Here is a 71,279-nt window from a genome sequence, read left to right as displayed (position 1 = left end):
GGTATGGTCTGAGGATGTCGTCAGCAGGCAGCAACGTACATGTGTGTGCACGTACACTAATTCTGAGACGCTGTGCACAGCCCAGCTTTCTTGGAAAGCCATTTAAAAGATATATATGTGGCAACAGAGGGGAGGAAGTCTCAAGATTAGGAACAGCTTTTGTGTGTGTGTGTGTGTGTCAAAATATTCATTCCTATCACATGCAGTAAAACTGTATTCCAGAGCCATTAATACGCCCTGGGGGACTGAGGGGATTTGCAGCCTAAAATTCCAGACTTAAAGCCCGCTAAGGCCCTGAGCGGGGCAGCAGGGCAGGAGAAGGAATGGAGCGTTGAAGGGGACATTTTATAGACATTCTCCCTCATAGTGGCTGTACTAAGTAAACAATTAACGGGCACAAACTGCCACTCCAGTGTCTAATAACTACCCCTGCCAGAGCACCTGCCAGCGCCACCACCTTTCAGGTGTGTGATGCACATCATCTCGCTGAACTATGCTAGCCTCAGGAGAGAGTTGCTCTTTATTTTACAGGTGGGAAAACAGGGGTTTGCAGAGGTCAAGGAACTTGCCCAAAATCACAGCATAGAAATGACAGAATCCGAGTTTGGACCCAGATTTGATGGGTTCCAAAGTGTGAACTTATTTCTCCACTCCACAAAAATAAAACCTACTCGTCTTACAATCTTTGAAAGACCCCTCTTCTACCACACTGCTGTTTGTTTTAAACACAGCTTGCTTATCTGTCTGGCATATTCCGTAGAAGTCTGTACTTTGTCAATGCCTGGTTTGCCTGGATTTCAGCTACCTGGCCCCTAGCATCTACACCTGGGTGAGAACAGGGAATCCACTCCTCTCTAAGATGCATTGTGGAGTTACTCTTTTACTCTTCCCTGAAAGTGATAGTTCAATCTTCAACAGGGGCTTTGAGGGAGAACAAACTCGACCCTTTGGCAAGCACGACTTCAGGCTTCACCTTTTTTTTTTTTTTTTTTTTTTTTTTACGGAGTTTCGCTCTTGTTGCCCAGGCTGGAGCGCGACAGCGCAAGCTCGGCTCACTGCAACCTCTGCCTCCTGGGTTCAAGCAATTCTCCTGCTTCAGCCTGCCGAGTAGCTGGGATTACAGGCATGCGCCACCAGGCCCGGTTAATTTCTTTTTGTTTGTTTGTTTGTTTTTTAGTAGAGACAGTTTCACCATGTTGGGCCAGGCTGGTCTCGAACTCTCGACCTCAGGTGATCCGCCCGCCTTGGCCTCCCAAAGTGCTAGGATTACAGGCGTGAGCCACCGCGCCCAGCCCTGGCTTCACCCTTAAAGCAGAAAGGCCAGAAGTCATCAAGGCCATGGGCTTACTAGCTTCCCCAGACTTAATTTCAAACATCAACAACTGAAACGTTTCCTAGAATGCAGAGCCAATGAGACATCAACATCTGTCATTTCCTATGTTTTTCACAATGTGCCAAAGCAACTGAGCACATTGGAGGCTTTTTTGAATGTGATACTCGGGCGACCTTGCCAAGCATTGTCTCATTTCCTTACTTTGTGGAGCATGAAACCCAAGGGAAGTTCCCACCCTGTCTCCAGGACCAAGCAGGACACTGGGAGCTGCTGTCCCGTCTGCAGGCGGGACTCCATGAAGGCCCCTGTCTGCCCTTCCAGCCTTTGGTCACAAACCCTCCAACGCTGGCTGCACACCGGAATCACTTGGGGAGCTTTTAAAAGATACGCAGGCCTGGGTCTGACTCCGTGAGATTCTAATGGAATTGATCTAGGGTTCAACCTGGACATCCGGATTTTAAAAGCTCCCCAGGTGGTTCTAAGCTGCTGGCACGATTGAGAACCCCTGCCTTCGACCACAGTGGGATAAACGATTCCGCTGACGGTGAAGTTCATCCCTCTCAACTTTCGCTACATGCTTCAAACTCGCGGGTTTCTCCGCTTGGTTCCATCCAGAGCTCCTCCAGAGCCGCGCTGCGTTCCGCCCGCACGCAGATCCCGCCTCCCTGCGCCTCCTCGCTCGCAGCGCCCAGGACCCCAGAAAGCGTCTGCCCCGCGCGAATCCCCAGTCGCTGGGACTTACTTGGCCACCAGGTTTACAGACTTCGCAGCCGCTGAGAGCTAGAGAAGAGCCGGGAGAGCGCCGTGGTCCGGGGGCGCCGGGGCCGGGAAGCGGCGTGGCCCGGGAGGTCGCTGCTCCCGCAGTAGCGCGAGGGAGGGGCAGGACCTGGGCGGCCGCCTCGCGGGCCCGGAACGGGAACTGGCCGCGACTACAGCCGCAGCCGCGCCCCTCTGTCGGCGCGCCCAAGAGCCTGCCCGCTGCTGGGAGAGGCCGCGGTCGGGCAGGGGCGGTCAAGGCAGGGTCCCATGATGCTGCCATTCGCCCGGGTCTGGCGCCGGGGGGCGAGAGAAGCTGCGCGCAGAGTGGCGCCCGGTGCGAGAGGGTGAGCCCCCGATGCCACCGCGCAGGGCCTAGTGGACAGGCCCAAGTTCGCCCAGAGGTGACACACTTGGGAATTTGTGGTGCCATCGTGCCAGGCCCCTCCTCCTAAAAGTGCCTACCCAGCGCCTGCAACCAGAGCCAACGCCTGGACATGATAGGGAAACTCTTGTTAAAACGCAACACCTGGTCCTGATGAAATGGAGCTTGGCGTAATCAAATTTTAATTACACTGCATACATTTCAATTTATACTTTTTTAAAAATCTAAGCTTTTCTTCCTATCCTTAAATTTGTTCTTGGCAGCGCACATTTTATGTTTTATGCATATGCTGTAATAATAAGTTGTAAAAGAGTTTTTAACATGCTAATAAATGTCCCCAATAAAATAGTTTTAAAACGTTTTGAATGGGGAACGTGTCCATAAGGGATATCATGCTACAGAAAGTTGTCACTTATTCACACTGAAGAAGTACATTCAATCATATAGCCACTAATGCTTGTGAGTATTAAAATTCCCATCAGAGGCTGCCCTCTGAGAAACAGAAAGTATGTTCTTAAATCAAAAGTGAAACTGCAAACTAAAGTTGATAGGATCAAATGTGCCAACTTGTGTCAGGCCTCTGAGCCCAAGCCTGCATGTATACATCCAGATGGCCTGAAGCAACTGAGGAATCACAAAGGTAGTGAAAATGGCTGGTTCCTGCCTTAACTGATGCCATTACCTTGTGAAATTCCTTCTCCTGGCTCAGAAGCTCCCCCACTGAGCACCTTGTAGACCCCCACTCCCCCCGGCCCCGCCCTTGCCCACCAGAGAACAACCCCTTTTGACTGTAATTTTCCACTACCCACACAAATCCTATAAAACTGCCCCACCCTTAACTCCCTTTGCTGACTCTTTTCGGACTCAGCCCACCTGCACCCAGGTGAAATAAACAGCTTTATTGCTCACGCAAAGCCTTTTGGTGGTCTCTTCACATGGACACATGTGACATTTGGTGCCAAAGACCCAGGACAGGAGGACTCCTTCAGGAGACCAGTCCCCTGTCCTCACCCTCACTCCGTGAGGAGATCCACCTATGACCTCGGGTCCTCAGACCAAACAGCCCAAGGAACATCTCACCAATTTCAAGTCGGGTAAGCAGTCTTTTCACTGTTGTCTCCAGCCTCTCTCACTACCCTTCAATCTCCCTCTATTTCCAATTCCAGTTCTTTTTCCTCTCTAGTAGAGACAAAGGAGACATATTTTATCCATGGACCCAAAACTCCAGCTCCAGTCACGGACTCGGGAAGATAGTCTTCCCTTGGTGTTTAATCACTGCAGGGACACCTGCCTGATTATTCACCTACATTTCATTGGTGTCTGATCACCGCGGGATGCCTGCCTTGGTCATTCACCCCCATTCCCTTGGTGGCAAGTCAATTGCCGGGTCGCCTGCTTTGGCTGCTCACCACCCCCCTTCTCTGTGTCTCTACTCTCTTTTCTCTGGGCTTGCCTCCTTCACCGTGGGCAACCTTCCACCCTCCATTCCCCCTTCTTCTCCCTTAGCCTGTGTTCTCAAGAACTTAAAACCTCTTCAACTCACACCTGACCTAAAACCTAAATGCCTTATTTTCTTCTGCAATACCATTTGACCCCAATACAAACTTAACAGTGGTTCCAAATAGCCAGAAAACAGCACTTTCAATTTCTCCATCTTACACGATCTAGATAATTCTTGTCGTAAAATGGGCAAATAGTCTGAGGTGCCTGATGTCCAGGCATTCTTTTACACATTGGTCCCTTCCTAATCTCTGCTCCCAATGTGACGCGTCCCAAATCTTCTTTCTCTCCTGTCTGTTCCTTCTGTCTCCAACCCAAGCTCTGAGTCCTGTGAATCCTCCTTTTCTATGGACCCATCTAACCTCTCCCCTCCTCCCCAGGCTGCTCCTCGCCAGGCCAAGCCAGGTCCCAATTCTTCCTCAGCCTCCGCTCCCCCACCCTTAATCCTTCTGTCACCTCCCCTCCTCACACCCGGTCCAGCTTACAGTTTTGTTCCGCAACTAGCCCTCCCCCACCTACCCAACAATTTCCTCAAGCTTAATGCTCCTTTTTCTTTACCCAACCTCTTCCAAATCAATTAGCGTTTAGGCTTTTTTTCATCAAATATGAAAACACAGCCCAGTCCATGGCTTGTTTGGCAACAACCTTAGACACTTTATAGCCCTAGACCCTGAAAGGTCAGGAGGCCTTCTTATTCTCAATATGCATTTTATCACCCAATCCACTCCTAACATTACATAAAGCTCCAAAAATTAGAATTCGGCCCTCAAACCCCACAAAAGGAATTAATCAACCTCACCTTCAAGGTGTACAATAATAGAAAGGAGGCAGCCAGATAGCAATGCATTTCTGAGTTACAATTACTTGCCTCTGCTGTAAGACAAAACCCAGCCACACCTCCAGTACACAAGAACATCAGAATGCCTAAGCCACAGTGGTCAAGCATTCCTACAGGACCTCCTCCATCAGGATCTTGCTTCAAGTGCCAGGAATCTGGCCACTGGGCCAAGGAATGTGTGCAGCCTGGGATTCCTCCCAAGCTGTGTCCCATCTGTGCAGGACCCCACTGGAAATCAGACTGTCCAACTCGCCCGGCAGCCACTGCCAGAGCCCCTGGAACTCTGGCCCAAGGCTCTCTGACTGACTCCTTCACAAATCTTCTCGGACTGACGCTGCCCGATCACCTCAGAAACCTCCTGGACCATCACAGATGCTCTGAGTAACTCTTACAGTGGAGGGTAAGTCCTTCCCCTTCTTAATTAATATGGAGGCTACCCATTCCACATTACCTTCTTTACAAAGGCCTGTTTCCTTTGCCTCCATAAATGTTATGGGTATTGACGGCCAGCCTTCTAAACCTCTTAAAACTTCCCAATTCTGGTGCCAACTTGGACAACATTCTTTTATGCACTCCTGTTTAGTTATCCCCACCTGCCCAGTTCCCTTATTAGGTCAAGACATTTTAACTAAATTATCTGCTTCCCTGACTATTCCTAGGCTACAGCTATACCTCACTGCTGCCCTTTTTCCCAGTTCAAACTTCCTTTGCATCCTCCTCTCGTATCTCCCCACCTTAACCCGCAAGTATAAGACACCTCTACTCCCTCCTTGGCAACTGATCACGCACCCCATACCATCCTATTAAAACCTAATCACCCTTACCCTGCTCAACGCCAGTATCCCATCCCACAGCACACTTTAAAAGGATTAAAGCCTGTTATCACTCACCTGTTACAGCATGGCCTTTTAAATCCTATAAACTCTCCTTAGAATTCCCCCATTTTACCTGTCCAAAAACCGGACAAGCCTTACAGGTTAGTTCAGGATCTGCACCTTATCAACCAAATTGTCTTGCCTATCCACCCCGTGGTGCCAAACCCATATACCCTCCTATCCTCAATACCTCCCTCCACAACCCCTCCATAACCCATTATTCTGTTCTGGATCTCAAACATGCTTTCTTTACTATTCCTTTGCACCCTTCATCCCAACCTCTCTTTGCTTTCACTTGGACTGATCCTGACATCCATCAGCCTCAGCAACTTACCTGGGCTGTACTGCCACAAGGTTTCATGGACAGCCCCCATTGCTTCAGTCAAGCCCAAATTTCTTCCTCATCCATTACCTATCTTGGCATAATTCTTCATGAAAAAACACGTACTCTCTCTGCTGATCCTGACCAGCTAATCTCCCAAACCCCAGCCACTTCTGCAAAACAACAACTCCTTTCCTTCATAGGCATGGTTAGGTACTTCCGCCTTTGGATACCTAGTTTTACCATCCTGACTAAATCATTATATAAACTTACAAAAGCAAACCTGGCTGACCCCATTAATCCTAAATCCTTTCCCCACTCCTCTTTCCATTCCTTAAAAAACAGCCCTAAAAGCTGCTCCCACACTAGCTCTCCCTAACTCATCCCAACCCTTTTTTCATTACACGCAGCCGAAGTGCAGGGCTGTGTGGTCAGAATTCTTACATGAGAGCTGGGACTGTGCCCTGTAGCCTTTCTGTCCAAACAACTTAACCCTACTGTTTTAGGCTAGCCCCCATTATTCCTGATGCCACACCTGACCCCCATGACTGTATCTCTCTAATCCACCTGGCATTCACTCTATTTCCCCATATTTCCTTCTTTCCTGTTCCTCACCTTGATCACACTTGGTTTATTGATGGCAGTTCCACCAGGCCTAATTGCCATTCACCAGCAAAGGCAGGCTATGCTATAGTAGTATCTTCCACATCTATCCTTGAGGCTACTGCTCCGCCCTGCTCCCCTACCTCTCAGCAAGCCAGACTCATTGCCTTAACTCGAGCCCTCACTCTTGCAAAAGGACTACACATCAATATTTATACTGTCTCTAAATATGCCTTCCATATCCTGCACCACCATGCTGTTATATAGGCGGAAAAAGGTTCCCTCACTATGCAAAGGTCCTCCATCATTAATGCCTCTTTAATAAAAACCCTTCTCAAGGCCGCTTTACTTCCAAAGAAAGCTGGAGTCATTCACTGCAAGGGCCATCAAAAGACTCAGATCCCATCACTCAGGGCAATGCTTATGCTGATAAGGTAGCTAAAGAAGCAGCTAGAGTTCCAACTTCTGTCCCTCATGGCCAGTTTTTATCCTTCTCGTCGGTCACTCCCACCTACTGTCCCACTGAAACTTCCACTTATCAGTCTCCTCCCACACAAGGCAAATGGTTCTAGGACCAAGAAAAATATCTCCTTCCAGCTTCACAGGCCCATTCTATTGTGTCATCATTTCATAACCTCTTCCATGTAGGTTACAAGCCGCTAGCCGGTCTCTTAAAACCTCTCATTTCCTTTCCATCGTAAAAATCTATCCTCAGAAAATCACTTCTCAGTGTTCCATCTACTATTCTATTTATCCTCAGGGATTTCTCAGGCCCCCTCCCTTCCCTACACATCAAGCTCGAGAATTTGCTGCTGCCCAGGACTGACAAATTGGCTTCACTCACATTCCCCAAGTCAGAAAACTAAAATACCTCTTGGTCTGGGTAAACACTTTCACTAGATAGGTAGAGGCCTTTCCCACAGGGTCTGAGAAGGCCACTGCGGTCATTTCTTCCCTTCTGTCAGACATAATTCCTCGGTTTGGCCTTCCCACCTCTATACAGTCCAATAACAGACCAGCCTTTATTAGTCAAATCACCCAAGCAGTTTCTCAGGTTCTTGATATTCAGTAAAACCTTCAATACCCCTTACCGTTCTCAATCTTCAGGAAAGGTAAAACGGACTAATGGTCTTTTAAAAACGCACCTCACCAAGCTCAGCCTCCAACTTAAAAAGGACCGGACAATACTTTTACCACTTGCCCTTCTCAGAATTTGGGCCTGTCCTTGGGATGCTACAGGGTACAGCCCATTTGAGCTCCTGTATGGACGCTCCTTTTTATTAGGCCCCAGTCTCATTCCAGACACCAGCCCAACTTGAACTGCACGCCAAAAACTTGGACAGAGCCTAAAACCTTGCCAACCAAGCAAGTAATTATGCTGATCCCCTTTGGGCACTCTCTAATCAGATGTCCTGGGTCCTCCCAATTCTTAGTCCTTTAATACCTGTTTTTCTCCTCTCATTTGGACCTTGTGTCTTCTATTTAGTTTTTCAATTCATACAAAATTGCATCCAGGCCATCACCAATCATTCTATAAGACAAATGCTCGTTTTAACAGCCTTACCACAAAATCTTCCTTCAGCTTAATATCTCCCACTCTAGGTTCCCACACTGCCCCTAATCCCACTAGAAGCAGCCCTGAGAAACATCGTTCATTATCTCTCCATACCACCCCCTAAAATGTTCACTGCCCCAACACTTCAACACTATTTTGTTTTATTTTTCTTATTAATATAAAAAGACAGAAATGCAGGCCTCCGAGCCCAAGCCTGCACGTATACATCCAGATGGCCTGAAGCAACTGGAGAATCACAAAAGAAAGGAAAATGTCTGGTTCCTGCCTTAACTGATGACGTTACCTTATGAAATTCTTTCTCCTGGCTCAGAAGCTCCCCCACCAAGCACCTTGTGACCCCTGCCCATGCCCACCAGAGAACAACTCCCCTTGACTGTAATTTTCCACTACCCACCCAAATCCTATAAAACTGTCCCACCCCTAACTCCCTTTGCTGACTCTCTTTTTGGACTCAGCCCACCTGCACCCAGGTGATTAAAAAAATTCATTGCTCGCACAAAGCGTGTTTGGTGGTCTCTTAACACGGACGTGCATGACAGTAAGAACCAGAATTATGGCTAGGATGTGTGAACCCCAAATATCTGAGGCGGTCTCAGTTAACTTAGAAAGTTTATTTTGCCAAGGTTGAGGATGCTCACCAGTGACACAGCCTCAGGAGATCTTGATGACATGTGCCCAAGGTGGTCAGAGCACCGTTTGGTTTTATATATTTTAGGGACACATGAGACATCAATCAATATATGTAAGATGAACATTGGTTAGGTCTGGAAAGGCAGGACAACTCAAGCAGGGAGGTCTTCCAGGTCACAGGTAGGTGAGAGACAAAGGTTGCATCTTTTTGAGTTTCTGATTAGCCTTTCCAAAGGAGCCAATCAGATACGCATTTATCTCAGTGAGCAGAGGGATGACTTTGAATAGAATGGGAGGCAGGTTTGCCCTAAGCAGATCCCAACTTGACTTTTCCCTTTAGCTTAGTGATTTTGGGGCCCCAAGATTTATTTTCCTTCACAGATACTAATTCCTCCAGTCTATCCTTATATGAGCCTATGGTAGAAAAATTAGACAATTTTTTTTTTCTTTTCCTCTAGGATTCTGAACTTTATCTTCCATGTCGTAACCTCTCATTCTATTTTCCTTATCCTGTTTCTTTGGCTGCAATCTGGGTCACTTCAGTTCTGTCTTTTGACTCAGCAATTATTTTGTAGATGTTTGAATCTACTTTTTAACCTGTGTATGGCAGGCAGCATAATCTATCCCCAGTGATGTCCACATCCTACCCCTGGAACCTGTGAATATGGCAAAGGGGCACTAAAGTTGCAGGTGGAATTAAGATTGCTAATCAACTGATCTTGATGGAGAGATTATCCTGGGTTATTGAGGTGAGCCCAATGTAATCACAAGGGAACTAAAACGTGAAAGAAGGAGGCAGAAGAGGGAGAACCAGAGAGATGGCAGCCTGAGAAGGACTTGCCTGAGAAGGACTTGGCCAACATTGCTGGCTTTGAAGATGGAGGAATGAGACTGAGCCAAGGAATGCAGGTGGCCTCTAGTGCTGCAAAAGACAAGGAAATGGATTCTCCCACAGACCCTCCAGAAGGAATGCAGACCTGCCAACACTATGATTTTAGTCCAGTGAGACCCATTTTGGAATGCTGGCCTCCAGAACCCTAAGATAATAAATTTGTATTGTTTAAGACACTAAATTTATCGTAACTTGTTATAGCAGCAGTAGGAAAGTGATACACCATCTATTTAAGTTATTAATTTTAACAATAATATCTTTATTTTCTAGGATTTTTAGATTTTTTTGGTCTTTCTAGTTTTCTTGGTCATTTTTTAATAGTCTCTTTTGTTGATTTTATAATTTAAAAACTATTTTATAGTTGTTTTTGCTTTTAAAATAATTTATTATTGAGACATAATGTTTGTATTTTTATGGGGTACATGTGATATTTTGTTACATGCATAGATTGTAATAATCAAGTCAGGGTATTTGGAGTGTCCACCACTTTCTTTCTTTTTTTTTTTTTGAGATGGAGTATTTATCCTTTCTTTCTTTCTTTTCTTTCTTTCTTTCTTTCTTTCTTTCTTTCTTTCTTCCTTTTTTTCTTTCTTTCTTTCTTTTTTTCTTTGAGACAGAGTTTCATTCTTGTCACCCAGGCTGGAGTGCAGTGGCATGATCTTGGCTCACTGCAACTTCCACCTCACAGGTTCAAGTGATTCTTCTGCCTCAGCCTCCTGAAGTAGCTGGGATTACAGGCACCCACCACCACGCTCAGCTAATTTTTTGTATTTTTAGTTGAGACGGGGTTTCACCATGTTGGCCAGGCTGGTCTTGAACTCCTGACCTTAGGTGATCCACCCCCCTCGGCCTCCCAAAGTGCTGGGATTACAGCCTTGAGGTACCACACTTGGCCGAGTTTTCATTATTTGTATGTATTGGGAACATTTCAAGTCCTCTCTTCTAGCTCTTATGAAATATAAAATACATTGTCGATAACTATAGTCACTCCACTCGGATATGGAACATTAGAACTTACTCCTTCTCTCTAACTCTATTTTTGTACACATTAACCTACGTCTCTTCATCACCCCACTACCTGCCCTCCCCCGATTCACAGCCTGTGGTAACTATCATGCTATTCTACCCTCTACCTCCATGAGACCAACTTATTTTTAGCTCCCACATGTAAGTGAGAACGTGCAGTATCTGTCTTTCTGTACCTGGCTTATTTCACTTAAGATAATGACCTCCAGTTCCATCCATGTTGCTGCAAATGACAGGATCTCATTCTTTTTATGGACAAATAGTATTCTGTCATGTATATATTTGGTTTGTTTTTAAACTTTTTTTTGAGATCAGTCTAAATTCACATACAGTTGCAAGAAAGAGAGATCCATGTATCTTAACCCAATTTTCCTCAGTGGTAACATCTTGCAAAGCTATAATACAATATTACAACCAGAAGATAGACATTAATGCCATCACGATACAGATCATTACCATCACCACAAAGCTCCTTCATGTTGCTCTTTATACTACCTCCTCCTCTACTTAACGCTTGGCAACCACTGTCTGTTATCCATTTCTACAGTTTTGTCATTTCAAGAGTCATACATAAATGGAATCCTACATTATGTAACATTTTGGAATAGTTGTTTTCCATCAGCATAATTCTTTGAAGATTCATTCAGGCTGTTGCATGTATCAATAGTTCTTTCCTTTTTATTGTAAGTAGTATTGCTTGGTGTGAATTACCATAGTTTGTTGAAAGGCATCTGGGTTATCTCCAGATTTGGACTATTATGAATAAAGCCACTATAGGCATTCACATACAAGTTTATGTGTGAAAATAAGTCTTCATTTCCCTGGGAAATGTCCAGAAGTGCAACTGCTGAGTTGAGAAACTTACAAACTTTTCCCTAGAATGACTGTACTATTTTACATTCCACCAGCAATGTATGAGTGATCCAACTTCATAGCATACTCACCTGCATTTGGTGCTGTCATAATTTTTTGTTTTAGCCATTCTGATATATGTATAGAGCTACTAATACATCATTGTGGTTTTAATCTGCTAATAATGATTTTGAACATCTTTTCATGCACTTATTTGCTGTGTCTTCTCTTGGGTGAAATGTATCTTCGTGGCTTTTCTTCATTTTTTCTTTTGTTTTTTATTTTTTGAGGCTGGGTCTCACTCTGTCGCCCAGGCTGGAGTGCAGTGGCACGATCATGGCTTACTGCAGCCTTCACCTCCTAGGCTGAAGTGATCCTCCTGCCTTGGCCTCCTAAAATGCTGGGACTACAGGCATGAACTACCATGCCCAGCCTTTTTGCTTCCTTTTCTGATTGGATTGTTTGCTTTTTTACTGTTGAGTTTTGAGAGTTCTATATTTGGTGTGTAAATGTTTTCTCCCACTCCTAGCTTGTCTTTTCATTAGGGTCTTTCAGAGAGCAAAGGTTTTTTGTTTGTTTGTTTGTTTTTTTAATGAAGTCTAATGTATCCATTTTTCCCTTTATGAATCATGTTTTTGGTGTCAAATCTAAGGACTCTTTGCCAAGCCCTAGATTGCAAAGATTTTTGACTATGTTTATTTATTTATGTATTTATTTTTACTAGGAGTTTTATAGTTTTACATCAGACATTTAAGTCCAAGATCCTCTTTGAGGTAATTTTTGTATAAGGTGTGAGACTTAGGTCAAGGTTATTTTTTTCTTTTTCTTTTGACTATGGATGTTTAATTGCTGCTCTGACACAATTTGTTGAAAAGACTGTCCCTCCTCCATTAAATTCCCTTTGCACCTTTCCAAAAAACCAGGTGAGTATATTCGCGTTGATCTGTTTCTAGATTCTCTGTTCTGTTCCATCAATCTATGTGTTTATTTCTATGCTAATAACATAAAATCTTGAAATTGGGTAGCGTGATCCCTCTCAATTTATTCTTCTTTTTCAAAATTGTTTTAGTTCCCTTTGCTTTCCATATAAATTTTAGAAAAATAATTATGCTGGTATTTTCAGAGGAATTTTGTTAAACCTGCATATCAGTCTGGGGGAGAATTGACATCTCTACTATGTTGAGTCTTCCAATCCATGAACAAGGCATGCCTTTCCATTTATTTAGGTCTTCTGTGAGTTCTTTCATCAGTGTTTTATAGTTTTTAGCGTACAAGTCCTGCACATGTTTTGTGAGAATTACACTTATGTATTTCTTTTTTTTTAATAAAGCAATTGTATATATTGCTGGTAGGAATGTAAAATGGTTCAGCCAATGTGGGAAACATTTTGGGAGTTCCTCAAACAGTTAAACATAGAATTACCATATAGCCCAGCAATTCTACTCCTTGGTATGACTCTATAATTGAAAAAAGGTACTCAAACAAACATATGTACATAAATGTTTAGAGCAGCACTATTCACAATGATCAAGGGTAAAGATAATCTAAATGTCCATCGATAGATATATGGATAAGCAATTTATGGTATACCCATAAAGCAGAATATTATTCAACCATAAAAAGGAATGAAGTACTGATACACGATACAGTGTGGTTGGAGCTTGAAGATATTATGCCAAGTGAGAGACACCACACACAAGATCACATATTGTATGGTTCCATTTATATTAAATACCCAGGATACCTAAATACATAGAGACAAAAAATAGATTAGTAGTTTCCAGGGTCTGGGGAAAGGAGAAATGGGCAGTAACTGCTTAATGGGTATGTGGTTTCCTTTAGGCGTGATGAAAATATTTTTGGAGTAGGTAGAGGTGGTGGTTGCACAACATTGTGAATTTATTAAATGCTACTGTATTGCTTACTTTAAAATTAATTTTGCTATGTGAATTTCATCTTACAAATAAATATGCAATTAAAATGCAATTGTAAATGTTATTGCATTTTAAAATTTGATGTCCATGTATTCATTTCTAGTATATAGGAATACAATTGATTTTTTGTGTTTATATTGTATCCCATGATGCTGCTGAACTTACTTACTGGTTCTAGGGGATATGTTTTGTAGATTCGTTGGGATTTTCTACATAGACAATAATGTCATCTGAAAATAGGGATGGTTTCATTTATTCCTTTCTGATTTGTGTGCTTTTAATTTCCCTTTCTTACCTTATTGCACTGGCTAGAACTTCCAGCACTATGTTGAATAAGATGGGTAAGAGCAGGCTGGGTGCAGTGCCTCAAGCCTGTAATCCCACTCCTTTGGGAGGCTGAGGCAGGAGGACTGCTTGAGGCCAGAAGATTGAGACCAATGTAGGCAACATAGTGAGACCCATCTCTACAAAATTTTTTTAAAAATTAGCCAGGTGTGGTTGTGTGCACCTGTAGTCCCAGCTACTCAGGAGGCTGATGCAAGAGGATTGCTTAAGTCTGGGAGTTTGAGGCTACAGTGAGCTATGATTGTGCCACGGCACTCCAGACTGGGTGACAGAGTGTCTTGAAAAGAAAAAAAAAAGACTGGTGAGAGCAAACATCCTTGTCTTGTTCTCAATTTTAGGTAGGAAGCATTCAGTCTTTTATTATTATGTATTAATATAATGTTAGATCTAGGTAATTTATAGATGCTCTTAATCAAATTGTTGAAATTCCCCTCTATTCCTATTTTTCTGAGAATTTTTATCATGCATGGGTGTTGAATTATGCCAGATGCTTTTTCTGCACCAATTGATGTGATCATATAACCTTTCTTCTTTAGCCTGTTAAAAAAAAGTGGCTTATTTTGATTGATTTTCAAGTATTGAACCAGCATTGCATCTCTGGAATAAACCCCACTTGGTTATGATGTATAATTGTTTTTATGTACTCCTGAATTCTGTTTGCTTATATATTGATAACGATTTTTGCATCTATAGAGATATTGATCTGTTGGCTTATTTTTGTTTACTTGTGTTTGTATTGTCTCTGATTTTGGTATCAGGACAATGCAAGTTTCATTAAATGAATTGGTAGGGGTTACCATATACCCTTTCCTGTCTCTGGTGGTTTTCTTTGCTCTAAAATTTACTTTATCTGATATTAATATAGCCACTTGGTTTTTCCTTTGGTTAACGTTTGCATTGTATATCTTTTTCCATCATTTTTACTTCCAAATCGCTTATATTATTATAGATGAAGTAAGTTTCTTGTGGACAGCATAAATTTGGGTCATGATTTTTAGTCCACTCTGCCAATGTCTGTCTTTTACCTTGTGTATTTAAACCATTTATATTTATTCATTAATATATTAGGGTTTAAGCCTGCCATTTCATGTTTTATGTTCTGTTTGTTCTGTTTTTAATTTCTCTCTTTTCTTATCCCTGCCTTCCTGTGGGTTACTTGAACATTGTTTTGGAATTCGATTTTGATTTATTTGTTGTGTGTTTTTTTTTTTCTTTTTTTTTTTGAGAAGGAGTCTCGCTCTGTCGCCCAGGCTGGAGTGCAGTGGCGCAATCTTGGCTCACTGCAAGCTCCGCCTCCCGGGTTCACGCCATTCTCCTGCCTCAGCCTCTCCGAGTAGCTGGGACTACAGGCGCCCGCCACCACGCCCGGCTAATTTTTTTTGTATTTTTAGTAGAGATGGGGTTCCACCGTGGTCTCGATCTCCTGACCTCAAGATCTGCCCGCCTCGGCCTCCCAAAGTGCTGGGATTACAAGCGTGAGCCACCGCGCCCGGCCTATTTGTTGTGTTTTTGAGTATATCTCTTTGTATACTTTTTTAGTGGTTATTCTAGGTACTATATATACATAATTTTTCAGTCTACTGGTATCGTCGTTTTACTAGTTCAAATAAAATGCAGAAAACTTATTTCTCTTAGTGCTTCCCATTTATAATCATTTAAGGTATTACCTCTACATATATTTAGAACCATTAGTGTTATAATTTCTGCTTCAACAAACATATTTAAAGAAAGTCAAGAGAAGTAAAGTCTATTGTATTTACCCATATTTTTGCTCACAGTGATCATTTTTCCCTTTCTGATGTTCCAATGTTCCTATATTTATTACTTTCTCTCTGTTTAGAGAACTCCCTTCAGCCATTCTTTTTAGGGAAAGTTTCTGGCAACAAATTTTATTAGTTTTCCCTCATCTGAGAATGTCTTGATTTCGCCTTCATTCTCAAAGGCTATTTTCACTGGATTCTGAGTTGATGGTTCTTTTCTTTCAGCACTTGAAAAATGTGCCACTTCCTTTGGACTACCATGGTTTGTGATAAGAAATCTGGTGTCGTTCAAATAGCTTTTTCCCTACAGATAAGGTGTCATTTCTTGCTGTTCTTAAGAATTTTTCTGTCTTTAGTTTTCAGAAGTTTAACTATGACGTGACTTGGTGTGAATTTCTTTATGTTAGGGGTTCACTCCATTTCTTGAATCTGTAGGTTTATATCTTTTGCCAAACTTGAGAGACATTTTAGTCATTATTTATTTGGGTACTTTCTCAGCCTGCTCTTTCTCATCTGCTGAGGCTCCCATGACACAAGCATTAGATCTTCCTGAGAACCTAAATTTAAGCTTTTTCCATAGAGGATTTGCTTCTGCTTCTGCCGGGAGCCACTGGGGCTACCAACTGGGGACCATTTTAGTTCTTTTTAAGGGTCCTGGCTTCATACAGAGTTCTCAGGTTCAGTTTTCCTGTCCTGCAGCAAGGGTGCTCCAGTGTTAGTAGTCCAATTCTAGAGCTATTATTGGCATTTGTACCCAAGAACATCAGGATCATTTGTTTACCAGTACTCTTTGTCCTTTCAGCTCACAGTTCATCTTTCTTCTTTTTGTGGGGGAGGAATTGGTACACCTTGAAGATTTTCCTTATTTTCTTGCAAGTCCAGAGGTGGTTTTCAAAAACTATTTGTTATACTTTACACAGGATCCGTCAGTATTGTGGTTAGAGGGCCAAAATCACTGGTAGAAAGGGAAACCTCTTACATATAACATTTGCATTTTAAATATTACCTTGAAAACATAAAAAAAAAGTATTTCTCATGATTATCAGGCTTTTCTTTCTTCATTTTTTTTTTAGACAGGGTCTCACTCTGTTGCCCAGGCTGGAGTCCAGTGGCACAATCATAGCTTGCTGCAGCCTCGAACTCCTAGGCTCAACTGATCCTCCCACCTCAGCTTCCTGAGTAGCTGAGACTACAAGTACATGCCACCATACCTAATTTTTAAACTTTTTTGTAAAAACGGTTTTTTTTACAAAGATGGGTTTTTGCTGTGTTGCCCAGGCTGGTCTTGAGCTATCCTCAAGTGATCCTCCCACCTCTGCTTCCCAGAGTGCTGGATTACAGGTGTAAGCCACCGTGCCCAGCCCCAGATTTTTCTTAAAAGGCAGACATGAAGGTTTTTATTGTTAGCATTTTGAATTCTTTAACCAAAGTTGTCATTTTATGTGAGAGATTATTAGAATAATATTCAATTCTTAGTATTTACAGCAAAACTGAGTCTTGCTCACTATACTACTATAAGCCTTATAAGTGGGTTCTTGCTCACTGACAAACTTGGTTTTCTTGGGAGGAATTAAGAACAAGGAGCAAACTAGAATATGGGAGTGGATATATGGGAAATAGTGAGGTGTGACAGCTATGAAATATGGGCTAACATATAATCTATGACAGCTCACTACAGAATTGCAGCTGTAGCCTGAAAATTCCTTTTACATTTTTCACAAGAGAACACATTTTTATTTTATACTCCTGCAACTAGTTCAGCCGCATTCCAGTTCAGAAGGCACAGCTCACTGCATTCCACAGAGACATTAAGAGAATTTTTGATACTGAATATGCATGACTCTTCTTTCCTTCATTTATTCAGTAAATAAATTTAAGGTCACCATTTCTTGAAAAGCCAAGTGACTCTGCCTCCCCACATTTTTCACTTCATTGTACTGACCCTCCTACTTTAAAATCCTGTTCCAAGGATGGCCCTGGACAAATTTAATTCTTCAATAAAATAAGAATTGCTAATACTTACCATATGCCACTTTCTATCCTAAGCTTATTTTATATATATATATATACACTCATTTAATCTTCAAAATAATCCTAAGATGTAGATGTTTTGATTATCCTCACTTTATATGTGAGGAAACTGAGACACAGAGAATAAACTAACCCAAAGTCTCACAGTGAGAAATGGTGGCACAGACAATTGATCCTTGGCTATTTGGCTCCAGAGTCCGTACAATACTACTCCACTACAGATGCTGCATGGCCAAGACCAGACCCAGCATGTGTGATGATTTAACAACATAATGAAATGAAGTACTTTAGTAGAGACAACAGGTTAAACCACAAATACGTTTATTCCTCTAAAAACAGTATACCATCTTTCCAATTTTCAAAATGTTATTATCAATTGTCTGCAGATTACTCTCATTAAGCTGATTTTTAAAAATCTCAGAGCAGAGCAATTCACCAGCACCATCATCAAGTGAGCTACAAATCTATCTTTTACCAGAGCAAGGAGACACTTAAGATCAATTCAAGAGAATAGCTTTCAGTGTTCACAGAAGGGGTACTCACATTAATTTGTCACATATTTCAGGCCCTCATACACCCCTTTTAAATTGTCTAACTCCTATCCCAGTTTCTTTTTATAGTCTGAAAACAAGGAATCACCCAAGTAAGATACTCCTTCAGAGCACTGCTGAAAATGGATCAAACATGGAGATCCCCCAGATCCCTGTTCTCAAGTGTTAAAAATATTTTATATTAGCACATAGAATACCCTTAGATATATTCTGTTATGTTCTAAAGAGTTTGTGTTTCCCCCCTTTTGATGATGTCTTCAATTTCTTCTGAGACCTTTCCTGTATAGTCATTTGGTTCTATTGCTTTTAACTTCTCCTGATACTCCAGCGGCAAACCATTTTCTTTTGCACCCATGCAAATGATCTGGAAATGGTTAAAACAAACAAACAAAAAAACCCTTTTAGTTAGGAATATAATTTAATGTACCATACCACAGCTTTATTTGCCTTCTCAAAGTATGAAATATTAGCTTTCAGATAACTCTGGAATAAACAATTATATAACAAATAGAATACCGTCATTCCTCTCACACTGAGCATGAATGTGTATGGAGTTTTCAAAGCCAAATGAAGCATCCTCATGGAATACCAACTTTCTCAATATATGATTTTAAATATTTTAATATTAAGACAATCATATCTATCTAGAATTTATATGACCTTTTAAGAAAAAAAATACCATTCTTCAAAAAAAATTTAAAGTTTACAGAGAGCAGTTTTGGTTACAATGCCAGAGTTTACCCTTGCTCTGAATTGGACATGGGGGAATAAATGGCAACTGTGTTTAGTGATACTTTCATAATCTATACCAGGCTAATTTCTCTAGGTTCCATACTAAAAAATTCCAGACAAGGCCTAGGAACCAGATTACCTATTACAGGTGCCATGACCTGATTGGGCCTGCCAACAGAGAGCTAAGCTTAGGTTCTGAACAGGAATGTTGGGGTCTCTATCCCACATTCTTGTCTTGTGCTTGCAAGGGTGATTTCCCTGATTCTGAAAGGCAGTGTGACATTTCTTTCTCCACCTAGGGATGAAAAACATTTCAGCAGTAGAAAGTATGTTTTTTTCCCCTATAAAAATGAATCTTGGTATTCATAAAATACTGTTATGGGGAGAAAAACATTATAAAAGCATATATATATATATATATACACACACACACACATATACATATATATATACATATACGTGTATATATATATATATATATAGAAAGAGAAAGAGCGAGAGACTAAATCTATTAAAATACCCTCATAAATATTCTTTTCTACTTTAATACATGTCTACATCATAAAAATGAAGCAAAAATTTATTGCCAGGGAAAAGAAAGAAAGAAAGAAAGAAAGGAAGAAAATACATGTCTAGAATTCTGACTCATATACATTTCTAAAAATTTTTTTAATAGTTTTAAAAACATAATTCTATCATTACACATAATATTTTTGAATCTGTACATTACATAAATATCATTTTTATATTAAAAAAATTTTATTAAAATAAATGTTTACGTGGAATTTAAAACATACAAAACCTTTCATTTCTTTTTTAGAAATTTTTTTGAGAGCGTCTCACTATCACCCAGGCTGGAGTGCAGTGGCCTGATCTCAGCTCACTGCAACCTCCACCTCCCGGGTTCAAGCAATTCTTATGCCTCAGCTTTCCAAGTAGCTGGGATAACAGGTACTCACCACCATAGCCTGCTAGTTTTGTATTTTTAGTAGAGACGAGGTTTCACCATGTTGGCTAGGCTGGTCTCAAACTCCTAACCTCAGGTGATCTGTCTGCCCCAGCCTCCCAAAGTGGTGGCATTACAGGCATGAGCCACCACGTCGGGCCTAAAGTCTTTTAAAAACAATATATTCTTTAGTTTCTCTCAGTGAAATTTAAAAAGTAATTACCACCAGTCTGTACATAGCTTACCTTTTTATACTGTGGGGATGGGGGAGCACTTTCATAATTTGTCATCAGATAACTTCGACAGGTTATTTCTCTTCCTTCTTGAGTTGCAACTTTAACTTCTATTACAACATACATTCCACTTTTAACCCCTTCTTGCCTGAAACCAGAACAGCCAAATTTTAACCATATTTGACCTAGCCAATTGAGCTCACTGGGTAAGGTCTTTTTATAATAGTCAAGATGGGGTATGGGATTAAACATTTAACTACATATGAGCATACTTGCTCCCTATGTATTTGGGATAGAGAATATATAAATTTACCACATGAAAAGTAAGCTTAGCATTTAGGCTGGGTATGGTGGCTCACACCTGTAATCCCAGCACTTTGGGAAGCCGAGGCAGGTGGATCACTTGAGGTCAGGAGTTCAAGACCAGCCTGGCCAACATGGTGAAACGCCATCTCCAATAAAATACAAAAATTAGCCAGGCGTGGTGGTGGGCACCTATAGTCCCAGCTACCCAATAGGCTGAGGCTGGAGAATCACTTGAACCCGGGAGGTGGAGGTTGTAATGAGCCGAGATTGCACTGTGGCAATCCAGGCTGGGAGACAGCAAGACTCCATCTCAAAAAGAAAAAAAAAAGGCTGGGTGCAGTGGCTCACACCTGTAATCCCAGCACTTTGGGAGGCCGAGGCGGGCAGATCACCTGAGGTCAGGAGTTCGAGGCCAGCCTGACCGACATGGAGAAACCCTGTCTCTACTAAAAAAAAACACAAAAAAAATTAGCCTGACATGGTGGCACATGGCTGTAATCCCAGCTACTTGGGAGGCTGAGGCAGGAGAATCACTTGAACCCAGGAGGTGGAGGTTGGGGTGAGCCGAGATCACGCCATTGCACTCCAGCCCGGGCAACAAGAATGAAACTTCGTTACAAAAAAAAAAGTAAGCTTAGCTTAGCATTTCAATTAGAAGGCCGGAGACATAATATTACTTGTTATATTCCTAACATAACTCTCCATATTTATCTTGTCTTAAAAGAGGCTTCAAGGAAGTTTTTTTTTTTTTTTTCAACTTTATACCACGGAAACATTGTTCTTTGGGCTACAAAAATGGATGGCGTTCTGACAGCAAGAGAATATCCACCTAGAACAAAGGTAGAGAGGATGGCTCATTCTCCTTCACAAGTGAGGTAAAGTATCGAGCATGTCAGATAACCCTCTTCTCAAGGCCTACTCTTTCTGCAACTTTTCTTTGCATGAAGTGCTCTGCCACACAACTCTGAGAGCTCTAGGTATAAAAAGTATCAAAGCATTTCTAACATGTTGTCAAATGCTTTTACAAAGTATTACTTATTTACTGATTCACCTGCCATCTTAAATAATTGTTCTTTAAAAACTGAATTCAAGTACTTTCAAAATCAACAAAAATATGTAACAATTACAGAAATCTTCATGCCTTTTCACAGTATGAAACTACAAAGAATAATTATGAAAGACAATAGAATGAAAAATAAGGGCTTCCATCTTTTACATAAGAGATTACAAACATCCCCCCAAATCTTTATCAGAAAATATAGCCTTTCTAGATCTTTTAGCAAACTCACATTATCATGCCTTTTATGTTGACTCTAAAAGTATAATGAATATGTCTGTAGTATGTGGTTTTGAAAAACTAACACACAGATACACATCCTCACATACAATCTGCTTTCTGAATTAGTTACTGTTTAACTTATAATTAGAAGCCACCTACTCATCCAGAGAATTTAAATTGCTTTTGTTCATTTTCCATACTACTCCCCACACTTCATCGCCAGGACTCTGAAAAATGGTGGCTATCCCTCCATGCCAAGTTTGACTTGTTTTGCCTTGGGAATTGCCAAAGTCAAGCTTAAAATCCTACAAAGGAAATCAAAGTGATATGATCAATATCCACTTGAATCCAAATTTCCCTCATCAAAATAAAAAGGATTTACCTTGAACTCCATGCAATTAAAACATTCAATAAACTGAGTTCCTTCTATGCATAAGAAGCTGTGGAAAATATAAAGTTAAACAGACAAGACCCAGATCCCAAGGATTATGTGTTTTAAATATTTTTCTTTAAAAATGAAACATACACTGAATATATATAGACATCTTAACAAAAACAAAAAGTTTAAAAAAAAACCCATAACCCTAATGCCTTAACACAACTGTTGTCATTTTCGCAAATTACTTCCTAGTCTTCTTACATACACATAAATTTTTACTTAGAGACAAGCTGGGTGATGGCTACATGTGGGTTATAATATTCTCTCTCCTTTTATGTCTGTAGAGTATCCTACCAACATATATCACCAAATTTGCCCTGAGGGACCTGGCATTTGAGGATGAACGATTTGTGTACTTATGAACACTAATACTCACGAATTATACTAATTTATCTACAATAATCATAAGAGCAGCTAACACTAACTGCAAATGGGAACGCCATTTAAGCAGGGGACGAGCATGCCCAAAGGCATGGATAAAAGAGTGCGTTTTGGGGGCCAGGTGCAGGGGCTTACGTCTGTAATTCCAACATTCTGGGAGGCCGTGGCAGGTGGATCATTTTGTATGCAGTGCTATTGGCTAATATATAATATAATTATGGACCATTCCCTTTTATTTTGCTAACAACTTTCTTATACCCATTTTATAGCAATAAACACTGTGGGTTAGAAAGATTAAGCAACCTTCCTAAGCTCTTGGAACTAATAAGTAATGAGATTAGGTTTCTAGTTTAACTTCTTTCCTCACAGAGGTGGGCAATCAGGGGATAGAGTCCTGGGGAAGATTAAAAATCCTTACATGAAAAAAAAACTAAAAAATAAAAACAAAACAAATAAAAAACAGAATCCTTATGTGGCTTATTTGGTCTAGGAAGATTTCTTTCCATCTTTCCAGAGCTTAGTTGCCTTATGGATAAATTTAAAAGGTTGAACTAAATGATAATTCTAGGATCCTTTTCAGGTTTATATTTTATCCCTGTCACTTATATTTTCTCGACAAACTTGTCAGACATCTCAGGAATTGGGTTGGTTGGAGTGACCAGGACCTTTATTCAGCATAAAAAACGTTCTTCGGCCGGGCGCGGTGGCTCACGCTTGTAATCCCAGCACTTTGGGAGGCCGAGGCGGGCGGATCACGAGGTCAGGAGATCGAGACCACGGTGAAACCCCGTCTCTACTAAAAAAAAGAAAAAATACAAAAAATTAGCCGGGCGTGGTGGCGGGCGCCTGTAGTCCCAGCTACTCAGAGAGGCTGAGGCAGGAGAATGGCGTGAACCTGGGAGGCGGAGCTTGCAGTGAGCCGAGATCGCGCCACTGCACTCCAGCCTGGGCGACAGAGCGAGACTCGGCCTCAAACAAACAAACAAACAAACAAAAATGTTCTTCTAGGACCACACGTCCCTGGCAGGACACCAGGAGATCTGATAAAAGTTACGATTCACACTAACTGGTTGTGTATTGCTAAATCCAATAAACTATTTTCATTCCTCATCTTGTTCCACTTCTCAGTGGAACATAGGTAACCACCTTCTCCTGATCTGCCTCTTTCCTAATTTTCAGGCTGTTCCTTGATCTCAATCCCCTTTGCCAGCTCCTCCTCCATTACCTGATTTTTAAATGTTGGAGTTGCTCAAGGCTCAGTCTAGGCCATGGGTGTCCAACACTTTGGATACAAGAACTTTTTTGCTTACCTGTGGTGGCGGACATCACGAAAATTATGCATGGGACTTTTTTTTTTTTTTTTTTAGCTCATCAGCTATCATTAGTTTTAGTGTACTTTATGTGTGGCCCAAGACAATTTTTCTTTTTCCAACGTGGCCCAAGGAAGCCAAAAGATTGGACACCCATGATCTAGGCCATTTTCTCTATTCATTCGGCAATTTGCCCAAGACATTCTCATCCCCTCCAATGGCTTCAAATATTCTGATCATCTTTAAACCCAGACTAGATCTCTCTTCTGAGCTTCAGAAGTGCTTAGAACAGGGCCTAGCACACAGTAAGTACTTAATAAATGTTTGCTAACATTATTCTGTTCACTTGACTGTTTAGCAAGCATTTCAAATTCAAAATGTTCAAACTGAACTTAAAATTTTCTCCTCCCAAACTGGATTTTCCTCTTTTCTCTGCAAACATCACCTGCATCTACCTGGTGCCAAAAACCTGAGTCATCTTTGATATTCTCTTCACACTCAATCACTATACTTTAACAATGTTATCTCCAAATTAGTTCTCAAATCCATCCACCCTACCCTGCCACCACCCTAGTTCAAGATGCCATTCATTATCTTTGGCATAAATTGCTGCAAAACTTCTTGAACTCTCCACATCCACTCTTCCCTCCTTCAAATCTATTTTCCATGTGACCAGAATGGGCTTTTGGAGATAGAAATCTGATCTTTCATGTGCTTTAGTTCTGCAGTGTGTCTTATTTGGCTTCTGTGGTCCTGGAAGATGTGGCCCTTCCACGTATCTCCAGTCTTCATGCCACATTCCCCTTACTAAACTCCAGCCACACTGACTGAAAGATCCAGCTTCCTCTTTCTTCAGGTCCTTTGCAGAAGATGCTGTTCCCTGTTTTGTGTGCTCCCCACCTCTGCAATCATTCAGGTTTCAACTTAAAAGTCACATTTTCGGGCAGGGCTTTCCTGAGCATCCTAGTTAGGTCAGGTACCCGGGTCATACACCCCATTGCACTTTGCATGCCTCCTTTTTAAGATGGACCATATACCTGTAACTGAATAATCCCTTGTTTAATATCTCTTCCCCTTGCCCTGACTATAAGCATTTAGACTTCCTTCCTACAGTTGGGAAATTCCCTACGAGTTTGGGAATAGGGAGTACCAGAGCTTGACTCCCATTTTTGAGGCTTCAAAGGCCAGAAGTTGGTTCTCTTAGTTTTGCTTAAAGTCATGGCATGGGTACGTGGCCAAAACGTAGCCAATCAGGACATTCTGGTGCTTTCAATTAGAAGCTAGTGCCCAAGACAGCAGGGACACCAGAGTGGCTGACACATTTGGGTTTCAGGAACTGCAGGGATGTACAGAGGCAGGCAGTGTCCAGGGCAGGCAGTGGTGGTGGTGAACAATACAGCATCCACGTTTACCAAGTTCAGCAGTGGTGCAGAAGAGGCTCCGTGGGCTGGTTCTGTTGTGTGATGCCCACTGTATTACAGTTGCTGTGCCTCCCTTTATGCTTGTCCATTTTGTCAGCTTTGTACTCCTGCCTTCCTGGTCATTCTGTGAGCTCTCCAATAGCCTTTTCAACTCATTCTTTTTTTTTTTTTTTTTTTGCTTAAATCAGCCAGTTTCTGTTGCTTGCAACTAAGAACTCTGACGAGGTTAGCAGAGATCATGTTTGTCTCATTCGACGCTGTCAAAAAGGTTTTGTACATAATCTATTGCACCTCTCTCCTACAGACTGAGAGTTCCTCAAAACAGCCACTTTACTCAATCATGTTTATACCCCTAGTGTTTAAGTGCCAGAAGAATATGTGCTAAATGAATGAATGGACTGGGCTGAAGAACAATGATTTATCGACACTGGTTATAGTTCATCCAGCCCCTTGACCTAACTGAACACAGCATTATTACGAATAAGACATGGTCCCAGCTTTCAGGGCCTCTCAGACGAGGAGCGAAAGGCAGGTAAACGGATTTTCACAATGCCAGGTGAGAAGTGCTGTAACAAAGGTATGTACAGAACAGAAAGCAACCAATTCCCAGACTCAGGTCAGAGAAGACTCCCCAGAAGTACCAACTGTACGCAATCTGTTAAGTTAGTGGACGAGAGGCCAAATCGGTGCAGACCGAGCAGCCGGTGCAAAGGCCAGGAGGGGGAAAACTCTAGGCAGCCCAAGAGGGCACCGTGGCCGGGGCAGCGCCGGGCAGTGGGCGCAGCGGAGGAGGTGGACCCGCCCAGGAGGCGGAAGCCGCGTCCTAGTACCCTCATCAGGAAGAATTGCATTCCTGGCCCGATCGGCCACTTGTGCCCCCGAGGAAGCGCCTTCGGGGCATCCCGGCCCCGGCGTGGGTTGCGCGGGCGGGGGCACTCACCTGCAGGCGGGCCACACAGAAGAACGCCGCCGAAGGGTTTCGGAGGTGGATCCTCTCTGTCAGCAGGTTGCTGCCGTATGCAAAGTACAGAAAACTCTCCTCATCTGGACCCGTGACGTCCTTGCAGCCCGAGTTCGCCATGTCCCACTACACGCCTGCACGGGAGCCTGGAGCAGAGCTGTAAGGAACGGCCAGAGAGCGCAGCGCTGGGGCCCACTACCTCGGCGCAGTGACCACCGCGCCGCAGGGACCGCCGCGCCGCAGCTTCAGGTTAGGGGACTGGCGGGAAGCGTGGGCCGGGCGAGTCAGGGGCGAGCGCTCTCCTGATTGGCTGCCGGTCCCCACCGACCTGAGTCGCCCCCTTTGATTGGCCGGCCCCACGGCCTTCTCTCCGCCTTCCGCGGAGACTCAGAAATAGTCTGTCCTGAAGCGACCCGGCGCTGGCTCCTCATTGGACACGATCTACTGATGTCCCGCCCCGCCTTGCTCAAGGCTTCTTCTGATTGAGAGGTGGACATGCACTCCTCACAGGCGGGTCAGGTCCGATGGGCACTGGCTGAAGGTCGGCGCGTGACTGGTTTCTCCGCTCTGGGCTGCGCGTGTGCGGTTCTTTGGTACTTTCTGCGCCTTAGGAAGTGCTGGTCAGATCTGAGGCGAAACAGCGGCCCCGGCCACTCCATCAACGCCTCCCTCATCCGGCAGCTCGCCCGGTCCTGCCTTCCTGACCTAGAGGAGTCGGGTAGGACGGGTCCGTTTACCCTTTCTGCTGGTTCTCGCACCCCCAGCCCTGGTCATCAACCTGACCCCTTTCCACGGACCCGTCGCCTCCTGGAGCGGCCCCTCTGAATGCCTGGGACTCCCTTCTCTGTTACATGGAAGTAACATGCCTGGGCTTAAATCCCGACGTTGCCGTTTACTAGCCAAGTAACCTTGGGCACCTCTGGTCTCCGTTTCCTCTTTTTAAAAATTGGGATCATAATATAAGTTAGGGTCACAGTAGAAACCCCTATATTGTGTTTTGGTTCCCCCCTCACACACACACACACACACACACACACACACACACATCCTGAGTGTATTTTTTAAAACCTATATCGTTAATTTTTGAATGAAAATTTGAATATGAAGGGCGTAGGAGCATTGTCTATCCTTGACACCCAGCTATTAATCTCTAAATACCACCCCCCAATAAAAGGTACCAAGCGCTCCTTCGAGAAATGACTGATGCCAGGTCAGGAGCTAGGAGTAAATGAGGACAACTTGGAACATCTTGTGTCAGAAAGTCAGGACGCCTCTCAAGACGAACCAGGTCCTTCTAAAAGGACATGGAGCCAGCCTGAAGTTGCCCACTGGCCAAAATTAGAACAATTTGAGAATCAAAAATAACAATGACTGCAAACTGAAAAATGATTGGAAACTTTAAACATAAAAAAGCCATTCCCCCCAAAGAGTAATCCAAATTTAAAAAAAAACTAACCATTTGCCACACTATTGGTGGTGACTATTACACCAACTCTACTCTGCAAAGTGATAATTTAAGAAAACAAACAGGTATTCCGCCTTTCTAGCAGCAGCTGTATTTCAGGGTAACCGAAATGTAGCTGATGATGAGCACCAGTTGATGAGGAAACAGTTCTCATTACAAAAGTATGCCAAGTTAGTAATCCTAAAAGAATAATGGAATTTTATAACTGATTCATGCCACGATCATCAATGATATCATTTGGTGAAAAGGTGATAGGGAACAGGATATTCACTTGATGCCAAATTAGTCCCTGGGGATTACTGCTGGTTACAATTTATTTTATTTTATTTTTTTTGAGACAGAGTCTCACTCTGTCGCCCAGGCTGAAGTGCAGTGGTGTGATGTCGGTTCACTGCAAGCTCCGCCTCCCGGGTTCACACCATTTTCCTGCCTCAGCCTCCTGAGTAGCTGGGACTACAGGCACCCGCCACCATGCCTGGCTAATTTTTTGTATTTTTAGTAGAGACGGGGTTTCACCATGTTGGCCAGGATGGTCTTGATCTCCTGATCTCGTGATCCGCCTGCCTCCGCCTCCAAAAGTGCTGGTGTGTCCGGAATTGGTGGGTTTTTGGTTTTGCTGACTTTAAGAATGAAGCTGCGGGCCCTCGCGGTGAGTGTTACAGTTCTTAAAGATGGTGTGTCTGGAGTTTGTTCCTTCAGATGTTCAGATGTGTCTGGAGTTTCTTCCTTCTGGTGGGTTCGTGGTCTCGCCGACTTCAGGAGTGAAGCTGCAGACCTTTGTGGTGAGTGTTACAGCTCTTAAAGGCGGTGCGTCTGGAGTTGTTCATTCCTTCTGGTGGGTTCGTGGTCTCGCTGACTTCAGGAGTGAAGCTGCAGACCTTCACGGTCAGTGTTACAGTTCATAAAGGTGGTGTGTCCAGAATTGTTCATTCCTCCCATCTGGAGTTGTTGGTTCCTCCTATCCGGAATTGTTCGTTCCTCCCGTCCGGAGTTGTTCCTTCCCGTGGGTTCATGGTCTAGCTAGCTTCAGGAGTGAAGCTGCAGACTTTCGTGGTGAGTGTTACAGCTCAAAAAAGGTGGTGCAGACCCAAAGAGTGAGCAGCAGCAAGATTTATTGTGAAGAGCAAAAGAATAAAGCTTCCACAGCGTGGAAGGGGACCCAAGTGGGTTGCCCCTGCTGGCTCTGTGGCCTGCTTTTATTCCCTTATTTGGCCCCATCCACATCCTGATGATTGGTCCATTTTACAGACAGCTGATTGGTCTGTTTTGACAGAGCCCTGATTGGTGTGTTTACAAACCTTTAGCTGGACACAGAGCGCTGATTGGTGCATTTACAATCCTTTAGCTAGACAGAAAAGTTCTCCAAGTCCCCTACCTGATTAGCTAGACACAGAGCCCCGATTGGTGCATTTACAAACCTTTAGCTAGACACAGATTGCCGACTGGTGCATTTACAAACCTTTAGCTAGACACAGAGTGCTGATTGGTGCGTTTACAATCCTTTAACTAAACAGAAAAGTTCTCCAAGTCCCCACCCGACCCAGAAGCCCAGCTGGCTTCACCTCTCACTGGGATTACAGGCGTGAGCCACTGTGCCAGGCCTACTGCTGGTTACATTTTTACAACACAGGGAAATCTTGCCCCTCCTACCTTAACCCAGAACAATCTTATCACCATAAAAGTGGCCCAGCCTGACATTAAATGTCTCCCATTTTGATGCAATATAAAGCTCCAGCATCGTCTATGAAGTATTCTTTCCAAAAAATTTTAACCTCAACATCATCAAGCCTTTAAATCTATCTTCCTGTCTCAGGAACTGCAAGGATAGAAGAATAAAATGACATCAGGAGAAAACAACCAGAAAAACCCAGAATAAATGGTGGAGCACCCTACTGAACACATGCCCCAGTGTCTTCAATAAGTCAGTGTCATTAAAAAGAAAAACAGCAGGACTGAGGGATGGCTGCTCTAGATGAAAAGAAATTTAAAAAACGTGGCTGGGTGTGGTGGTTCACACCTGTAATCCCAGCACTTTGGGAGGTCGAGGCAGGCAGATCACAATATCAAGAGATGGAGACCTTCCTGGCCAACATGGTGAAACCCCATCTCTACTAAAAATACAAAAATTAGCTGGGCGTGGTGGCATGCCTGTAGTCCCAGCTACTCGGGAGGCTGAGGCAGAAGAATTGCTTGAACCTGGGAGGTGGAATTTGCAGTAAGCCAAGATCATGCCATTGCATTCCAGCCTGGCAACAGAGCAAGACTCCATCTCAAAAACAAACAAACAAATATAATAACCAAATGTATGGCTTGTCCTCTGTTGATTAATAAGCCAGATATAAAAGATATTTCGGGGACAGCTGAAGAAATTTGAGTTTTCACTGGGGCATTAGGTGATATTAGGCAATTGTTATTAGGTGTGATAATGGTATTGTGTTTTGGTAGAAAAATGTCTCTATTTTTAGACATGCATACTGGCATATATAGGGTTGAAATATTTGATACCTATATTTTAAGATAATTCAGAACAAAAAATACAGAAAGTGTTAAGTGTTAAATGTAGTGATGTACATGGATGTTCATTATATTTTTTAATCTATATGTGTTTGAATATTTTCATGTTAAAAAAAGAACAAGGAAAAAGGTGATATATGGAAAGCCCTTGCCATGTAGTGAGCACTCAATAAGCAATAGCATTATTATTACTATATAATCTGCAAATAGGAAGATTATTGCGTGATCTGCCCAGCAGCCCACAATGCAATGGGGCTCTTTCCTTGTTCACAGGTGGATCAGCAGGTCGAGAAATAATAGACACACACAAGATAGTGAAAGCTGGGTCCAGGGGGGTCACCACCTTCTGGTCCCGCGGTGCCGCCAATGCACTGGATATACCAGCATTTATTATTAAGTTTAGTGAGGGCGGGGGTAGGTTAGTGAGGGATTTAGAGTCGTTTGATTATGAAGTGAGATGGTCACATGGGGATGAAGTAATTCTTTAACATAACATCTGTATGCAGAAGTACAGTATACAGAGATAAGAATTTACAACAGTCATTTCTAACAGAGCCTTAAAACAGAAACATAGTCTTTCCATAACCTATGATTAGCAAGATATTAATCAGCAGTAACTGTTGCAGCAAAAGCTGGTTACAAACAATCCATAGAAACAGGATGTGAAGCTAGACAACCAGTTAGACCAGAAATTCTCAGAAGGGAGTATGCCTTAACCCTAAAGAGGCCTAGAAGAGCCGTGGCAAGATGAGGGCATTTATAGCCCTATCTTATCCATATGAACAGGTGCCCCTCATGCATCTGCTTATAGGCTCTCCACAAGGGTTCCATTCCATTTCCAGAGCTATGAACATCTGCTTTTCTGGGATAGGAATCTTGGTGATGTGAAACCTCCCTGACTGCACATCTGTTCATAGACTCTTCACAGGGGGAAGCACATCACGCACTGTTGGCTCATTCTGGCAGCCCAACCTGGCATTGTCTTTACACAATCCTGCATGCAACTTTGTATTTACAATAACCAGGAGCATTTCATCTTTTATTCTGTAGCAGTAGTTTCAGGGGGTCTCCCTACAGAAGATGATACCTCCTCCCACCCCTCAAACATCTAGGCAGAACTTGAAATACATACTTGGTCATTTCAGGGAGCAAGTTGCTTTTCTTGGCAAATCATATTCTATTGCACCATAAATTCCCAAGGGTCCTATTTCAGAACACTGCAATTTAAAATGTCTTGCTTTTCAACTGCTCTTAAGAATCTAAAATGTGCTTATTATTTATTGTTACAGATATTTAATTTCTCTTCCTATACTTCTTGCTAATTACTTAATTTCATGACAATTGATTTTTCTCAAGACTATTTTGCAAAAATATTCATAAGTTTAGCATTGATATTACCCTCAACACTGAAAATCTTTCCTTACTCTAAGCACGTATTTATTTAGCTTGCCCACATAGATTGCAGTGTACTGACCCAGGTTGGCCAGCAACAGGCAGTAGGTAACAAAGTTAGTTGTGTTTTTGTGTTTGTTTTTTCAAATTTAACCAAAGCCAGGTTAATATTAGTTAACATTCATTGAGCACTTCTTAAATGCCAGGCACTGGCCTAAATTCTTAAATGTATTAGCTCATTTAATCCTGAAAATAGTCATATGTGGAAAGTACTGATATTATTCTCCTTTTACAGTGAGGAAACAGGCATAGTAGGTCAACTAACTTGCCCCAGGTTGTAGTTAGCAATGACTGAAGCAGAGATTCAGCCATGCAGTCTGACTCTAAGTCACTACTGGGTGCTGCTTCTCAAATTTCTAACAAGTGTAAAACCTTGGTGCTCTAAATATATCTAGTTATTAATAGCCCACTTTCAAGTACAATCGTTATCTACAAGATTATGAAATAATGATTATAGCCTTCAATCACTTGATAATAAAGACAATGAGATCAGATTTCTTCTTAATGTCATCTTTTATTTTTATTTTCTGAAGCAAGGCCTTGCTCTATCTCCCAGGCTGGAGTGCAGTGGTGCAACCATGGCTCACTGCAGCGTCGACCTTGCAGGCTCAAGTGATCTTCCCACCTCAGTTTCTTGAACAGCTGGGACTACAGGTGCGACACACCTGGCTAATTTTTGTATTTTTTGTAGAGATGGGATTTCGCCATGTTGCCCATGGCTGGTCTTGATCTCCTGGATTCAAGCGATCCCCTCACCTCAGCTTCCCAAAGTGCTGAGATTACAGACTTGAACCATCGTTCTGGGCCCTAAATGCCATCTTTTAATCCAGTGGTCTTTAAAGTTTTTTGATTGTGCCATTAAAAATTTTTGAACACACACAATTGTATGTTAATATTAATATATGATTATAATAGTATATAATTATATGTATATTAATATATAAAATACATTTTATAATACCCACAAAATAGAAATTTTAAAATAAAAAAGCTATTTTATCTGTGATTAATTGTGGTAGTTTCAATCAATCATTGGCCAATCTCAAGGGAAATACACATATAGGTCAAAGTTAATTATAAGTTATAGTAGATGGAAATTTTTATTGCTAATAGCCCTCCTAGGTGGAGGGCTAAATTCTTATATGTATCATTTTGGCTGACCTCGTCAGATGTTACTAGATCACCATTAGTTTTACACCACAATGAATGTGATGAGGAGTTTGTACCAGAAGTATGAGAAATGTCGGCTCTGTCCCTTTCTTTTTTCTTTTCTTCTGCTTACAATTTTAACAAGAGTTCCTGTCCAATTCTTTGCAGAAATCTTTTAAATTATGTTCCCATTTTGTGAGAGTTAATTCTCTATAAATCTGTTTAACTAAGCCCAGATAAATGACAGTAAATACCAAGATAAGGAAAGTGACTGACTGAGAGCCAGAGCCACCATCAGCCTCTTCCCCAGGGGAGGCACTCGCGTTCCTCCTCAGGACACCTTTTATGTGACAGATGATGACTGCCTGGCTAACTGAGGGTTCTACTGTTATAGTAAAGCAAAATTCTTATATTAGTGTATATTTACTAAATATAGCAAAGTATAGGAAAGCAAAATTCTTTCTAATATTTTAGATTAAAAATTAAAATAGAATTTGTTTTCACATCTCAGCAGATCAACTTGCTCATCCACTTTCAATAGCATTGTAATCAGTTTTAGCATTTACCATTTTCAGAAGAGCATTTCAAGGAAAGACATTTGTACATCATAGCAAGTCTGAAGAGTTGTATGGTACAAAGGCTGTGTGTCTGCTGAGAAAGGCCAGCTGTCTGTGCAGGCAATGCCATTCAGGGACAGTAGAACTCTAGTGGTATAGACAGAGACTGGGTCTCATGAGTCTGTGTCTTAGCTCTGTGGGCTGAGAAACACAATCTTGTTGGTACTGTCAGAGGGCGCAGATTCACACTAAGCAGACTCATAAGAGATGGATGTACACATCAGAGTGTCAGTTTGTTGACATGCAGTGAGAACTGTAACAGATAAACCATGTATTTGTGTTCACAGATCAATGCATTTTCTTCCACTAGGAAAATAAATCCACATGAGGCATGAGTTTATTAGCATGATTGAGGTCAGGAGGTCAAGTGATTAGCGTGGAGGGAACAAAAGCAGGAACAGTCAGAGATGAGGTAGAGAGATAGGCAGGGGCTGGGTCACGTGGGCCCTTGAGGCCATGTTAAGGAATCTGGATTCTAAGAGATCAAAAGCTATTGGGGGTGGTTTAGGTAGGAATATGATCTGATTTTCAAAGGGTTAATTCTGCATTCTGAGTGGAGAATCCATTCTAAGGGGATAGAAAGGATAGTTAAGAAATTAGAAAAGACAGGGCCAGGTGTGGTGGCTCACGCCTGTAATCCCAGCACTTTAGGAGGCTCAGGTGGGTGGATTACGAGGTCAGGAGATGGAGACCATCCTGGCTAACATGGTGAAACCCCATCTCTACTAAAAATACAAAACAATTAGCCAGGCGTGGTGGCGGGCACCTGTACTCCCAGCTACTCGGGAGGCTGAAGCAGGAGAATGGTGTGAACCCGGGAGGCCGAGCTTGCAGTGAGCCGAGATCGTGCCACTGCACTCCAGCCTGGGTGACAGAGTGAGACTCCGTCTAACAAAAAAAAAAAAAAAAAAAAGAAAAGAAATAAGCAAAGACAGTGCTGCAGAGGTTTTGACAAGAGTGGATGGTCGCTTTGGACTAGGGAGTGAAGCTGGGAAAAGGATGGATTTGGGTTGCTTTTTTTTTTTATGGTAGAGCAATTAAGACTTGCTGAGAGATTAAGTAGGTGATTCCATGCTTACCAAACAACCTTCCAGCTGTAATTTGTCTTCTTAGTAGGTTTTCCTTCTAGAGAAGGAAGCACTGGTCAGGGAACATAGGGATCTGATATTTCTGCTGGTTCCAATTTTCTTCCCTGAGAATGTGTACCCGAGTCTAAGAGGGTTGTCTCTCTCTCTCTCTCTCCGAGCACCTACACATTTGAAACACTCTGAGCTCGTCCCAGCCATGTTAGACATGTGGGCTGAGAAGTGGAGGAAGATGATCTGAGCTACAGAGAAAGAGAAAGCAGACCACACCTCAAGCAGAGAAGGGAGCTAGAGAAAAGTCCTGGGCACATTTGAGTGCCCACTCCAGCTGTCAAGACCCAGTGGAATTTCTCACTGTAGGTTTCACAGACACTTTCCTAAGTCTTATACTCCAAACCGCACTGGGAATGAAATAAAGATTCTTATTCAATGTATCTATTAAATTTGTGATCTAGAATACAGGGAAATCATCATTGATTATATATGGTCCCAGGTTATACAGGCAGTATGAAATAAATATCAACCTCCAATAGCCACAAGGATGTGGGATGAGTAGTTATTGAGAAAGATTTCTATTTGTTGCCTAAAACCGAAAATGAGTTACCTTTGACTCACCTCTCTCCTTCACACCCTATCTGCCATCAGTCAATAAGGTCTGTGGCTACTCCCTGTGTCCCACCCTCGTCCTCATCCCCACACGCTCACCCTCTCCCTCCCATCCTCATCTCACTCCTGGATTACTGCAACAATTCCTGGGGTGGTTTTTCTGGCTGCTTTTCTATGGAGATGGGGTTGCAGGAGAGGACAAGAAGAGGGCGGAATCACATAAAAACATCACAGAGGTGGCTTTGGGAAATGGCTTCAATTTCAACAGAGCAAGGGGTTAATATTAGGAAATGGGAGACAGTCTGGAAGGAGATTAATATTGTTTCTGGGAGGGCCTTGAGTTTTGCACCAAAAAGTTCAGACTATTTGGTGGCCAAAGAAGAGTCATTTTTGGCTTTTGAGCAGAGACGTCCTCTTGTGTACCATTAGAAAATCAAACATGTGGCTGTGTTCAGGATGGCTTGGGCGGAAGTAGTGGGAGAGATGGCAGAATGTTGAATACAAGGTAACTGCAAATAGGCAAAGTCATGAAAGCCTAAGCCAGGGTAGCATTCATGGAATGGAAATGAAAGGCCGGAAGGGAGTTAAGACACATTGTTTAAATTTGATTTTATCATCTCACTTCTATCTATAAAAACCTGTAGAGGCTGTCTTTTGTTCATTGCCTTATTCAAATTCAGGCTCTTATACAAGCCTTCATTATTTGAGTCTCCCCTGTCTGATTAGTCGGATTTCTCAGTAGATGGTAAGCCCTTTGGAGGCAGGGACCACACCTTCTATTTATGTATACTACAGTGCTTACCACAGCACAGATGAATGATACATATTTGCTAATTAGGTGCACTGGAGTCAAAAACCTCCTTGCTTCATACAGGCACCATATCCTTTTTCTCTATGGTCTTTTCCCCCAGCTTTCCTTGATTTACTGAGAGAAACTTGTTCTTTAGCTCTGACTTAAGGTGTAGACATTTATACTAATGCTTTAGCATATTCTGAGCAAATTTTGTTAGACATAGTGTTATTTATATTTATATCTCTTTCAGCTTATGGTTTGCCACATGGCAGGAAACATGCCAGAATATATGAAATCAGAAATGTTCTGGGGGAAAAAAAAGAATGTATTAAAATTCCAGTATGTTTAACGGACAATCTGTATTCTTGTTTTGAGAGTAACTTTGAAAAGTAGACCCAATGTAATTTATTGTTGAGTGCTTAGCCCATGCTCGTCTTTGATATCTCTGTATCTACATTTCTATTCAGATCTATAACTATACACTTTGGAAAGACAAACACCAAAATGTTAGTCATGATCACCTATAGGAAAAGAAATGGAATTGAAGAAGTGGGAAGGAGAGCAGCAAGTTGAACAAAAAGCTTTTATTTTAAAAATTCTGTAGTCTTTTGTAATTTTGGCACTTTTGAGCATATATTCTTAGGTTACTTTTTTGTCTTTGTTTTTTTCTTTTTGTTGTATTACTTTTATTTTAAAATATACTATTAATTAAAATACATATGTTATTAAAATTCAGAACAAAAATTCCTATCTTATGAAATTTGGGCCAATATCTAGAAATCAAATGTCAGGAGGATAAAAAGATTGATGACCAAATAAATTGCCCAGAGAGAAATCAGGCACAGCAAATACATTCCCAAGTAGTCCTGCCTCTCACCACATCAATCAGAGAATTAGGCCAGATCAAATCAACCTTGCTGTATGGAAAAATACAGTCTCATCCTGAGAAGCCTGCAGCTGCAGAATGTCATGGTGCCTCCCTCTTTGCCCTTTGAGATGTCAGTGAATAAAGAACCAGAATTTTCCCAGTCTGGTTTAGGAGAAGGCCACAAGTGTTCTAGGACAATAACCTGCTAGATCCCATGGCCAACCTTAATAGTCACTTTTGAAAAGTCCTGGAAATACAACAATTCAGCAATCTCTATGTCATTTACCATAGCTATACTGGATTGAGATGTACCGATCCCAAGATTCACTGCTGTTACAACCTGACAGACTGCATCAGAGTTAATACATTCATTCCCTTAGCTTATGTATTCATGGTATTTAAAACACTTTAAATGCAGTTGAAATTCAAATGTAAGAGGAAAATTTTGCTTCATGTGTCTGTTGCCAACAAGAGTACTAGTACCATTTTAAATGAGAATACAGCTTTACTTAAATGAAAATCCCAATGTTTCTCTTGGGGGTAGACCTCATTCTTTCCTTCACAGAAAGAACTGTAAACTCAATAAATTCTTAATCTCTTGTATAATAATTAGATGAGAGCCAAGCGTTTTCTTAAAGATCCTCTAAAAAAATGGCTTTGGAATGACGACTAGAAAATATTTATGGAGTGTGGGAGCTATGCTTGCATTATTTGCTTAATTAATGTGCTTGGATGTTGTGTTTTCAGTCTATTCAACAATATTTAATCAATTATTAAATTTTCTTAGAGACATACACTTAAATGAAGCATTTTAATTGACTATTTTTAAAAAAACTCTGGGCTGCGTGTAGTGGCTCAGGCCTATAATCCTGGCACTTTAGGAGGCTGAGGCAGAAAGATTACTTGAGGAATTTGACACCAGCCTGGGCAAATGGCAAGACCCCACCTATACAAAATTAAAAATTAGCCAAGCATGGTGATGCATGCCTGTAGTCGCACCCAGCTACTCAGGGGGCTAAGGTGTGAAAGGTGTGAGGATTTCTTGAGCCCAGGAGTCTGAGGCTGTAGTGAGCTATGATTGCACCACTCCACCTTAGCCTGGGTGACAGAGCAAGCCCCTGCCTCTAAAAAAGAAAAGAAAAGAAAACAAACAAACACACAAAAAAAACCTCTGAGTGTTTAAAAATCTTTCTAGAATAGCTGATCTGCTGATGTCAGCCTTTTAAAAAATATTATTACTGTCCAGGCACAGTGGCTCATGCCTGTAATCCCAGCACTTTGAGAGACCGAGGCAGGTGGATCACTTGAGGACGGGAGTTCGAGACCAGCCTGACCAACATAGCGAAACCCCCTGTCTACTAAAACTTTAAAATAAAATAAAATAAAATAAAATAATTTCTTTCTTCATATGAATACAACCCTTCCCAATAACAGAGCTGCTGAAAGCCATCTTTATTATGGTCCTTGTTAAACTTTGTTGACTAAAAAGACAACAGGAACTCTGTATACCTGAATAACAGAAACTCAAATGACTCACTGAAAATGAACAGTTACTCATGGGAGAAATAGGTATGTGTAGAGGAGAAACTTGCTTCAGTAAGTTACTGGAATCTTCCTGAGGGAAATGCATTTTACATGCATCTTTTAAAAATGTATTAAAAATGGGGCCAGGTGTGGTGGCTCACGCATGTAATCCCAGCACTTTGGGAGGCAGATGGAGACCATCCTGGCTAACACAGTGAAACCCCGTCTCTACTAAAAATACAAAAAATTAGCCGGGCGTGGTGGCGGGTGCCTGTAGTCCCAGCTACTGGGGAGGCTGAGGCAGGAGAATGGCGTGAATCTGGGAGGAGGAACTTGCAGTGAGCCGAGATCACGCCACTGCACTCCAGCCTGGGCGACAGAATGAGACTCCATCTCTGAAAAAAACAAAACAAAACAAACCAAAAACAACAACAAAAAAAGGTATTAAAAATGATGTCTCAAGCTAGCTAAGTCATACAAACTATTCAATTTGCCTTAGGATGCCACAAAATTGTAGTGGCAAGATTAATTCTCTAACCCAGCAATTCCACACCTAGGTATATCCCCAAACAAATTGGAAACAAAATACTGGGACAAGAGTCTTCATAGCAGCACTATTCACAATGGTCAAAAGGTGAAAACAAGTGACCATCAATGGGTGAATGGACAAACAGATGTGGTCTATCCATACAATGGAACGTTATGCAGCCATAGAGAATCGAAGCACAGGTGTATGCCACAATGTAGATGAAACTAAAAAGCATGCTGCTATTAGAAAGAAACCAGACATGAAAGGTCACATACTGGTTGATTAAATTTATATGAAATATGCAGAATAGGTAGGCCCATAGGAATAGAAAGCTGATTGGTAGTTACTAGGGGCTGGGGGAAAAAGGGAATAGGAATTTAACTACTTATCAGGTACAGAGTTTTATTTTGGGGAGATGGAATGCTTTAGTACTAGATAGAAGTGGTGGATGCAAAAGAATGTGAATGGACTACATGCCACTGAATTGTTCACATTAAAATGGTTCATTTTATGTTATGTGAATTTCATCTTTAAAAAAAAAAGAAAAACCTAACCAGGCTCAGTGGCTCACTCCAGTAATCCCAGCACTTTGGGAGGCTCAGGCAAATGGATTGCTTGAGCTCAGGACTTCAAGACCAGCCTGGGCAACATGGCAAAACCCAGTCTCTACAAAAAATACAAAACAATGAGCCAGGCATGGTAATGCATGCCTGTAGTTCCAGCTACTTGGGAGGCTGAAGCAGGAGGATCACCAGAGCCCAAGAAATTGAGGCTGTGGTGAGCAGTGATTGCACCACTGCACTCCAGCCTGGGTGATAGAGTGATACTCTGCCTCAAAACAAAAATGAAATCAAAGCAAAACAAAAAAATCCCACACCAAAACAATTTGAGGTGTTCAAGAATAACAATTATACTCAAATAGCAACATTTCCCAAAATATGATCTGTGGGCCACTGGGCCACTGGGAGATTCTCAAACAAGGCTTCTGTGGTCCAGTGACCTGGAAAACACTGCATTCCATATTTCCACTTAGAGATTCACAATGCACATCACCTTATGAAGGCAGCTGAGAATGCCTGTAGCAAGGGAACCTGTGGAGCTCTGTTTAATCCTGAGTTTCCAAAACCTCCTGGGTCACAGAATCCCTTTGATGTAGACAGCATATTACTGAGAGTGTGGGAAATGCTGCTCTGTGATGATAGATACACTGACTTTGATTTGTTTAGGATGATCGTTCAGTTCTTGAAGAACCATATTCAATAAAATCCTAAATTTTCCAGAAAATTGAAGATAAGCAATAGTGTGTTATCCAGAAAGGGAAGAATTCCAAATCTTTACATTGTTGTGGTTTGTCACTGACTGGGTTTGTGGGTGATAACCTTTCATTACAGGATTGACTTATAGAAATATTGCATGGCTTTGCTGGTTAAACACCTGATAATCAGTTTGAAACTGCAGGGCTATAAAAATATCCATCAACCTCTATTAAATGCAGTGAAGGTTGCAGCCTGGCAAAAAATAAGGATCAGATTGTAAGGCTGAGAGCAAATGTGATAGAGCCCAAAATTATTGATTAAGCTAGAAGAAAATTGGGCGCTTTGGCTTTCTATTTCCCATTATTCTTATTTTGTTCCTTTTTGTTTCCTTTACGATTGTCAAAGCAGTTTACAGGTTTAATAGAACAGGTTAGACAACTTCCTGGAAAAGTACCTAATTGGCATCAATAATAGTGGCAGGCCTTGTTAGGCCAGTAGTTTCTCGACACAAAATGCTTGCTCTAACTCATTGAAACATTTTAGTAAGTGTCAGTATTAATACATATTTCTTGCTGCAAATAAAATGTATTTCTAAATTCCAATTTAGAGAAATCTGGTGGCCTAGAAAATACTGTTCCCTGATGTAATGTGATTTTCCATGCTGTCATTCAATTGGGAATTTTCTCAGTATTTCAAATCACTAATGAATTGATAATAACAAATTATATTGCTGCATTTGGCCATTACAAGTCCTTTTGCCATTTTGATTTAGTGGGTATGGTAGCTGATGGTCCTCTGAACTGCTCTAAAGAGGCAAATAACAGTAAACACTGGTCTGCTATGGAACAGGGGGTGTTTTCTGGGTTCTCAGCCAGGTGTCAAAGGGGAAGGTTTAGAGGTAATCTGAAGACCATTTTTTAGGAAGAATATTTTCCACCTCGCCTAGAAAATACAAGAAATTAAAAGGTTCTCTCAGGAAAAAACTTAAAATACTTTCTTTTTTTTCTTGAATTAATGTCATCTACTTTGTAAAAAATAATCTCTTTTGTAGAGTTATTTTGTATCTAACTTTGACCACCTATCACTGTCTTGGAAACAAACACAAAAACAATTAAAATCCAGGGAAATATTGATAAATATTTATATTTGCAAGTTAGGATTAGACAGGAGTGACAAAACCAATCCTGTGGACAATAAGACCTTTGAGTATAATAATTTTGGTCTGCCTGCAAAGACCTTTCCTACTTTCCATTCCTGGAAAACTCATATTTGTTCTTCAACATCAAGCAAAGGTTACCTCTTCGATCAAATCATCCCTAACTTCCAGGTAGATATGGTATTCTCCATGTATAGTACTTGATCGATTCCTTTACTATTGTACTAAAACAACTTTAATTATTTGTTTACATGCCTCTTCCCCCTACTAGACTATGATGCCCAGAGAGAGCAGGAATTATTATTTATTCATTATATATTTATTGAGTGCTTACTATGTGCCAGGCCATTTTGCTTCTCCTTAGGACCACAATATACATCTCTTTATTCCCCAAATTAGTACATGCCTGTCCCCTCATGGAGGAGGCACTCAATAATCAGTTGCTAAATAACAGCTGAGTGAGTGAAAGGGTGAATGAATGAATGAGCCCTATTGTGTAAGGTACAAAAGGCACCAATTTTACAGTGATGTTTCAGTTTCCCAATTTGCAAACAGAATTGGTGTAAAGATAAGTTAAGCTACTAAGGAGAGCACGATTTGTCATTCTGCAGGGAGATGCAGTGACTCAATTCCTGGTTGACCTGTGGGGTTTACAGAAACTAAGGCTTAGTTTCTTTAAATTAACTTTAGGAGACGACAGTCCTGGCCTTGTCCTTTTATGTGCTGGAGCACCACCCTAAAAACTGTTGGCTGGCTACATCATAGAGAATTCCCAGGGCTCTGTTGCTAGCAACTAGAGTGGAGAGAGGCAGGGAGGAAGGGAGAGAGAAAGAAAGTGAGAGAGAGAAGGAGAGAGAGAGAGAGAGAGAGATGGTCCAAAAAGGAAGGAATAATGCAAACTTGAGTCATCTGAAAGACAGTGGATTTTCCTGTTACTGCAATATGTTTGCTGCAGAATACATAAGGCTTGTTGATTATTCCCTTACAATACTTCTCTCTGACAGTCTATCCCTCTTCATAAATAATGTGCTAGACTTGATGTAGCTGTTGCAAATCATTTTGACATCAGGGAGTACTTTTCAAGATAAGCCTGAGCCATCCTCATCCCTGAACTCACTCATCAGCAGTTTGCCCACAAGGGTGGTCACTGGGGTAGGCTCAGAGAGGCCCCCAGCCTCTGAATTTCACAACTGAGATAAAGACTCATTATGTGGAGTCTGATCTGGTTCCATTAGCAAAATGGTTTCTGTAGTTGGGTTTAGCATAAAGGTAGGTAGGCTCAATCTTATTTGTGTTCCAAGTTAATTCCCTTTCCTGTTTTCTGCCTGGCTGTTCCAATCCCTTACCAGTCTTGCCAAGCCACCTCATTGTCAGCAGACAACATACCTCATATTTTAATGTTACAGAAGCATTTATCTTTTCTCCTTTCTATCTTTTCATCTTTCACCTGTCATTCTCTGATTTCCTTCTGCCTCAGAGAAAATGGGTATATATTAGTTACCCTTTGTAACAAATTACCCCAAAACTTAGCAGCTTAAAAGAATAAATATGTGTTATCTCATAGTTTCTGTGAGTCAGGAATTTGGAGGTTGCTTAGCTAAGTGGTTCTAGCACAGAGTCTTTCATGAGGTTGCAGACAAGATATCAGCTGGAGCTGCAGTCATCTGAAAGCTAGACTAGGAGTGGAGGCTTCACTTCCAAGATGGCGTACTCACATGGCTGTTGGCAGGAGGCCTCAGTCCCTCACTGCCCGGCACCTCCCCAGAGAGTGCTTGAGTGTTCAAGTGAAAAGTCAGCCGGCTTCCTCCAGATTGTGTGATCCAAGAGAAGAAGCATGGAGTAAGTCACATGCCCTTTACAACTTACTCTCAAAAGCTGAACATTGTCATTTCACCCACATTCTATTATTTAGAGGTAATTCACTAAGCATCCCTTGCACTCAAGAAGAGAGGAATTAGATCCTATTTTTTGAAGGAAGGGATAGCAAAGAATCTGTGGACATCTTTTCCAACCACCACAGAGGGATCTCTCTTCCTTTTTAGGGTGAATTCTTCAACCTGTGAGCTTGATCCCATCCCTTCCCACCTGGACTTGGCTAATCAATTATGCTGTCTCTCATAGTCTCATAATAGTAGATCCCATTTATTGAGTATCTACTATGTCCTGACCACGGTTCCAAGAACTTTATGTGGATAAATTACTTAATACAAACAACAACTCCATAAGGTAGGGAAATGATTAACTCACTTTCACAATTGAGGAGATTAAGCTCAGAAGATTGTGAGCCTCCTGAGCTCACAGAGGTGATATGTCCAACGTCACATAATAAGTAAAAAAGTTACACTTAAGGCCACTCCTGACTAATTTCATATCTATGCCCCCTCCACTAATCTATTTCCACAGCGCCTCATATACTCCTTTAGTCTCTCCATCAGCTTCTTCTCCTTAGCCTTGACAAAGGCTCAAGTTGTCCTCATACAAAAATTACCTTCCTTTAAATCATACCTCATCTTGAGCTTTATCACATCTTCCCATCACCACAATTTTTTGCAATACTGGTCTGCACACCATCCGTGCATCTCTGCTGCATACAATGCCACAACTCCCATTTGTCCAACTCACAGCCATCTAGTGCTGCACTTGCCAATCTACTGAAATGGATTTCTCCAAGTAAGATCACCAGTGATTTCCTAAATTTTAAGTCTGATGCTTTCTTGTCAGCTCACATTCTGGTGTATTTGATCAATTCTAAGACATAAAATTTTCAACATTTCTCAAATAGAGGTGTCTTTAAATCAATGGCACTTTGGGTTGATAAAACAAAGGTGTTTATACCTCCTGACATTTACACACCCTCCACTCTTGTGACATAGACATCTCTGTGGACAGGTTTTCCACCTTCCTGTCTGATAGTTCTACCCAGTCTTCTGCAGACCAACCTCAGATGGTGGTATAGACAGGCTGGTGGTAATCCATCTTCTTCCTTTCTAAACTCCTGGGTAATATACTACAAAACCTTCCATACCACCTTTGTGCTGATAACTCCTCGTTACTCCTCCAGCCCCCATCTTTCCTTTTTATTTTTTTGAGACTGGTTCTCAGCTCACTGCAACCTCCACCTCTCAGGTTCAAGCGATTCTTGTGCCTCAACCTCCCAAGTAACTGGGATTACAGGTGTGTGCCACTATGCTGGGCTAATTTTTGTATTTTGTTAGTAGAGATGGAGTTTCCCCATGTTGCACAGGCCAGTCTCGAACTCCTGGGCTCAAGGGATCCACCTGTCCTGGCCTCCCAAAGTGCTGGGATTACAGGCATGAGCCACTGCACCTGGCTCATCTTTCCTTTTAATTAATTGCTTATCTCCCATGCAACCTACAAGCACCACAAACTGCACGTTCCAAACGGTAACCTTCCAGGCTAACTTCCTTGGTTTTATTCCCTGTCTTTGATGTTGTCATAACCATTGTCAAAGAGTGTCTCAGAGACATTTAGTTTTGTTTAAAGCACAGTTGACATTTATTAATATATGAGGGACACCAGTCCTATATAGATTTATCACCAAATAAGCAAGAAGGAAAAACCCTAGTCAATGGAACAGTGAGATGTTTTGTTTTGCCCTTTGGTGTGCTGATTGGCTGAAAACTATCAAGTTGTACCTGAGCAGACTGCATGATTAACAGAGAAGGCAATTTCAGTTACTCATGATTTGTCTAAGAAATCTTGTGATTTCATCTGTAGAGTAGGTAGGTGGTATGTTCACGTTTGGAACTGGCCACTGGTGTGCTTCCTTTGTATCTGCAACTTAGCTAAGTGATTTCCTATTTCTCTCAGTATAATTCCTCACTTCCCTGTTGTGGTCAAATGCAGATCCAAGAGAACTCAGGTTGACCATGGAGACATTAGTATCTTCTTGATGCCATACTGGATATTGGCTTGAGATAATAGCTCATAATAACATTTAAGCAGCTGAATATCAGACAGTGGAGGAACTCAAGAAGTATGAGGACAATTGAAAATATAATTAAAAATTTTGTAATCCAATTGGTATCCAGTTTTCTAGTTGGCCTAGATCTAACCAGGAGAATAGTCCAATGTCTCTTTTTGACCCCTGATATTCCTTGAATTCCTTTGAAGCTTTTTGAAAATTTCAGATTCCTTCTGCAGTGAATGGTTGGGCATCTAGCATTCAGTTAAGACACACAGACATGTTAGGAGGTCTTATTAGAGGGGTCCGAGGCTGGCTGGCAAATCTTTTAGTTGGGAAAATTGGCAGTCATTACAATATTTGAGATAGGCGAATTAAGGCAGTCACAGTTTATGGGAAAGGAGACAGCTGAGAGAAGGGCAAAAAGGACTATGGCAGTCACTTTACAATCTAATACCTTGATCCGCAAAAGGAAAAAATGGAAGCAATAAGAGCAAGAGACAGGTAATAAAGACAGGTAATAAAATGTAAACCCTAATCACAGATCTTAATCTGAAAGTCTTGTGTAGAAATTATACCTCATGTCATCTTCTTGATCTATGAATTCTTGGAGTAGCTATCTATTTTTGGAGCTATGTGTATCTAAAAGGTTTGTTGTTGTTTTTTCTTTCATTAAACCTCAAGATTATATATCTCTAGTGGGACTGAATGTCCAGAGTGTAGAATTCTTAGCACATTTACACTGGAAATCATTAATCCATGAGTTTACACCCTACAGCTGGTCAATATTTGTGGTTAAAAGTACTTGAGATGACCTTGCCATGGCTGATGTCTTGGGGCCTTTTTAGTATACCAAGTCTCTTGTTTTATATCATGTGTGATAGGACTGCGTGTGGGGAGCTGGGTGTGTGTTCAGGCCAGTTGCTTCTCTCTGTGCCTCAGTGTTCCAGGTATCCTTAGAGGGGCTGAGATCCTAGGGATTCCTGGAGCCTGGCTGCATGACCTGGCCACCCTGATGCCCTTGTGTTCTCCATGACAGGACAGCAAGGCTGAGGAGAATGGCTCTGACAGCTTCGTGTACTCCATGGACCCACAGCTGGAGTGGCAAATGGAAACCACAGAGAACCTGGTGGACTCCTACGTGGCCATTGTCAACAAGACCGTGTGGGACCTCACAGTTGGTATCATGCCCAAGACCATCATGCATGTCACGAGCAACAACATGCTTGCACTGCCTCATGGGGGCAGGGGGCTCATGTGGCACTGGGGAGGCAGGTGGCCATGTTGGCCTCGGGGAGATGCCAACCAGCCCTATGGGACCAGGTCCAGGGAGGGAGGCACGGTCCAGACCAGAGCTGTCTCACAGAAATATAACTTGGGACTGAGGACAGTGGCCCACGCCTGTAATCCCAGCACTTTGGGAGGCCAAGGCAGGAGGATAGCTTGAGCCCAGGAGTTTGAGACCAGCCTGGGCAACATAGTGGGACCTGGTCTCTACACAAAAATTTTAAAAATAGCTGGGCTTGGTGGTGGCATGTGCCTATAGTCCTAGCTACTCGACAGGCTGACATTGGAAGATCACTTTGAGCCCAAGAGGTTGAGGCTGTAGTGAGCAGTGATCTCGCCCACTGTACTCCAGCCTAGCGACAGAGCAAGATCCTATCTCCAAAAAAAAAATTTTTTTAAACTGAGTAGATAGGTGTCCTGGTGGCATGATAGGTCCTGGGTCCCCTCCCAGATCTGTGACCTTGGGCATGTGACTTTTCCTCTGGACCTCAGTGTCCCTATCTGAGTGAGAAAAGGGCAGTAGGGAGGCAGATCTTTGAGTCTAAGTGGTGTAGAAGCCATATCTGAAAAGCCATACTCAGGGCTCCAAGTCTAGCACACAGTCCCAGCAGGGCCCGGCGGGAGGCCAGGGCAGCACAGGCATCAGGTCCCAACCTCCTTCTTTCTTTGTCCACTCTCAGACCAAGGAGTTCATCTTCTCAGAGCTGCTGTCCAACCTGTACTCACGTGGGAACCAGAACACGCTGCTGGAGGAGTCGGCAGGCAGGCACAGCAGCACGACGAGATGCTGCGCAGGCACCATGTGCTGAAGGAGGTGCTCAGCATCATTGGCAACATCAACACGACCACCGTCAGCTGGCCCATGGGGGCCCATGGACAACTCCTGGCTTCAGGTGCAGAGTGTCTTTGCCAGACGCAGGTACCAGGGCTGGCCCCCATGGCCCCAAAGCCCCCCAGCCCTCATGGCTGAGCCTGGGGCCTCTTGGAACAGGCTCGGTGCCCAAGTTGGCAGATGTGGGTGCTCTCTGGAGCCATCAGAGAGCTCATGGTTTATGGTGTAAGGGCTGAGAACTTGGAGGAGGCTGTGTGTGGGGCTGTAGTCTGAGGCAGCCAGAGGCCTAGGAATGTCATCCTAGACCTGCCATACCTGTTGTGAAGTCTGAGTCATGCTGCCAGGGCAGGGCATCCAGCTCCCAGCCTGGGAGTGTTCAGAGCCAAATCCACTGCAGAGCAGGGGTAATAGTCAGGGTCCCACATCCTCTATCTGTTGGCAATCTAGTGGTGATCTAGGATAAAACCTCGAGAGTCCTATACACACGGTCAACCCACAACACACCTCACAGGCCAGGCAGGGACACACAGGCCCCTTCCCTCCCTCCCAGGTACCATCATAGTTGCTAGCATGTGACTGAAGGCAGGGTCCCTAGCCCCCGCTGAAGCACTATCACCGGCCAGCAGGCTCATGCACCTTGGCCTGTTGCTCCTAGAGGTCGCCTCTGCTATTCAGCCAAGGGGACCACAGTGCCTGCTGGCCTGGCTGAGCTCCTCCAAGCAAGCCCACCCACCTCCCCTGCCATGGACTCTCCCTCTTCTGATTTTCCCAGCAGGAAGGGCCCAGCCTCACCTATGCGACCTGCAACCCCCAACAAGCTGAGGCTCCCCTCTTAGACTTCTAAGTCTATAGCCAGTGGCATCCAGCCGCCTGCCCTCCTTGCTTCCCCCAGAGTCCCTTCAGAGGATCCTGGGCTTTCTGACTGCCCAGAGGGGGCTCCAGAAATCACTCCAGCCGTCCATCCCTTTTAGCTTCATCATCCTGGTTCAAGCAGTGTCCTTTCCCTATCAGGCCTGGTGGCTGTTGCATTGGGCTCCCAAAGGTGAGAGGTGGCCCCGGACCAGTGGTTTGGAAGACAGGGTGACCAGAGAAGAGGGAAGCCCGAGGGTGGCCGAGCATTGGTCTTAACAGTGGGTGCACTGCCTTGGTACTGTGGAAGAGGCCAGTGTGTGTGGGGTGGGGAGGGCTACAACAGCCTCCAGGAACTACCTGTGAAGCTCCGGCTTCTCCCTCTGTCTTCCTCCCATTTCCGTTCCAGCCCCTCTTTTCCAGGAATCTTGACACACCTGCACCTGCACCCTCCCCTCCCCGGCCCTCTCACAGCTGCTGTGGCACACCTGCTGTGGCACTTGCCTCACCAGCTCTCTGCTCACTTTTCTCTCTCCTGTTTTCTCTCTGCTTTCTCTCCAACTGCCAGCCGATTGGGTTAGGCAAGCCCATCATGTCCTGAGAGCCCCAGGCCCCACTTTGACCTCTAAATAGAGTCCTCCTCTTCTCAGAGACCTCCCTTTCCAAGCCTGCCTGGGCAGTCGTTCTGCGACTTGACAGTAGCTCCCTCAGCCCCAAAGCCAGCCCTCTTCATCTGTGACTTAGTCTGTTGTAGTGGTGAGCTGACACATCCAGGTGTGGCTGTTGCTGAAAACTTGTGCCCCCCTCTGTGGCATGCCCTTGCCCTGTTCTATAAATATCTATAAATACCCATATATATATACATGTACACATGTAGGTACACGTGGCTGACCGCCTCGCCTCTAGCACTGGGAATCAATCACCGTGCTGTCCTTTTGGAGTCTTGTGGCCCAACAAGAGAAAGCTATCCCCTGACATTGCCCCTCCAGAGTGAACCACCTCCAGTGAGCCTCCCTGTCATGCCTGGCCTACGGAGAGCCAGCCCCTGCCATCCCTCCCATCCCCCACCAAGCATGGGAACGCTCTTACAGGCAGCTGTGTGGCCTGACAGTCTCTACCAGTCCTGCTGTCCCTTGGCTGAGAATCAAACCCATTTCTGGATGGCGGGGAAATGTGTCCTCTGCTGGCTGTGTTCTCTGTGGAGCTCAGGGGAGGGGAAAGGCCAAGCCATTTCTAGGGTGCTGTTGGGAGCGGTGAAAAGACCACACCCTTTCCAAGGGACACTTTTCCTCGAAAGCCTGTGGAAGTTAGCTGGCTCTTATCCTGTGAAGCCGGCTCTGGCCACCAGGGGGCAGGGCCATGAACTCAGCCTAGAGGGAGTCTGCGGGGCAGCCGGCACTCTGGAGCGACACACAGAACAGGCCATCAGGTGCAGACAGGAGACGGAGGCAAGGGGACGGAAGAGAAGACGCCTGGGGTGGGTGGAAGTCAGTTCCCTCAGGTGCTGGTACCTATCTTCCCTGCCACTGCTAGATCAGGCTTCTAGGCCTGTTGGCTGTCAGGGCCGGACTGCGCCCCATAGGTGCCATGGCAGTCCCCGTGGAATCCCCCAGGCGCCACCAGGCAGCATACTGCTAACAGGCCTGGAAGGTCCCCAACAAACTAGCTGGACATGCTCAAGACACTCTGGGGCTCCTTGTTCAATGGCACAAACTCCAGGGCCCAGTGAGGGAAATGGGAACACACCAGGCTGAGCAGTATGGCTAAATCCATTTATTCCAAAATAAAAAACAAAATAAACAGGAGTCACATCACCAGGGAGCCACAACCCCAACCCCGCCTCCTTCCTCTGTCCTATGCTAGCAATAAATAAGTTTCCCAGCCACAAATAATTATTAGAACCTCCTCCCCATGTGCCAGCTCCAACCACCGCTAGGTACGATACAGGGGTGGACCTATCCTCTGGAATATACAAAACGTTACACAGAAACAATATGTACACCGGGGAAGGGCGGCTACCCCAGCAGCCCATGCCCTCACCTGGTCCACAGTTAGCCCCACTGTCCTGCCTCAGCAACCTCTCTGAATAAGAAGATGGGAGCCCCCCTGAGGGAAAAGTTGCTATGGTGAGAGTAAGGAGGCCATCAGTCCTTCTCCAAACAAACCAACTCCACCAGCCTCTGGCTCTTAAATGACAATCATCATCATCCAGAAATTTAAGAACTCAGCCCTGGTCAGGGTGGCAAAGGGTCTGTTTGTCTTTCCCCATTAGACAGAGGTCTTGTCTTGCTACCCTAATTGTAAAGGGGTGACTGGGAAGGGGTGGTAGGGACATGGTGGCGGTGGAGACTCCAGCCCCACTTCTCCAGGCTTTGCTGACAGGAGCCTGCTTTTAACTTTTATTTTTATCCCATGACTTTTTTTTTAAATCCCATAACTTCTTTTTCATAACTTTTTTTGGTAACTTTTCATGAAACTTTTTTCTACTTTTTTGCCACAAGTTTTTTTGCCACAACTTTTTTACATTTTTTATCCCATAACTTTTTCACCCTGTAACTTTTTAATCCCATAAATTTTTATTTTGTGTTCTTTTAATAAACACTTGCATAGTTATATTACAATTTTACAAAAATGAAACAGATTATCTCATGCCAAGCATGCCCAGCATTTGCACAGTATTAATACCTTTAATACTGTAGTTTTCAAGACATGCAAAATAAAGTTTTAAGGCAAAAACAGCACTTTGCAACAATTTAATAATTTATTACATTACAGTAGCATCACGCCAGCAGTCAATAATGCCACTTTAGGCAAAAGCATTTCAGTATTTCCATTATACATTCTATTTACAAGAATTCTTAAATTGATAAAATTCATTCTAAGAAAACTTGGCAAATGAAGCTTTGGACTGGAATTGGCATTTCTTTCTCTACTTTTCCTTCCCATCATTTCTTTCTTTTAAGCTACAGTATTCATATTTTAAAATGTTTTAGCTTATTTCAGAACATTAAGATAGCAGTTTTATTTTTTAATAATTATATTATTTTAAAATGACTAAGATAAAGTTTTAGAGAAACTATATTATGGATAGGGCTGATTTACATTTTCAAATTTTCTAAAAATCAGCTTTGGTTTTAGAGCTGATTTTTTTTCATGTCTGGAAAACCTACCAGGTTTAATCAAATACTTTAAAAATGATTATTATATATTGCGATCTTTAAATAGGTGTTTTGATTCTTCCTACAGAAATTCAAATTTATTCAGTTGAACTCACATTTTAAAATTCTGTGTTTCTGATGAACTCTAACCTTCCAATGTTGCCTTCTAAGCAAATTGAAAGCTGCCTTATACTGAACGAGCAAAAGCACAAATACTTGGCTGAATGAAGTATCGCAAAAGACTGCATGCACTTTAAAGAAAGACTTAAGTTATTGTCATACAATTTCCATTCTTTTTAGCTTTTCTTAAATATATGACAAATACCTACACAAACAGTGGTGTTTCAGTTAATATAGTAAATTTATTTTCCAGACTGACATTCAGCTTAAATGTGCTAGTGTGTGATTTAATCCATAGGCACCTGATGAACACATTATTGTCAGATTGGTTACAGATGCTAAATGCTATCGGAGGGTCATTCCTAGTCACTGATATTTATCAGGGTAAAAGTGAAGTGGTTTCAATGATAAACTACCTTTGAAATAATTTATCAATGTATTAGATAAACCCAGTTTCAGAATGATAAAGAAAAAAAGTTAGACCAAATCATGTGGCTAATTAACAGTGGTCCAACAGTTACTTAAAGTAACTGTCTTTAAACTGAACTCAAAGATTGCAAAAGCGGCAAGTTCAGAAAAATAAAAGGCAAGAACAGGACTTTAAGTTCATTTTAAACCCACGGGCTAGAAATCGTACCACTGTTAATTAGCCACATTATTTGGTCTAACTTTTTTTCTTTATCATTCTGAAACTGGTTTTATCTAATATATTGATACATTCATACAATTTGGAAGAGTCAGTTGAAGTCACAAGGACCCAATATTTGCACTCTTTCAGTGAATGCAGGCAAATCTGTTATTCCATCGGTAAAATTGTATTGTTGCTTTCCTGTTAATGTCATATTTATAAAAGTATCATGAGGATGCCAAATGCTAAAAATGGAGATGGTTTAGTAACTAGAAATCCCCACCCCAGGGAGCACACATACATATCTTCCTACATCCTAATAATGTGATGTGTTTTGGAACACAGACATTAGAACTTCATGAAGTTTTAACTGTTGATTCTTTCCCAAGCATCATCAAGTTATGATTTAGGCAATGTATCACTGACATTCATTAATTCATCATGCATAGGCACAATCGCATAAATATTGCACAAAATATGTCCCTAACTGAAACCGAGAGGTACAAAAACATATTTCACTCTTCGTAAAGAAATTTGTGAGGAAACATAACTCTGTGATTGTATAGACACATTTCCTGATAATACATTGACATTCACAAACAGTAGATTGTACTGCAGTTTGTAAACATTTTAAGTTGCATAAACTTCTCCTTGATTTTCAGAGATAGTGTAATACTGTCTACTAAAACTCCTTTTTGTTTAAACTAAGTACTCTCACATATATTAGTTTATAATAATGTTTGTTATTATTTTTTAAAGTGTTTTCCATTCAAGGAAAGGAAGTAAACTCCTATGTCAGAGTAACCAAGGTGGTTGAAGCATAGGTATTAGCCAGAGAGGCGTAGATGGTAAAATCAATCTTCAAGCCACAAAGAAGCTCCATGAACAGAGAGGAATGCCAGGTGTCACACAGCTTTCCTTTGTGCTAATTCATTCTTGACTAGAGCCTGTATGCCTCTTCCAGGGACATTTAAACTCATAAAGGATTTATTGTGATCTTTACTACATACATTAAGAAAAATGCCAACCAGTGCCCTTTTGTGTACTGGGACATGTAGTCATGTGATTAAAACAGGTAACATGAACTCTGACTTTAAAACGTATTATAGATAGAAATGCTCTAAGCTAGGAAAGGTTTTCCACATCCACAGTTAATATGGGAGCCTGTCATTCCTCAGAAATAATCCCTTTTTAAGTCATCGAAAAAGAGTTCAACTGCTGCAGCTCATGATGCCATATCTTCATGAGCCCAGAGCACATACAAATCCTAAGGGAACTACCATAGTACAGCGCTAATTCTTGGCACCGGAACAAATGAAACACACTCTATCCTGCACATACTGCCAGAGCAGGCCACTTTCCTCTTCTGTGAGATTTAAAAAGCTCCTCCAAAGTGTTATTACTCCCATCATCAGTACACAGAAAATGGGGAAAAGGCTGTTTCCAGTTCTTGGCCTTTAAACAACTCTAAATGTCAGTACTCATAGTGGCATATTACAAAGTAATAAACAGGGCAAACCACATATTGAGCTAATGAAGAGCTCACTGTGATTAAGATTAGATCAAACAATAGCAGAACATAAGCAAATTTTATCTGAATTCTGTAATGAATATACATGCTGCAATAACATTTAAAAAGCATGACAGCCTATTCCAAACCAGTGAGAATAGTTTTGTGCAAATAGTGGGTCTTTGTGTGTTTGAGCTCCTACCGCATAAGGGCAAACTTGATATGCATGCTAATTACCTACAATTATGAAATTAAAAAAGAAAAATGCTAAAGGATGCCAGAGTGAACGTCAGTGAAAGCCACAGAGACCTACTCTCTTTTAACTTTTTACAAATAAACTTAAACTATAAATTAGAAACGCAAATAATCATGAGTAGCTCTAACATTCAAATGAAGTAAATGCATTGTGTAGGAGATTAACCCCATAACTTGGTTCCTTTTTAAAAATTATCTTGACCAGCTCTTTGATGATAGTGATGTTTATCTCCTTCTCCTCAGCAGCCAAGCCCAGCAAAAGAATGGCACACAGGGGTTGCTGCCCAAGCCTAGGTGCTCCTGGTAGTCCTGCATGATTGGCTGTGCAGTAGGGTTGTCGTGGGGAGCACCCTCCCTGGCCTCTCCTTGTGCAGGCTCCACCCTGTCTGTGAGGCTCACCTCACAAAGATCTTTGGAGAGAGGGAGGCGGGGATCTGAGTGCAGTGCGAGCTCCCCCTGCTCCTGCCTGCCCACCCCACCTGAGGGCTCTACTCACCACCATGCTTGTCAGCAGCCCCAAGCTCCTGGGGGGCTGGGGCTCCTGGACCGGGCTCATCAGCAGGGTTCTGGGCAGTGGCCAGGAATTTGCTGTGCCGCTTGTTATAGTCGTCACAAGCCGCAACACCATCTCCTGCAGCTCCAGCAGCTTCACCTGGAGGGAGGGGTGCTCAGCTGTCACGCCGCTGCCGGCGCCCACCCTCACACCAACCCCCACCCCCACCCCCGCCCACGCAGAAGATGTTGCACACCCTACCTTCATCTCCTCCCTGTCCTGGGCCAGCCTGATGATGTCCTTCTCCCGGTGCCGCATCTTTGACACTACCCCCTGGCTCTGTTATGCGGTGATGAGCTTTCCTGCGGGAGGACAGGGCTCAGACCCTGGGGCCCCTCCGATGGCCCTGCAGCTCCCCCTGCTGTGCCCTGGCCTCCCACTCACTGATGGCATCTCTCTCTCCAGTACTGGATGAATTGAAGTTCTTGTTTCTCCACCAGCTCACTCAGGTCCGCCTTCTCCTCCAGGAGGTCCATAAAGCCGCTCTGGAGCCAAAATAATGGGATCACATCTCGGCAGCGACCTGCCACACCCATGCCCTTCTTGGCCCATGTCAGCACTCACCTCCAGCTTCTCCATGACTTCCTGCAGGGCCCGGTGGGTCCCCCCCACTCACAGACTTATCCCCAGTCCCTGGGGCTGGGACCGCTGCCTCTGGCTCCTTCTGAGCCAAGGCCACTGGGTTAGCCAGGCACTGGCAGCACACCCTCTGCTCTTTCACCTGCTCTCGTAACTGTGCCTGCTCCTCCTGGGTACTGGCTCCAGCGAACTTGAAAAATGCCACCTGAGGGCAAGATGTGAGCATTCTTGTAGGGGCATACAGAGAACAAATGGGGCAGAGAGGTGGAGCGCAGCCCCTTCCCTTGGGACCTCAGAGTGTGCACCTGTTGGTCACAGGTGAAATGGTGTCTGACCACTGGCTCCCGGAAGGGGTGAGGGTCCAGAGAAATCAGAAGGCAGGGAAACTAAGATCATAAAGGGGTCTTGGAGGGACCAAAGAGGAAGGTGGCAAAATGGGTACAGGGGGAGTCAGGCTCACCATGGCCTCCCAGCTCTCCAGGTCCTCCGAGACGCTGGGCATGGGCCGAGGTGCCTCCTCCTCCTCACTGTCCAGATGTTCTCCTCCATCTCCTGTGGGAGGTGGCCAGAGGGGTCCTCAGACAACCCAACAAGGGAGGTACTGTGGGCCCACCTCTGCCTCCCCCTCACTGTGTAACCCTGAGCCAGCCCCTCCCCAGAGAGGAATGAGCTGCTGTTCTTTATTTTTAAGAACCAAGATCTTACTATACCGCCCAGGCACAGTCCCACTACGAGTCGGTGCGGGAGTTCTGACCTGCTCCCTTTCTGACCTGGGCCAGTTCAGCCATCCTTAGGTGACTTGGTGGCCCCCTGCTCCCAGGAGGTCACCATATTGATGCCGAACTTAGTGCAGGCACCTGGTCGGCATAATGACCAGCTGTTCTAAAGGTCTCTTCCAACTCCTCAATCTTATGCTGCTAACAGTCCCCCTTTCCTCCTGTGGCTCTCTCCTCTTCTTCTGAGCGGTCTCCCGTACCTTCCCCAGTGAGAGCCATGAGGCTCAACTGGGTCCATAGCTGCTGGTTCTGCTGGCTGGCAGCTTCCAGGCACTCCTAAGGGTCCAGGAAAGAGTGAGAAGTCATCCCCCTCATGGCCCCGTCCTCAGCAGCTCTGTCCCCTGGGTCTCCTGCAACTCTTGGTAGGCCATCTCAGCCACCACTTTGCCTCAAGCTTCCTGCTGCTGCAGGTGGTTCATTAGCTGGGTCTGCTGCAGTAACTGCCTGTGCACGCCTCCTTCTCAGAGGTCAGCTGGTGATAGGCGGCCACCTGCTGCTGATAGGTGGTCAAGTACTGCTGCAGGTGACCCAGGTAATGTTCTGGCTGCTGCTGCAGACCCTGAGCCTCTTGGCTCTTCAGCTCCACCTGCAGGAAGACCCTGGATGTGAGGGCACATGGTGGCTGGCTTCCAGATTCTGGGCCCATTAATAGGGTAGCGAGGGCAGTGTGGGGCTCTGTCGCCTGCCCAGGCCCCTGGCCCCTTGCTTCACAAGGCCTAAGTGACTTCCTCCCTTTCCTAGAACCCCATGCCTCCTTCCCCAGCCTCATGTCTCATACCCTCTTCTCACCATTTAAACTAGGCCACAGACTGGTGGAAAAGCAGTGGGAGCCAACCACCATCTGCAAAGTGTGCTGCATGCCTAATGATTTCCATGTATTATTTCATTTAATCCTCAGCACCTCTGTAAGGAAAATGCTAACTTCCTTTTGAAGTTAAAGAAACAGAGACTTAGAGATGCAAAGTACTTGAATGGTGACCAGTGGAACCGAGGCTGGAACCCAGTTTTAATCTAAGGAGCCATTTTGTTTTGTTTTGAGACAGAATGTCACTCTGTGGCCCAGGCTGGAGTGCAGTAGTGCAATCTCTGCTCACTGCAACCTCCCCCTTTTGGGCTCAAGCGATTCTCATGCCTCAGCTTCCTGAGTAGGTGGGATTACAGGCATGTGTGACCATGCCTGGCTAATTTTTGTTGTTGTTTTTGTTGTAATTTTAGTAGAGATGAGGTTTTACCATGTTGGCCAGGCTGATCTCAAACTCCCGACCTCAAGTGATTCTCCTGCCTCAGCCTCCTAAAATGCTGGGATTGTAGGCATAAGCCACCATGCCTGGCATAAGAAGCCTCTTATACCACTGTTTCTTCCCCTATGATTGGGAGTCTCCGTGCCTCTAGCCGGGATAATAATGTCCAGACCTGGGAGGAGCCCAAGGCTACCCACCTCTAAAAGTCAGAAGGCAGGAAGCAAGAAACAGTCACAAGACTGCCCTGGAGGGTGCTGGGGTCATATGCCCTGAGGCTGGAGCTGCCTCTGGCCTGGCACCTCTCCCCCACAGAGGCTGGTGCCTGCCTCCTAGCTCTTCTTGGATGGAGTTACCATCTCCTTCACCTCTCCCAGCTTCTCCTGCAGCTCCTTTACTTGCTGCTCCAACTGCAATGTGCTCTTGTTCTCATTGTTCTGGACAGAGAGAAGCAATCAGCAGACACCCACTGCAGCTGGAGACCCCAGAACTTGGTGTCTGCCTCCCATGACACCGGGAAGGGTGGAGGCAGGTTAGAAAAATCATCCCCTCTCTCCCACAGCCACCAGACCAAGACTCCGGCTCACAGGTGCCTTTAGAAGTAACATTTCATATGAGGGCTACACTGCCCCATTTTACAGGTGGGAAAACAAAGGCCTGGAGGGCTAGGGAGGAGGGTAGGCTCCCCAGGTGGGACAATGCACTAGCTCCTTGAAGCCACTCTGTGGCTTGGCCAGCTGCTGAAGCCTCTCCTTCTTCTCCCGAAGCCCCTCCTTTTGCCCCTGGTTCAGGAGATTTATGCGCTGATTGTTTTCAATCTGGGCCTGGAGCTCTCCTGCCACTCTCTCCAGTTCCTTCCTCAGGTGCTGCAGCTCCACCTCAGAGGGAACTGCTGGGGCCTCCAGGGACAGGGGTTCAGCTGAGAAGGGAAGCAGACACTAAGGGCCTCTGGATTCTCAAAAAACAAAAAACAAAAAAAACCCTCCTCTTGGCGCACAGCTCCTCTCAGGCTCCCCAAACTTGGCCTCACTGCTGATGATTCCTTGCACCTAGATGGTAGCCAATCTTCCAAGCCACTTTCAGATAGCACTGTGGGTGGCTGACAATGGGCCCCCTTTGCTGATGGGGACACTGAGGCTCATGGAGATGATAAGACTTGCTGTCTCCTGGCATAGACCTCTTTCCCTCTGCCTCAAAGCGCTTCCATCCACCCGCCTCCCTGGGGCATTCTAAGCCACCCCCACAGCCCTCTGATACCAGTCCTGCTCCCAGGTCACACCAGCCCCAGCTTACCCAACTGCTTTTTGAGTTTGGACAAGCTCCTCTCCAGCTTCTCTAGCCGACGCGTATCATGCTTCTTCTCCTTCTTCAATGTGCAAACCTGCCCAAAGCACACGGGAAAAGGGCCCTGGAGAGAGGGGCTGGTGGCTGGACAGGTTACCATCTCCCTCTCTGTCCCCACCTCCACAAAGCCCAGACCCATGACCACCTCTGGCTGTACTATTCACATTTTACAGATGCCCAGAAAGATCCAGTGACCTATCTAACGTGGGGAGCTGAAGGGTCAGATCTCACCTCCTGCGACATTTTCCTCATCCTCTGCTGCCACCGGGCTCTCTCTCCTTTTATATGTTAAGCATATTCATCTCTCTCTAGCTGGACTTGTTTAAGTGACTCTTTCAACTGCAAGAATGGGCACAAAAGTTAGGAAGGGCTGTCACTGGTCCTCACCTGCTCCTGGACACTTGGGGTCATCTTCCTTCCACATCCCTCCCTCTGCAAAACCTCACCCGTGTCAGGTGTGCTTTCAGCCATGACTTCTCCTGTATGGACTGCTCTAACTGCCACTCAATAAGAGCTTTACTGCAGCTCAAGAACTGGATGGTGAAGAGTGAGAAGTTTCGATCTGGGGACCCAGGGCCATTCCACACAGTGCCCCTTAAAAGGGCTAGGGCTAGGCTTAATATACAACTCGGTCAGTAAAGATCAAGGTATTTCCAAGCCCATGGTCTGGTTTTTAAAAGAACTCAGTCTAAATTGGAAGGGACAGGGGAAGAGATCGAATTTACAGCTGGCTAACAGAGGCCCAGAGAGATCAGATAAAATTGCTATTGTTATTGCTGTTATTATTACCACTGTTTGAACCTTTATGGAGTGCTTGACCAGGTACCGTGCTAGCAATCCCATTTAATCCTCACAACCACCATAGGAGACAGTTACTATGATTACCTCTATTGTGTCGATGAAAAAACATGGAGTATTTAAGGTTAAGTGCTTGTCTAAGATCACTTAGGCAGAGCTGGGGTTTGAACATCCAGATCTATCCAATTCTTGAAGCCCATTTTTCTTGCTGGGGATGGAGGCACAGATAGGAAGGGGAAAGTTAATCTTTTGTTCACTTTTTGAAAGGGTGATACATTCGCATCGTCCAAAACTCAGAAGGTACAGAAGGGAAGTATCTCCCAGCCACCCTGTTGCTCTCTCCTGAATTTTTTATGAACCCTTGCAGACATGTTTTATGTATATTATCATAGTATGTACACACACACACACACACACACACACACACACACACTTTTCCTCTCTCTGCAGAAATGGTAACATACTAAAGGTACTCTTCTGTACCTTCACAGTACAAGTACACAATACTCCACCTAGGACTTGGCAAGGACCACAGCCAGGTAAGGGCAGGGCAGACACTTGGCCTCCAAGCTCTGCTTCCAGAGCTCACTCCCCACAGTGCCCCCCAACTCACCCACAGCAGCTGACTCAGCCCCAGGCTGCCTCTAACAACCATATACAAAAGCAGAAAGAAATGGCCATACTGCTCCTGGGCAGGACACCCCATCCTGCAGAAGGGACTTTTAGGCTCACTCCTCCATCTGCAAAGCCAGGCTCCCAGGGGATGGGGCAAGTGGTTGAACTCACACTGATCTCCTTCTTCTCCTGTGTGGCAGCGACAACAGAGACAGCCCGCTCTAACTCTCCTATACACTGCAATGTATATCGCAGGCGGCCAGCCAGATCCTTGGACTCTTCTGTAATGAGAGAGTTGAGATGGGGCCCAAAGGACTCTCCCTAAAGACCTGTCAAAGTGCCAGGTTGAAGGAGGACAGGGTGCCCAGATTCCCACCTTCAAAGTATCTGAGAGAACGTTTCATGTGATACAGGCCCATATTTAGTTTCTCTTTCTGTATATTCAATCTCTGGATTTGAACTTTTGGGAGAAAAGCCAAGCAAGTGCTGAAAGAGAAGGAAAGAAACATTCTCCGCAGGACAGGAGGAAACTTCACACCCTCCATTCACCTCTAGCTTCCTTTCAGCTTTCTGTTTCTGATTGTTTGCCTTCTTTTCCTGTAGGAAGAGGAAGACAGAACTGTTACCAGGGGCAGGCAGAGATGGCACAGCAAGAGACAAGCCCCCAAAATGCCATCAATGCCCCAGGACAGGCCCACTCATGGGACCAGGTTATCAGGGACCCTGTGGGGTTGGGGTGGAATCTGAAGGGTGAGCCTTCTTCCCCAGGCTGGTAGTGGGCGAGATGAGACTGGGGCTTCTACATCTGAGTGACCCCCAAACCCAGCAGTCATGTCGCAAGGAAACAAAGAAATCACGTTATTTCTTCCAGCTGATGTTCCACTTGTTTCTTCTGTTGTTTCTGTGGGGAGAGTCAAATTAAGGTGATGGAGGGTGGCCCCCTCAACTCTATTCCCCAGACCAGGAGGCGGTAGGCAGGGGCCAGGAATGGATTTTAAAGGCAAAGTTCTCATGGGAACATGAACAGGTAAACTCTCCTCAAGCTCCCAAGGACAGAGAATTTGGGTCTTTGTTGGTTTTTGCCCACAGCTACAGAACTCGGTCTGAATCTGGAATCTCTTGAGAGGACAGTAATATAAACCTCTAGAAATGGAGTTTGAGAAAGGCCCCCCCTTCTGCCAGCTTGTGATTTAGAAAAGTGCTTTCATTCAATAAACATTTACTGAGCACATGCGGGCCAGGTACAGTTCTTCACAGCAGATATAGGATGGAAAAGGACAGACAGGAGCCCTTGGCCCTGAGGTTTCCATTCTAGGGGGCCTTTAAATCTCGCCCTCTCAGAGCAAACAGAGACCTTTGATACTCACTACCTCCTCTGGAAACACGAACCCAAAAAGGAGAGGTGGTTTGTCCAGAATCAAAGAGCAAATTAGGGACTGAGTCACAGCAGAAATATGGGGCCCCTGACAACCAGTCAGGCTAGCACTTCCCCGAGAGGTAACAACCCCAGGGCGTGTGTAGCAAGGACTGGAGCAGGGGTGTTTGGAGAGGAGAGAGTCGGCAAAGAGGGCAACAAAAGAAGAGCCATGCTGCATGCTCTGGGGTCCCTCTAGGTGAGGCTTGGGTGCTCCAGCTCCCTATTTGTCCTTGGCACCAGCAGCCCCCAGCTCCTTTCCTCAGGGCCCCAAGGGGAAACTGGAGCCCAGGATTGGCAGTGTGGAATCAGGGGACCCCACTGGACTCTTACCAAAGATTTGATGGTGTTATTCAGTTGACTGATTTTTACGGACCTCGAGTCCAGGACTACTGCTAGTTCTTGGCACAGGCTCTGAGGTGCATGCAGAGACAAGGAGGTGGAGGAGGAGTGGGGAAGAGGTAGAGAGAACAATCATTAAGTCTGGGGTGTGTGTGGGCTGTCTCAGCTGGCAGAGGGGCACCCAGTCTCCGCTGTGGGAGGAGGTTGGAGGGCTGGCCTGCAAGGTCACTACACCTCCCTCCAGAGCCTCTTACCTCCAGATCCTTCAGGGTAGCAGATGATGTAGGGCCCTCCCCGTGGATACTTGTTGCTGACTACAAGAGACGAGAGTGCACATGGAGATGTTCTGTCCCCCTCAGTGTCTAAGCCCTCTGACTTCCTTTCTTCCCCATCAACTGGCAACATTTTCTTTTCTGCCTAACTTGGACGCTTTGTCCCATAACTCCTTTGTGCCAACTTCTCTCATGGTTCTTATCCTCCCACCATCCCACCCTGAGGCCCTTTGTGTGACTCCTGATGGCAAGTGGATGTTCTCATTGTCCTGGCTTCCCATTGAGACTGCGGTCAGGAAAGTCAAACAGCAATGACCATATCCTTGGTGTCCTGGGTGTTTACAGCACGCCATATACTAGGGATTAACATAAAAACAACAATAACAAATCTCATTTAAACTTCACAAATGGAAGTCAAACAATACCACCTCTATTATACAGATGTAAAAAGAGAGGCCCAAAGAGCTCAAGCAGCTTGCCCTAAATCATATCCCTAGCAGATGGAGAGGCAGGATTCAAACCCAGAATTCCTTTTTTTTTTTTTGAGACGGAGTCTTGCTCTGTCTCCCAGACTGGAGTGCGGTGGCACAATGTCAACTCACTGCAAGCTGCATATCCCAGGTTCACGTCATTTTCCTGCCTCAGCCTCCTAAGTAGCTGGGACTACAGGGGCCCATCACCACGCCTGGCTAATTTTTTTGTATTTTTAGAAGAGATAGGGTTTCACCGTGTTAGCCAGGATGGTCTCGATCTCCTGACCTCGTGATCCATGTGCCTCGGTCTCCTAAAGTACTGGGATTACAGGCGTGAGCCACCATGCCTGGCCAAACCCAGAATTCTTAACCAGTACCCAATGGTCCGTCCACAATCTTAACAACTACCCTCTACTGTGCCTTGGGCCCCCTGTCACCAGGAGACTGGCCAGCCAAGACTCACATCCTCAGGTGGGTGGCAACCACCAGAAGTGACTGTTTCAGGGCTACTGCCATTTGTTTTCCTGTTCCTCTTCGCTCCTGCTGGAACACCAAGGCTGTTTCTCTGCCAATATTCTTTTAACTGTGGGAAAGAAGAGCAGTAACAGTCATGAGAACTATCAGCCCCTACAGCCACATCCTCCTTTACAGTTTTTACAAAATACTCTTATACACCATCTGATTTAATGACACCAACAACTGTACAAGGTGTTGTCACAATCATTTAGTAACTGAGAGGGATTGATATCATGGCTAGAAAAAAAAAAGAAAAAGGAGATACTGGAACTTTGAAACTCAGTCTTCTGACTCCAAGCTCTGGGGTTTTGCCAAGAATCAGCAGCTGCCAGGGACAAAAACCAGAGGCAGAGGTAGAAAAGTAAACATTAAGTAGGCAGGAACTGTATGCCATGTGGTTTAGAATCATACATCCTCACATGTCTGTTAGTGTGAAGAAGTGCACCAGTACCTCTCAAACTTTTATATCAATGTGTCTTCATGGCAGAAGTCAGCCTTTCTGTTAAATCTGGGAATTTATCAGAAAGAGGACAACTCAAGCCTCATTTCAGTGGGAAATCTGGTATACTCTTAGAAACCTATGTGACTGTCATCCTTAAGTATATTAATGTTTTTTCTCTTGATCTCAAGAGAATCAAGGGAAACTGATGCTTCAGAAAGATGTCCCACATTTATCCTGTGGCACTCAAAGTACCCCAGGTTGATATAATATGAGGAAGATTCAAGCTGTCAAGTTCAGTTTCCCAAGATCTATTCCACAGAAGATGAGCAAATCTCACTTCAGAGACTACTGACTGAAGGGCAGTCTGGTCCCTGAACCATGGAAAATTAGAAGATGAGGTGGAGAACTCAGAAAAAAATGTTAAAATCTCTCTGGAAAGTAGAAGCCTGGGAGAAAACCAAACCAAACCCATTCTCCCATTGCCACCCAGAGATACTGTCAGCATTTTGAGCTCAGGGGGAAGTGTAGGCTTTTCCCACTCTCAATGTCTATGTTAAGGGAGTGAGGCAGCCTGAAACCTCTTGCCCCTAGGTCTCATAGTCTCCATTCTCCTTCCACCTGGAAATTTGTGCTGTGGCCAGAGGAACCAGAAATAGGGTGACAATACTTAGTGGACTGGGTCATAAATCGAAGGCCGGTCTTGCAGTAATGACAGTTCCTAGGCGTATTGTGACATCACTACATTCCACTCCTCCTGGTTGGGGGGAGGGACCACATCAGCACATTATCTGAGTCACCACTCCACGATGGGGGAGGGAAACACAGGGTTGGGACCCAGGTCCTTGGAGACGCCAGTGCAAAGAGCCCAGGGAGGTTGACCTCGAGGCAGCAGGAGGGGGAGGACAGAGTCTTCAGCAGGAAGCCCCAGGAGTCACCAGCCCAAAGTCACCCAGGGACAACTGGCGAGGGCAGGGCCTGGGGCTGGGGGACCCGGGTCCTTGGAGACGTGAGCCCAAAGAGCCCAGGGAGGTTGAGTTTGGGGCAGCAGGAGGTGAGGGCCCAGTAATGGAGTAGGAAGCCCCAGGAGTCACACACCCAAAGTCACCCTGGGTGATTGGTGAGGGCAGGGACTGGGCTGTTTGCTGAAGGGACGGGGCTGACTGACAAGACTTTGGTGGGGGAGGCCAGAGGTGCCAGGGTTGGGGGGCCCAGTCCGGTGTGCCTCAGGAGTGGTATGGACTCTGGCAGCGGTCTTGTCATCAGACGGGATCTGTGGCTGGGTTGGGGGGCCATCACCTGATGTGTTTTTACCTTTTTCTTGGCTACGGCCAATTTGCTCTGTCGAGTTTCTTCTGCCATCACGGGGTGGGGAGGGAGGCAGGGTTGGGGCCACTTCAGCAAAATCCCAGCGAGCACTGATCAACGCCTCCACTCACCTACCAGGCAGCTCTGTGACTGAGCCAGAGGAGGCGTAACCAGGGCCCCAGTAGAATGCAGAATAGGGGCATGGCCTTAATGCTCCAAGCCCATTGGTCAATGAGAAAGATGAAAGGGAAAGGGGGCGTGGCCAGGCAGCAGTGTGTCCAGGGGGACCTGTGGCTCACAAGGAAAGCTGCCCATGCAAACACTGTCCCTGCCCACTCTGGGAGAGCAGAGGGGCCAGCTTTTGCTTTAAAAGCTTTAAAACTTTAAAAAATATATGTGTGTGTAATATATATATATATATATATATCTGTGTGTCTGTGTATGTGTATCTATGTGTTTCTCCAGAGCTGTCTTCATTACCCAGCTTCTATGCAAGGTCTATGATTTTGGTCTATATTTTTCATCTTCAAATACAGTACAAAAATTACCGGTATTACCTTAACTGAGGTACAGGTCCTATAAAAATAGAAAATCTGTAGCATGCTTGATGATTAATGAAGCAGACTATGTTATCCAATATTCCAATAAGATAAAATAATCACAATGATTTCTATTTTTTGGAAAAACATTTCTCTCAAGAAACATGTCTAATATCTGTAAAAATACAAAGCTTTTGAGCCAGGTGTGGTGGCTCATGCCTGTAATCCCAGCACTTTGGGAGCCCAAGGCAGGTGGATCATCTGATGTCAGGAGTTTGAGACCAGCCTGGCCAACATGGTGAAACCCTGTCTCTACTAAAAATACAAAAACTAGCCAGGTGTGGTTGTGGGTGCCTGTAATCTCAGATATTTGGGAGGCTGAGGCAGGAGAATCACTTGAACCCAGGAGACGGAGGTTGTAGTGAGCCAAGCTCATGCCACTGCACTCCAGCATTGGTGACAGAGTAAGACTCTATCTCGAAAGAAACAAAATACAAAATAAAATTTAAAAGATTTCAATTTAATTAGCACTCAAAGCTCTTTACCAATTCAAAACAAATACAAGGCCTATTTTTCGAGAATCACCTGACTTCTCTAAGCCTTGCAAATGAAACTGAATTTCTCACTTGATACTTGGCTATGACTTGCAATCATGAAAACCAATAATTGGGTTATGTCACTGTGTACTGCTTGTTACCTGAATTTCACACGAGGCTGGGATCAAGGGTTGAATCTTTCATGATTTGCTCCATAACCTGTGTGCTTCTTATCCCAGACCAAACTAAGCTTTTGTATAGAGTTCTACAATTTACAGTTAGTAGACAAGAGTGGTTCTCAGTAATGTAGTCTCTGGACTAGCAGCACCAGCAGCACCTGAGAACTTTTTATAAGTTCAAATTCTCAGGCCCTACCCTGGACCTGGTGAATCAGAAACTCTGGAGTAGGGCTCAGCAATCTGTGCTGCAGTAATCTCTCCAGGTGTTCAGGAACCTCCGGCATACAGCAGGTAGAAAAATGTGTTTCCTTCTGTAGGTCCAAAGCCAGGGATATTATATGTTCTGTCTAAATATGAAACAATGACATGCAATTAAAACTCAAAGTCTCCTTCCTACTCCCACCCTCCATCCAATGTGTTTTATTTTTATGAGTTCAATAAGAAAACAAGCGGCAATCAGAAGTTTAGTCTAAAAAGTATATTTAGAAGTATTAGTTCTCATCCAGCCTGATCTCATACGTCCTCTTACAGCTAAAGTTTTAAAAAAGTATCTTCACAATGTAAGTCTCAGGCATACTAGGAGTTCTATAATAAAACACCAAGTAGATCGGAATGTCCAAACTTACTAGAGAAGAAAAGTGGAATCATTGGCTATATTTTCAAGTTGGACTCAAAGGAAATTTAAGTTCTGAATTTTTTTCACCTTCATACTTCCAAGTTAATAGAATTCAACCAGAGCACTCCATTCCTTCAAAGCCTGTAGCCAGGCAAAATTTTACTGTATTACTTCTTGCTTTCAATGGATATAAATCAGTCCTGGTGGGCACATTTTGTATACCTGCAAAGATGCAGAACTAAACAGTTTCATCTGTTCCATATTAAAACAAAAGTCCTGTAAACCTTGGATGGTGAGTGTAATACTTCAGCACTAGCACCATAGCCTCAAATATGAAAAAATACCAAGAACACCACTAGCAAACAAAACTAAACTCTCAGCCAGGAGCAGTAGTTCACACCTGTAATCCCAGGACTTTGACAAGCCAAAGTGGGAGGATTACTTGAAGTCAGGAGTTCAAGACAAGCCTGGGAAGCATAGCGAATTCACATCTCCACAAAAAGTTTTTAAAAACACCTGGGCATGGTGGCATACACCTGTAGTCCTAGCTACTTGGCAGGCTGAGGTGGGAAAATTGCTTCTGCCCAGGAGTTGGAGGCTGCAGTAGCTATGATTATGACACTGCACTCCAGCCTGGGTGACAGAGAGACCTAGATAATTACATTCTCTTCTGCTCCTGTTTACACTAAAATCACTAAGTTAAAACGCTTTCAAATTTGGCAGGATAAAAATTAAGTGAAATGTGACTTTGCAGTTTGGAGGGAGAAGGAAGGAAGGGAGGGAGGGAGGGAAGGAAGAAAGGAAGAAGGGAGGGAAGGAGGGAAGGAGGGAGGGAAGGAAGGAAAAGAAAAAGAAAGGAAAGGAAGAAGGAAGGAAGGAAGGAAAAGGAAATAAAGGAAGGGAAGGAAGGAAGGAAAAGGAAATGAAGGAAAGGAAGGAAAGAAAAAAGAAAAGAAAGGAAAAGAGGAAAGGAAAAAAGGAAAGGAAAGGGAAGGAAATGGAAGCGTAGGAAGAAAGAAAAGAAAAAATGAAATGACAAATTACTTACTGGGAGAAAGTTTTTGCAACTTCAATGAAAAACAAAAGGTTTGTATCCTTAGCCTATAAAGAAATCTTTTAAATTACTCAGAAAAAAAACCAAATGATTTTCAACAGAAAATGGGAAATGGAGAAACAGGCATTTCTCACAAAAATAAAAATGGCCAATAGATACATAAAAAAGATTCAAAAGCACTAGAAATCAAGGAAATGTCATGAAAACAATGATATTTTCTGTATAAGGGCAGCAAAGATGACAAATGGGAGGGGAAACCTGGAGCTCTGTCCCTGTTGGTGGGAGTATAAACTGAGCCACTTTTCCTGGAGGATAATTTGAAAATTTCTATTAAGGACCCTAAAAATTATTACCCTCCAGAAATTCTACTTCTATAAATTCAGTCCAAAAATGCTTGCACGAGTCCATTAAAATGTATATATAAGAAAATTCTCCTCTGGGGTGGCAATGATTAACTTAATATACATCCAGCTATTAAAAATGATGATGCCAGGATATATTTACTGCCACAGAAATATGCCCAAAATATAGTAAGTGACAAAAGACTATCTATTATGATTCTACTTTTTAAAATGTTTACATGCATAAAAAAGTATAAAAAGCAACAAGCCAGAATGTTTTTGGTGGAAAATTAAAGATTTTTCTTAATATTTGTCATCCAAATTATTACAAAAACAATGTGATTTCCTTTATAATCAGGGAGAAGTGTTGTTTTCATTTATTTATATTTAAATCTCTTTTCTTTTTCTTATTTTTTTCTCCCATATGTATCCCATGTAGGTTAGCATCCCTGCCTCTTGAGGGAAACCAGCCCATTTTTGGGAAGTGCACTACATAAAGCTGCCCCATCTTCCTTTTATTTTAAGAGATCTGGAGACATTTTTATTTCAAATTGTTTTATTGTTCTCAGAATATATTTTTTTAATATATGAAATTGAAGAAAAGACAAAGGAAAGGCTGACTCCTTACCCTACTGGGGCTACTCTTCCAATTTTTGCTGCTATTGTTATGTATTAATATTCACTGGGTACTAAAAAGATGGGCAGCCCCTTAGATCCTTTTTTCTTACCTCTTTCTCATAATCCTACTTCATTCCTTCATTCACTTATTTTTGAAAGGGTCATGTGTACAAATACACAGCTCAGACAATTTTAAAATATAACTGTAAAAGTATGTGGCAAAATCCCATTCACAGTCTTATTCTCCTTCCACAGCCAAACACTTTTAATTGGTTTCTTATATATCTTTTCAGAATTTATCTTTGCAAATACACATGTATATGCTTACTCTACTCTTCTCTCTCAACACAAAAGGTAGCATACCATACATAGGATATCATTCCTTCTTCTTTTTAAAAAAAACACACAATCTATCCGAGTTCTTCTACATGAGTACAGAGGTCTTTCTCATTCTTCTTTTCAACTGCACAGTATGCATCATTTGGATGTACCACAGTTTACTTAACCAGTTCCCTGTTGGTGGACACTGAAATCGTCTCTATCATATTATTACAAACAGTAATGCCAAGCATAACCACCTACGCACACCAAGTTCATTTCTGATTCTGCCTTTGATGAAGCCTCTGTTTGAATCACCACAAGGTCACAAGGCTGAAAAGTTAGCCCCTTTCTTAGTTTTCATTATGTACAGCAGTATGTAGCAAAAGACTCCCTCGGGCAAAGCAAACATACTCTTTGGGGATTTACTTCATAATAATAAATGGATAAACAGAACACCAAGGAGAGCCATTTCTATTTAACCATGCATATATATGTATACAATACATGCATATGCATAGAAAGTATAAAATAAATAAATCCATCAAAACATTAAGCATTGTCTCAGTATGGTGGATCTATGGAGTGCTTTGTAGACCGCCCTCCTTGCCTATCAATTCTTTCTAATTTCACAACAGTAAATACGTACAATTTCTGCAATATAAAATTTCAAAAAATGTTAAATTAAGCTGCATGTATTTCTTCAGTCTGTCCTATATTTGTATGGTGCTCCAGAGTGCTCAAATATCACTTCATTAGCAAAAAGTTATTTATTTTTCAAATGTAGAGATGGCAGGGTCTTGCTCTGTCAACCAGGCTGGTCTTGAACTCCTGGCTCATCCTGGATCCTCCTACTTCCACCTCCCAAAGTGCTGGTATTACAAATGTGAGACATCATGCCCTGCCGGTTTCATTTCAGAAATCTTTCCCCAGCACTCCATATATTACAAATAATTCCTTTCTTCTTCTTTAGATAGCATCGTAGTCATATCTCTATTACCTCACTTGTCACATGATAATCAGTTGCTCACCCATCCATCTCCCTTGATTGCTCATGAGCTCCTTGAGAAGTGTCTGATTTTCAGCACCTTGATCAATGTGTGACATATACATGCTTCATACGCAGAGAAGGAAATGATTTCACTACGGTGTAATTATTCCCAGAATTCAATGCCTGCATTTCTAAATTGTTCTAGATACTCTGCCAACAACCTGAGAATGTTATGTTTTTTCCCTAAAACTTCCATGCATTACTGAGTGTCTACGGTCATAGTTAACTCAATTGCGATGTGACCTCTCGCCAAGCCCATGCATAGTTTTTTTTTTTTTTAGGTGAATTTTAATTTTAATTTTTGATTTTGATTGTTTCCTTTTTGTTTTCTTAACTAGTAGTGTTTGGTAAACATCAACATCTCTATATCCCTGTGTTTTTGCATCTGCTGGTCTCTGCTTCGAATAATGTCTCAAGGTTTTATTCACCTGGAAAACATTTCTACTCACCTTTAAAGAATCAGCTTAAATAGGCCTGGCATTGTGGCTCATGCCTGTAATCCCAGCACTTTGGGGGGCCAAGGCAGGCGGATCACCTGAGGTCAGTAGTTCAAGATTAGCCTGCCCAACGTGGTGAAACCCCATCTCTACTAAAAATACAAAAAATAGTTGGGTGTGGTGGCGGATGCCTGTAATCTCAGCTACTCAGGAGGCTGAGGCAGGAGAATTGCTTGAACCTGGGAGGCAGAGGTTGCAGTGAGCTGAGATCACGCCACTGCACTCCAGCCTGGGTGACAGAGCGAGACTTCATCTAAAAAAAAAAACAAACAAACCTTAAATAATACCTTCTCTGAGAAGCCTTTATACTTCCTATTCTTTCAGGAAGAGTTGAAAATTCCTCAACTTTTGAAACATTTGTGCCTCTGTTACTATGTATCAGGCACTGAACTGAATGCCTAGGATAGAAAGATGAGACTGTAGACCCTGCCCTCATGGAGCTCATGGTCTAGTATGGAAAACAGCCATATGAACAAATAACCACACTATAGGTATTCAGAGCTCAAATCCTATCCTAAATACTGCTAAATTAATGTTCTGTGAGGTTTTGAAAGTACTAGGGCCAGAGACAATATGGCTGCTTGGATGACTTTCCATCGAAGTTAACATTTGGCCCTCATCACCAAAGGTTGTGTGTGTGTGCCTCTTCCTTGCAACCCACCAGGGCCTAACACATCATATTGCCAGTTCTGAAATTAGGAAACAGGCTCAGAAGTCCAAGAGCTTGACCAAAGTAACTAGCTGGTATGTAGCAGAACCAAGTCAGTATGATTCTTCTTCAATATCCTGCCTGTAACATGGGCAAGTGGCCTCAAAATCAACAAAAGACAAGTCTAAGTTGACATGCATCAACGGAGAGAGGCTCAAAAGGAAGAGTTTATACACAAGAACAGAACAGAAATGTTCTGGAAGTATGTCTGGGGATGTGAAGTAGGAGGGGGCACACCAGGTTTCACCTTGGTCAAGTGAATCTATAATTTCAACCTGGGCCTCACCCCCCGAGCTCCAGACTTAGCTATCTGTCTTTCTTACTCGAATATAAAATCCACAGGGCAGGACCTTAATCTC

The 71,279-nt window shown here is 43.5% G+C and overlaps 4 protein-coding genes across 8 annotated transcripts in view; 1 reads left to right on the top strand and 3 right to left on the bottom strand.

The window, feature by feature from the left end:
* NOD1 (nucleotide binding oligomerization domain containing 1) overlaps positions 1-2,254 on the bottom strand; it is a 55,105-nt gene extending 52,851 nt beyond the window's left edge. For both annotated transcript variants that reach the window (XM_032758408.2, XM_032758409.2), the window contains exon 1: positions 2,076-2,254. The gene's annotated coding sequence lies outside the window, so the exon portion shown is untranslated. The remainder of the gene's footprint in view (positions 1-2,075) is intronic.
* Positions 2,255-17,962: 15,708 nt separating this feature from the next.
* GGCT (gamma-glutamylcyclotransferase) lies at positions 17,963-26,480 on the bottom strand. Of its 4 annotated transcripts, none has more exons than XM_032758406.2 (4): positions 26,197-26,480; positions 21,865-22,010; positions 20,133-20,268; positions 17,963-18,573 (listed from the first exon to the last, which is right to left on the bottom strand). In XM_032758406.2, exons 1-4 carry the CDS (start codon positions 26,335-26,337, stop codon positions 18,430-18,432), a joined length of 567 nt encoding a protein of 188 aa, XP_032614297.1. In that variant the 5' UTR covers positions 26,338-26,480; the 3' UTR covers positions 17,963-18,429. The 4 variants fall into 4 exon arrangements, with proteins under 4 accessions (XP_032614297.1, XP_058289399.1, XP_058289422.1 ...); XM_032758407.2 differs by lacking the exon at positions 20,133-20,268 and adding an exon at positions 19,081-19,236 and having other exon boundaries at positions 18,423-18,573; XM_058433416.1 differs by lacking the exon at positions 20,133-20,268.
* Positions 26,481-26,803: 323 nt separating this feature from the next.
* LOC131383579 (dynamin-1-like) lies at positions 26,804-47,413 on the top strand. The gene is made up of 3 exons (XM_058439747.1): positions 26,804-26,944; positions 46,196-46,337; positions 47,124-47,413. The coding sequence occupies exons 2-3, from the start codon at positions 46,241-46,243 to the stop codon at positions 47,411-47,413; spliced, it is 387 nt and encodes a 128-aa protein (XP_058295730.1). The 5' UTR covers positions 26,804-26,944; positions 46,196-46,240.
* A 6,440-nt stretch (positions 47,414-53,853) lies between these two features.
* On the bottom strand, positions 53,854-63,841 carry LOC116464634 (putative golgin subfamily A member 8D). The gene is given in 19 exon segments (XM_058439716.1): positions 53,854-54,205; positions 54,292-54,447; positions 54,550-54,650; positions 54,733-54,833; positions 55,388-55,479; positions 55,904-55,979; positions 57,310-57,378; positions 57,646-57,860; positions 58,235-58,322; positions 58,517-58,624; positions 58,732-58,818; positions 59,870-59,979; positions 60,075-60,158; positions 60,235-60,317; positions 60,556-60,599; positions 61,446-61,526; positions 61,709-61,768; positions 62,663-62,842; positions 63,776-63,841. Coding segments are annotated over 19 exon segments (1,986 nt in total). The 3' UTR covers positions 53,854-54,020.
* Positions 63,842-71,279: the final 7,438 nt, after the last annotated feature.

The sequence above is a fragment of the Hylobates moloch genome, unplaced genomic scaffold, assembly GCF_009828535.3.
Source record: "Hylobates moloch isolate HMO894 unplaced genomic scaffold, HMol_V3 SCAFFOLD_1, whole genome shotgun sequence".
Lineage (NCBI taxonomy): Eukaryota > Metazoa > Chordata > Mammalia > Primates > Hylobatidae > Hylobates > Hylobates moloch.
Note: the sequence above shows the minus strand (reverse complement) of the source record. Positions and strands in the feature narration are given on the sequence as shown.

What these genes read in the sequence shown, in the direction of transcription:
- GGCT (XM_032758406.2), bottom strand. Translation starts at nt 26,337, where the DNA reads ATGGCGAACTCGGGCTGCAAGGACGTCACGGGTCCAGATGAGGAGAGT. An exon ending in AATTTAAATTCTCTGGATGA is followed by an intron (nt 20,269 to 21,864) that starts GTAGGTGGCTTC and finishes TTCTGGTTTCAG; the next exon opens with GCAAGAAGGGGTTAAAAGTG. An exon ending in CATCCCCACAGTATAAAAAG is followed by an intron (nt 18,574 to 20,132) that starts GTAAGCTATGTA and finishes AACCATTTCCAG; the next exon opens with ATCATTTGCATGGGTGCAAA.
- LOC131383579 (XM_058439747.1), top strand. Translation starts at nt 46,241, where the DNA reads ATGGACCCACAGCTGGAGTGGCAAATGGAAACCACAGAGAACCTGGTG. An exon ending in CGTGTGGGACCTCACAGTTG is followed by an intron (nt 46,338 to 47,123) that starts GTATCATGCCCA and finishes GTCCACTCTCAG; the next exon opens with ACCAAGGAGTTCATCTTCTC.